Source organism: Triticum aestivum, chromosome 2D, assembly GCF_018294505.1.
Source record: "Triticum aestivum cultivar Chinese Spring chromosome 2D, IWGSC CS RefSeq v2.1, whole genome shotgun sequence".
Lineage (NCBI taxonomy): Eukaryota > Viridiplantae > Streptophyta > Magnoliopsida > Poales > Poaceae > Triticum > Triticum aestivum.
Window position 1 is genome coordinate 369623724 of NC_057799.1, and position 72089 is coordinate 369695812.

Sequence of the window (72089 nt, forward strand, 5' to 3'; positions counted from 1 at the left end):
CGAGAGAAGCCACTAGTGAAATCTACAGCCCCTGGGTCTCTTCTTTATCATATTTGCCTTTGAGATCTATTTTTATTTTATTTTACTTTCAGATCTATTAATCCAAAAACACAAAAATACCTTACTGCAATATATTGTTATTTATTTTATCTCGCGTTCCCGCGAGATCTATTTATCCAATCTACTACAATTATACCTATCATTTTACCCACGAGGGATTGACAACCCCTCTTTTACGTCAGGTTGCAAGTATTTGCTCTTTGTGTGCAGGTACCGTTCACGTAGTCTTGCGTGGTTCTCATACTAATTCGATAACCTTGATCTCATCACTGAGGGAAATACCTACCGTAGATGTGCTGCATCATCCCTTCCTCTTTGGGGAAATACCGACGTAGTTCAAGCCGCATCAAAAGGAATTTCTGGCGCCGTTGCCAGGGAGACATCATCAACATCTACCAGGTTCCTAATCACAAATATCATCTCCTTGCAATTAAGATTATTTGCCATTTGCCTCTCATTTTCATCTCCCCCACTTCACCAAAATTTGTCGTTTTATTCGCCCTCTTTTTCGTTCGTCGTTATTTCTCGTCAGATCTGTTTTTTTAGTGCAATCTTGTTGCGTAGTCACGATGACTCAAGAGAACACCAAGTTGTGTGATTTCTCCAATACCAACAATAATGATTTTATTAGCACTCTGATTGCTCCACCCGCCACTAGTGCGGAGTCTTGTAATATTAATGCCGCTTTGTTGAATCTTGTTATGAAAGATCCATTTTCCGGTACTCCTAGTGAGGATGCCACGTCCCATCTAACACATTCGTAAAATTATGCGATATGCAAAAGAAAAAAGATGTGGACAATGATATTGTGAAGTTGAAATTACTCCCTTTTTTGCGAGATCGTGCAAAATTTTGGTTTTCTTCTTTGCCTCGCAATAGTATCGATTCTTGGGATAAGTGCAAAGATGCTTTTATTAGTAAGTATTTTCCGCAGGCAAAAATTATTTCCCTTAGGACAAAAATCATGAATTTTAAGCAACTTGAGCATGAACATGTTGCGCAATCTTGGGACAGAATGAAATTGATGCTAAGAAATTGTCCTACTCATGGTTTAAATCTTTGGATGATCATACAAAAAAATTATGCGGCAGTGAATTTTGTTTCTAGAAATCTTCTAGATTCCGCCGTGGGTGGTACTTTTATGGAAATTACTTTGGGTGAAGCTACTAAATTTCTTGATAATATTATGGCAAATTATTCACAGTCGCATACCGAAAGAGCTCCTACTAGTAAAAAGGTTAATTCGGTAGAAGAAATAAATTCTTTGAGTGAAAAGTTGATGCTCTTATGAAGTTGGTTCCTAATAAAAATGCTCCTATTGATCTTAATGATGTGCCTTTGTCTACTTTGATTTAGCAAAATAGTGATGCCATATATGTGAATTTTGTTTCGCGAAACAATTTTAATAACAACGCTTATAGAGGTAATTTTAATCCTAGACCTTTTCCGGGAAATTCCTCTAACAATTATGGTAATTCCTATGGTAATCCTTCTTATAATAATAATAGGAACACCTCTGATCTTGAGAATAATATTAAAGAATTTATCAATGCTCAAAAGAATTTTAATAGTACGATAGAAGAAAGTTGAGTAAGATTGATGATATGTCTAGAAGTATTGATAGAATTTCTCATGATGTATGAAATCTTAAGATGAAAATTTGTGTGCCTAAGGTTGAAGAATCAATTAAAGATTTATATTTTTCTATGGATGAAAGTAAGAAAAGAACCGCTATGCTTAGAGCTAAGAGAGAATTTTTAGAAAAAGCGTTTTCTAGCGATTGCTTTCATAAAAATGATGAAGATCTTAAAATGATTGGTGTTTCTTCTATTGATTCTTTGTTTAGTAAAATTAAGATTGAAAAAGGGACTGAATAAGAGTCAAGTTTAGTTAGAAGGCGTCTCGATAATTTGGAGGGTGAAAATCTTGTTGAGAAAATTAATAAAAGTGGGTTTGGAGACGTCAAAACTTTAACTAGTCATGTGCCCACTCTTTTGGATTACAAAGACTTTAATTATGATAATTGCTCGTTGATTGATTGTATTTCTTTGTTGCAATCCATGATAAATTCACTCCATGCTTATGAACAAAGTAAAGCTTTTAGTCAACATATTGTTGATACTATGATGGAAGCTTTGGAAGAAAAATTGGAATTAGAGATTTCAATTCCTGGAAAATTACATGATCAATGGGAACCTACCATCAAAGTCAAGATTAAAAATTATGAGTGTTTTGCTTTGTGTGACTTGGGTGCTAGTGTTTCTACAAGTCCAAAATCTTTATGTGATGTGCTTGATCTTACCGATATTGATGAATGCTCTTTAAATTTTCACTTGGCGGATTCTACTATTAAAAAGCCTATGGGAAGAATTAATGATGTCCTTATTCTTGAAAATAGGAACTATGTGCCTATAGATTGTATTGTTCTTGATATTGATTGCAATCCGTCTTGCCCAATTATTCTTGGTAGACCGTTCTTACGTACTATTGGTGTCGTGATTGATATGAAAGAAGACAATATTAAATTTCAATTTCCACTAAGGAAGGGTATGGAACACTTACCTAGAACAAGAATTAGGCCACCATATGAATCAATCATGAGGGCATCTTATGGATCCAAGAAATAAAGATGACAATATTTGAATCTTTGCATTATGCCTCGCTAGGGGCGTAAAACGATAGCGCTTGTTGGGAGGCAACACAATGAATAAAATTTATTTTTGTATTTTCTTGAGTGTTTGCACAATTATGATAATGTTATGATTGTGTTTTTATGTTCTATTTAGTGTTTGTGCCAAGCAAAGCCTTTGGGATCATGTGGGTGATAGTTGACTTGATCTTGTTTAAAAATAGAAACTTTTGCGTCCAGTAAAATAATTTTCAAAATTCACAGAAGCGTGATAAAATTCTGATTTTTTTACACAAGATTTCTATACAAATTTCCCACGTTTTCCGAATTTTTCATAATTTTTGGAGTTACAGAAGTATTCAAAGTTTTCATATTGCTACAGACTATTCTGTTTTCGACAGATTCTGTTTTCTTTGTGTTGTGTGCTTATTTTGATGAATCTATGGACTCTATCTGGGGGTATGAGCCATAGCAAAGTTGGAATACAGTACATATAATGCAAAATAAAATATGAATGGGTTTGCAACAGTACTTATAGTAGTGATTTGCTTTGTTGTACTAACGGATCTCACGAAGGTTTTGTTGAGTTTTATGTGATTGAAGTTTTCAAGTTTTGGGTGAGATCACGATGGATGAAGGAATAAGGAGTAAGAAGAGCCTAATCTTAGGGATGCCCATGGAATCCCAAGCTATTATCTAAAGAGAAGCAAGCAACTAAGCTTGGGGATGCCCGAGTGGCATCCTCTCTTTCTTCTAAAGACCATCGGTATTTTACTTGGAGCTATATTTTTATTCGTCACATATCATGAGTTTTGCTTGGAGTGTCTTGTATGATATGAGTCTTTGCTTGTGTTGCTTTTTATTTTGTGTCATCTATCCTTGCTGGACACACCTATTTTAGAGGGCCAAAATTATGCTATGATTCGTTAGAATTGCTCTCTATGCTTCACTTAAATCTTTTGAGCTATGGAATTGCTCTAGTGCTTCACTTATATCTTTTTTAGCACGGTGTGCTTTAGTATTTTTGAATAAATGCTCTCATGCTTCACTTAGATTTATTTGAGAGTTAGTAAAAAATTTAAGAAATTCTCTCATGCTTCACTTAAATTATTTTGAGCGAAGAAAATTTTTATGCTCATGTTCTTCACTTAGATTTTTTTGAGCTTTCAAAAGCAACATATGAAATTAGTCCCAAAGTGATAGATATTCAAGAAGGATATAAAAACTTTCATGAAGATCATTGGACAAAATAAACTTTATTCCTTGCAATAGTTTTGCGATATGATGATATAATATGTGAGTCATGTTGATGGGTAATTATGCTTTAGTAAGAATATTGGTGTTAAGGTTTGTGATTCCCTATGCAAGCACGAAAGTTGATAATTATGCAATGAAATTACATCCTACTTGTGGTGCATTATTCGGTGTTAGTTATTCTTAATGCTCGCTTATGAGATTTTCTGTTTCTTGGTTGGATGCTTCTCAATCTTTTGCAAGCCTTCATTTGCACTAAGTATGATCACTATGTGTGCATCCAAAATACTTAAAACCAGTTTTGCCATATGAGTCCACTATACCTACCTATATGCGGTATTCTTTTGTCGTTCTAAGCAAATTTGTATGTGCCATCTCTAATTTTCAAAATAAATTTCCTTTCTGTGCGCTCGTACCGCTCATGAAACGGTAGGGGGTGGCCGATATTTTTCCATGCTAGATGTGTTATTCTCAAGATGAGTGTTTATTCACTTGTCATTGCATGAGAGTACGACAAAGGTATTAGGGATGCCCAGTCCCGAAATGAAAATGAATTTACTTTATGTTGTCAAATAATAGATTCCTTGGAAAGTGTTGGTATGGACGACACCCGTGGATTCGGTTAGCCGTGGAATGTGAAAGTATGGTGGAAAAAGGAATAAACTTTATTTTCTATTTGGGAACTGCCTATGATAAATCTAGCATGGAAAGTATTGGAAACTACTCGATCGTTTTTGTTGACAGTAAAAGCATGCCACCCAAAATGTTTTATCTCTATCTTTTTTGCTTTGAGCTCTAGCACCTCTACAAATCCCTACTTCCCTCCGTGAAGGGCCTTTCTATTTACTTTATGCAATTTTTATTTTTATTTTGAGTCTCCATCTTCTCTTATAAAGCACCAACTAAGGGGCACTATGATCGTACTTGGGCATTGGGTGTAGCTAATATGCGAGTGTGTTTCATGAATGGATCAATGATTGAGCATAATGGGCTAGGGATAACTTGCTTTAGTATTGATATTTTGAAAGACATGGTTGCTTGTTGATATGCTTGAGTATTGAAATCTTCATGTCAAAACTAGACTTTTGCTTTGAACCATATAAAAAGTATAAATGTCCATGCTACAAAGAAAAGAATATGTGATGAACATGTTAGGCAGCATTCCACATCAAAAATTATGTTTTTATCATTTACCTACTCGAGGACAGGCAAGAATTAAGCTTGGGAATGCTGATACGTCTCCAACGTATCTATAATTTTTTATTGTTCCATGTTGTTATATTATCATTCTTGGATGTTTTACAATCATTTTATAGCAACTTTATATCATTTTTTGGGACTAACCTATTGACATAGTGCCGAGTGCCAGTTGTTGTTTTTTGCTTGTTTTTTACTTCGTAGAAAATCAATACCAAACGGAGTCCAAATGCAGCGAAACTTTTTGGAGATTTTTTTAGACCAGAAGACACAAGTTGGGCCAAGGAAGTACCAGAGGGGGGCTCCGAGGGGAGCACAACTCACCTGGGCACGCCCTGGTAGGTTGTGCCCACCTCGGTCGCCTCCCGCACCGCCTCTTTGCTCTATAAATACCCCAATATTCCAGAAACCCTAGGGGAGTCGACGGAAATCAATTCCAGCCGCTGCAAGTTCCAGAAACCACATATCCAATCTAGACACCATCACAGAGGGGTTCATCATCCTCATTGGTGCCTCTCCGATGCTGCGTGAGTAGTTCATTGTAGACCTACGGTTCCGTAGTTAGTAGCTAGATGGCTTCCTCTCTCTCTTTTGATTCTTAATACAATGGTCTCTTGGAGATCTATTTGATGTAACTCTTTTTGCGGTGTGTTTGTTGGGATCCGATGAACTTTAAGTTTATGATCAGATCTATGTTTTTATCCATGAAAGTTATTTGAGTCTTTTGATCTCTTATACGCATGGTTATTTATAGCATTGTATTTCTTCTTCGAATCTTTGGTTTAGTTAGGCCGAGTAGATCGATTTTTCTTGCCATGGGAAGAGGTGCTTTGTGATGGGTTCGGTCTTACGGTGCTCAATCCCAGTGACAGAAGGGGAAATAACATGTATGTATCATTGCTATTAAGGATAAAAAGATGGGTTCTATTCCTACATGAGTAGATCTTGTCTACATCATGTCATCGTTTTTATTGCATTACTCCGTTTCTCCATGAACTTAATACACTAGATGAATGCTGGATAGCGATCGATGTCTGGAGTAATAGTAGTAGATGCAGGCAGGAGTCACTCTACTAATCTTGGGCGTGATGCCTATGTAATGATCATTGCCTGGATATCGTCATGATTATTTGAAGTTCTATCAATTGCCCAACAGTAAATTGTTTACCCGCCGTATGCTATATTTCTCGAGAGAAGCCACTAGTGAAATCTACGGCCCCCAGGTCACTTCTTTATCATATTTGCCTTCAAGATCTATTTTTATTTGCTTTTACTTTAAGATCTATTAATCCAAAAACACAAAAATACCTTGCTGCAATTTATTGTTATTTATTTTATCTCACGTTCTCGGTAGATCTATTTATCCAATCTACTACAAGTTTACCTATTTTTTACCCATGAGGGATTGACAACCCCTCTTTTACGTCGGGTTGCAAGTATTTGTTCTTTGTGTGTAGGTACCGTTCACGTAGTGTTGCATGGTTCTCCTACTGGTTCGATAACCTTGGTCTCATCACTAAGGGAAATACCTACCGTAGTTGTGCTGCATCATCTCTTCCTCTTTGGGGAAATACCGACGTAGTTCAAGCCGCATCAGGGCTCGGGGGCTTCCATCTGGCGAGCCTCTAACCTGACCGGTGCTACGAGGGAGGTGCTCGGGCACCACTTGGAGGCGTGCTTCAACGCACGCCCCCACGAGCAAGGAACGAGGCGCGAGGCGTCAGGCACACGAGAATTCATCACTAAGGCGATCGAGGAGCTTCAGAAGGCGCGGGCCATGCGTGGCTAGCGTCACCCCGCACCACCCAGTGCGGCTGCACCCCCTGATGCGGGCGACGAGCTGCGCGTCTGTGTCAACATCTCGGGCCTCAACAGGGCTGCTTCGCATGAGCTCTTCTGGCCGTCGCGCGTCGACCGGAGTGGGGGCTACCCCTGCAACTACGTCTGCATGCCGTTTGGCCTGCTGAACATGGGCGCCATGCAGCGTGCTATGGCGTCTCACGAGGCCAGGTGCTTGGCGGTCATGTCTCAGGAGGTCCCGGATCCTCGCGAGCCCCCCGGGCCTCGTGAGCTTGCCAAGCCTCCAGAGCCACCCATCTCGTGAGGAGCAATCTCCACGGCACGTGTCTTCAGCTACCCCGACGCTTCTACAACACTGGTGCCAGGTGACTTTTTGGTCTCTTCAGTTGAGGGCGCCCCTCGGCCTGCATTATCGTCAAGCTGTCAGGGTCCGCCCCCGCAGTTGCGCTGTTTCAGTTCATATACTTTGCACGATTTATACTTTCATGAGCCATTGTGGTTGTTAACCTTACACCTAACCATGTATTGCCTCTAGAGTTACCTCTACAGGCTCCGCGAGTTGCCAGGTCTCCCCTTGAACGTCCCACGAGAGGGGGCTACCGCGATGGCGCATGTGCTCGGGTTCGTCCTTGCAGCACTGATAAATCTAAGAGACATAGCTCTGGCTCGCGGGCCGGCCCGTGCACGTCACCTCAGCAAGTCCTTAGTGCCTTTGTCATCTCACGAAAAGATCACGAGCAGACCAGCAAGCACGGCCGCCCCTTGTATTTCATGACTAACTAATACGCAGGAGCCTCCGGAGACGGGACCTCGACATGGCCTCGCCAATGCCTCACCGCCTCAGAAGGACCCGCCGAGATCAAGCAGCATCCCAGCTTGCAAAAGGCTAAGTGAAATTGCTTCATATGCTGCAGGCCGCCGGGTACAGCCTCTCCTAAGCGCCTCCAGAGGGCGGTCCATTTCTCATTCGCACAAATCGCTTGCACGTTAAAAGGGGGGCCCTTGAGCATCGCGCCTCAGGAGCCCCTACTCGCTTTTGAGCTCTCACCCCCTGGCCTTGACCACAGCATCACGACCTGGCACACCAGTGGCGGCTGAGTCCTGCTCGAGGGCTGGGTCCTAAGGACGTAGATCATTATGATGGGCAAAGAAAGGGTGGTCGCTAGCCTTGCGGAGGAGTACAGGGAGAGGGGTGTGGCCCAACACTGATGCGTTTTCTCGGAATATGATGGGCATCAGTCTCCTCACGCACCCCTTGCGGGGTTTACCTTAATTCATTACAGAACATGGAACATGCGCAAGATCAAAAGCTCCAGAGAAGCTCGCCCTCACGACGAAATAAGAACTGCCACGGACCGCAAGCTCGCTAAGCTAAGTTATCCCACACGCGCCAGCATGAGCCTTACCACTGACGCTTTGTTTTCTTGCGACCTCGCTCGGGCAGGGAATCCCCCTCTTAATCTTTCGGGAGCCGCTTGCACGCCAAAGGGGACCTCCTGAGCATCGTGTCTCAGGGGCTCTTACTGGACCCCGGGCCGCTCACCTCCTAGCCTTAACCACGGCATCGCAACCTGGCATACCAGCGATGGTTGAAGCTTGCTTGGGGACTGGGTCCTGTCGACGTAGAGCACTGAGCCGCCGCAAGAACGAAAAGGGGACCCGTGCCCAAGCAAGAAACGTGAACACGACATGAGCTAGAAACATTAATATGAAGGCACAGGCATCGCGTTTCTTACACGCCCCCACGGGGCCCCTCATGATTTTGATGCAAGATATAAAACAAAAGAAAAGGCCTCCCGAGGGCCACAACTTAGGAGGCGCCGGCTCTGGCATCATGGCGCCTAGTCGGTGTCCTCCTCCCCCTTGATCTGGGCACGGCGACTCGTCGTAGTCGTCGTCGCTTGAGCTCATCCCGGAGGAAGTGTCGCCACTGCTGGGGGTGTCGCGGGCGTGGCCAAGGGCAAGTTCACTGCCGAGGGCCTCGCTGTAGCTGTTGCCGCCCACCGGGTAGCACTCCAGGTGCCTGCCATCTTCCTCAAAGACCTTGAAGAAGAGCATCGCTGCCCCGTCATACCTGAAGTGGAGGGCGTGCCTCCCCTTCGAGCCGCAGGCGCGGGCAATCGTTCCCCATCCCCGGGTCATGACGACATCGCCGGAGAAGGTGACCTCGACCTCCGCCTGCAAGGACTAGCCACAGCAACCGTCGTGCTGCAACCATAGTTCGATGGGCCCCCCTTGCTGGCAGCTCCTCTGCCAAGGACCGCAGGAGTCGGATCTAGGTGCGCGGTGGCATCGCCACCCACACCACAAACTCGCGGGATGTGCCTTCAGCATGGGCCCGTTGGTGAGGTGGTCGGACGGCCGTCACCTGCCTCTCTCCATGGCCTCGTCCTCCACAGCTTCCATCGCCGTCCCCACGGGAAGGACCCTATGCGCAAATGCTAGAGCCAGCGTGGACTCCCTGCGAGGCACGCTCACATCAGGGAAGGGTCACCACGGGCATTGCGGTGATCTTGCAAGGGCGGCCGCGCCCTCTCTTTGGTGAGGGAAACTCCGGTTCCTCTCATGGAGCTTTCCCCTTCTCGACGGCGAAGAACCTTCTCACCGACGCCATGGATGTTGCGGCAAGAATGCGGTGTGGGGGGCAAGGAGATGAAGATGGCCTGGGGGGCTCCATCCCCCTCGCCTTCTTATAGGCGGCCGGAGGCGAACCGGCGTCCCTTCGCATTCGGGCAATGATGGCCCTGTGGACGTGCGCTAGTCATTTGTCAGCCTGGGCAGTTTCCGAGGCGACATGGGGGAGTGGAGGCGTCCGCGTCCCGTCGAGCAGCACGCGTCAAGCCTGGCCCGCAGGCGATTGGGGCCCGCTGCGCTTCTGCCTTCCCTCTTTGGCTTCGCCTCGCAGTTAGCCCGAGCGCGCCTTGGACTCGGGAGCTACTGTCGGTGTTCTGGGATCGGGGGTACCCAGACCTGCCTACCTACGGCCCACGGCGTGGCTCCCTCCACGGGCTGGTACGACCCAGCTGCAAGGCCTCCAAGACAAGACCCTCGCGAGGGCCCCCGACCTCGCGAGGAGGACGGCATCAAGACCTCGAGAGGAGCGGCCTCCCCGTGCTGCCTCTCGAGGAGCAGAGATTTCTATGCAGGTACCCAGCCTCACGAGGCTGCGATGACGTGAGCCATGATGACCAAGACCAGGCGGGCGCCAGCGGGCACAGAGGAGGTAGTTTCCCTTTCGGTGCTAAGGAAGCAAGGACAGGCACAAGTTCCCAAGGAATCCCCCAAAGCTTTCCATTCTGGTGCAAGGAGACCAAGACCACAAGCTCGGTGGGACAGATGTCATCATCGAGCCCACCGCTGCGTCACGACCAGAAGCTTTGCAGGTGAAGACCACCTTTCGTCAGGATTAGATGTACTTCTTGTCCCCTTTCAAATTGGTCGTTGTGGGATCCCTTCCCACCTATGTTTTGAGGGAAGAGGACCGAGGCCAGTATAAATGTAGGTTAGCTACCAACGTGGAGAGGAGAGCAATTCCACCCCCATCACCAGAGCCCTCACGAGGCTGCTCATCCACTGTACTAGTTCATCCTCAGCCTCCTCGTGAGGCCAATCCACCACAAAGCAAGAGTAGGGTTTTACACCGCAAGGTGGCCCGAACCTGGGTAAACTGCCGTGTTCATCTTCTTCCCCGCTCGCGCGAGCTTGACGAGGTTAGGTTGTGGGGGGAGGGGGCAAGCTTGAGACTTGAGCCGGTCGAGGTTTTCGCACACGCACAGAGTTCAAACCTTCTTGGGTCCGCGGAGCCCTAAATCCGACAGGCTTATCTCTTCATTGGACACAAGCTTGTCACTTGAAGTTATTAGAGCATCACTTGAAGCTTTGTAAGCACCACTAGAATTGTTGTGGAGCTCCTCTTTGTCCTTGAGTGACATTTCATGAGCGATAATCCTTCAAATGACTTCCGTGGGCTTGAGATCTTTGTAGTTTGCTATCATTTGGACCAATGTGCACACGGTATCATACTTTCCATCCAAGGCTCTAAGGATGTTCTTGATGATGAATTTGCCGGTCATCTCTTCACTTCCTAAGCCGACAATCTCATTTGTGATGAGAGCAAGCCTAAAGTACATTATCGCGACTTCTTCGCCATCCTTCATCTTGAACTTTTCAAGTTGACATTGGAGCACATCCAACTTGGATTCCTTGATGGATTGGGTACTTTCATGCATGTCAACCAAAGTATCCTAAATTTCCTTTGCAATCTCAAGGCTACCTATCTTGTTTGAACTCCTCGGGACACAAACCATTGAAGAGAATGTCACACACTTGAGCATTGTATTGCAACATCTTCAATTCTTCCGCCGTTGCTTCACCATCTGGTTCTTTTCCATTTTCAAATAATTCACCTTGCAAGCCAACACGAACAACAGCCCAAAAGCATGGTTATGACCAAGAATATGCATTGCTTCCTACACATGTAAGTCTAGATACTAGGCAACGGAAAGTAAAGGCTTTGCATATGAACGTAAAGGAGGGATCGAAGAAATCAAACGCAATGAAAAAATGATGATTTTTGGCGTGGTTCCGATAGGTGGTGCTATCATACATCCACGTTGATGGAGACTTCAACCCACGGGGGGTAACAACTTCATGAGTCCATGGAGGGCTCCACCCACGAAGGGTCCACAAACAAGCAACCTTGTCAATGCCATCATGGCTTCCGTCCATGAAGGACTAGCCTCACTCAACGTAGATCTTCACGAAGTAGGTGATCTCCTTTACCCTACAAACTCCTTGGTTCAACTCCACAAGATTTGGAGGCTACCAAGTGGTACCTAACCAATCTAGGAGACACGACGCTACAAAAGGTAATAGATGTTTTTGTTGATGAGGAACTCCTTGCTCCCATGCTTCAAAAGATAGTCTCCTCAACACTCAATCCCTCTTTTACAGATTTGACATGGTAGTAGGAGAAGGATTGGAGTGGAAAGCAACTTTAGGGGGCTAGAAATCAAGGACCAAAGGTTGGAGTGGAATCCCCTTGATTTCAACACAAGTGTAGATGGTTCTGTCTCAGAAAATGGATACGGGAAGTGGTAGTTTCGTCCTGGTTGCTTTCTCTTAGAGTAGGTGGAATGGGTAGGTATATATAGCCATCACCAAAAATCTAACCATTACACACCTTTGTGCACAACTCGGTGGGACTGGGTGAAACCACTCGGTGAGACCGATTAATGTAAAAGGTTTTACACTAATTGGTGAGACCGAGTCGCTAGAGTCTAGGGATAAAGCTGCTAAAATATTTTGAAAAAATTACACAAGTCTTGGTAAAAATATCAATTAAGTAGAGAGAGGTACTTTGTAATAACTATACCATTGTTTTGCTGACCCCAACCTTGTGCAATCCGGAATCAATAGCTGGCGCGATTGTACTATCTAATGACGGGAAGACTAATCATTCTTTCTGTGCGTTGCCTTAGAAATCCAGAAATGTCATTAGCGCTGACATTTATGTAAACACTCTTCTAAAAGAAAATTGATTTGTATAATACACCAAAATATCACAATAACAACAAGGGGGGCGATATCTTACTATTTGCGAACAAATTAAAAATATACCCAACCAAGCACAAATATAAGACAATATGATATTTTTGTACATTGCAACAGAAATCGAGAAACATACCTAAGGTGATCATAAACATAATGCATTTCCATATAATGATAAATCCTCAATAAATTCTGGACGCACTTTGGCACACAGGGGTGGGGGCATAATGTCTTTTTTTTTCTTTTGGCTTTCGATTTTCAATCTTTTATATCTTTTGAACAAAAGTCTAGATTAAGTTTCGTTTGCATATTCGTGTTTCCTGTCACGAGGAATTTCAAATAAGATCCATTTTGAACACGTTTTGATGAGTTTTTGAACTTCGTTAAGTTTCAACTGCTGAAAGTTGGTACAAGAGAATGACAAAATCATGAAATTTAGTACAGCGAACAAAAAATCGTACATTTCAGAAACTGAAACATAAAACTTGGTGTGTCCTCATGCAAAATCCAACGACTTTGCGGATCGCGAGGCTATCATGCGACCGAGCACGGTTGGGCAGGTCCATGCCCCCACCTACGTGGCCCTGCGAGTTTTCCTTACCATTTAGGTACTAATATAATACTTGACCTTAATCGATCTTGAAATTGCAACCTTGACCAATAAATATACAGCCGCCATTCTAGAGCAAAGATGGTAAAAATGTTACTACTCAAATTTTCAGAATGGTGGTCGTTTGGCATATTGTGGATTCTCTCGATTGAAGGGCATCTATTTTTTGTTTCATTGACGAGAAGGCCTTCATGTGAGCGTATTAGTTGCTAACTAAGGGTGCAGAGTATGATCGGCCTTTGACTACATTGAATAAACAACCTATAGATAGGCGCGGAAATCCAATTCAGCTCTTAGGAGCATATGCTCTTGCACACCAATTTTCTTTTGTAAATATCACAAAAAAATAGATATGTTCCTTGTCACACTCAATTGCTACCTGCACATTTTTAGGTGACAAGCTTAAGCATTTTGACATGTGCACAAAAAAAGTCGAACGTCAAATGTTATCTTCAAATATTACAATTAATTTTGTTTTTTTCACAAACAATGCACTACTACCTTGTTTCGCATGAAAATTGGCAATCACGCTTCTTACACTAACATGAACATCTACACACAAAAGAATCAGAACTTTTAAATTTTACTTATTGTTTGTTTTGAATTTACTATTCACCCAGGAGCATATGCTCCCAGAAACAAAATGGTTATCCCTAGGCGGACATGCAATGTAGGGCTAGTTGGGAGAGAAAAAGGTTAGGAAACAAAGTGCCAACAGCAAGGTGAGCCCTACATACGCACATATAGCAATACGGGCTACCACACCAGTCCTCAACCCTTCACAGATGGGTCTTATTAGTTAGGTTCGCACTCAAAGCAGCATTGTCTGGTCATCAGTATGATTTTGAGATTCTCAAAAATATATAGAAAAATTAGTGTGATTTCGCAACATTCCTGGTAGTGATTTTAAAAAAAAAACAATGATGCCAATCTGTTAACTAGTCTCAGTTGTTAACTTTCTAAAAAAATTGAAACCGAGGCAAAAGATTTGCCTCATTCATTCATTAAGAAAGGGAAAGGATTCAAAGTACATCACACTAGCTCCACATCATATCCCATGAGAGAGAGAAAATACATCACCAACACCAACTCAAAAAAGGAGGGACTACTCTCGCGGCACAATGGTGCTCACATGCCTAGCTCTTGTCGTCATCCAAAGCCTTGCCTCATCCCTGATGAGCTTAAGAATGTAGAAGGTGGCGTGGATTTCTTTCAAAACACTCTAGCATTTCTCTCGTTCCAAATAACCCAGGAGACAAGCATTGTCAGGGAAGCCATAGCCTTTCGGTTTGCAGTATTGGGCTTTGACATATTGGTCCACCAACTCTTCATGTTGCCTTCCGTCGCCCATCTATTAATCTCAAGCATACCTAGGCCCAACCACTAGTTCATAAAAGACTAGCTATCGCGTGGCAAAATTCGTCTTGTTGGCGTTGGGTACCAATGCCACCAATATGGCGCTAGTGATGAAATTTACTGGTGGTGTTGAAGCTGTCGGCGTTCTGGGAACGGGGGTCCCCAGACTTGCCTGCCTGCGGCCCACGGCGTGGCTGCGCTAGCAGGCCTGTACGGCCCATCTTCATCAACAAGGCAATCAAGACCCTCGCGAGGGGCCAAGCCTCACGAGGCGGACGACGCGGGACCTCCTCAGGAGCGTCCTCACCAGGCTGCCTCGCGAGGAGCAGAGATATCAAGGCAGGGCAAACCTCGCGAGGCTCTCGTGACGTGAGCCATGACGATCAAGATCAGACGGGCGCCAGCGCGTGCAGCGTCCTTGTTTCCTCTTTGGTGCTAAGGAGGCCAGCGCAGGCGCGGAGTACCGAGGCATCAGGCAAAGGTTTCCATATCAGTGCAACAAGACCAAGACCAGCCAGACGGCAGGACAGAGGTCATCGTGGAGCCCGAGACGGCGTCACCACCAGAGCTTTACGCAGGCGAAGACCGCTTTTGTCAGGATAAGCTGTACTAGCTGTCCCCTTTCAAATTGGCCGTTGTTGGCTCCCTTCCCGCTCAATATTTGGGGAGAGGACCAGGGCCTATATGAGTAGAACTAGCCACCACAATAGGGGGCAGCTTGATCTCACCTGATCGAGAGCCAATCCATAGCCACCCACCGAACACAAGAACACCCCAACCTCAGGAGGCTGTTCTTCCCCTTGTACTGTTCATCATCAGCCCAAGAGGCAATCCACCGCCACCACACTGGAGTAGGGTATTACACCACAATGGTGGCCCGAACCAGTATAAATCTTGTGTCTTTATGTTGCGAGTTCGTCGAGTTCATCCGCGAGATCTTAGCGAGCTAGGGCATAGATCGGTAAGGAGGAAATCTCCGCGCGCACCCCAGCGTTCGAACCTTGAGGGTTTTGCCGGAACCCATGATCCGACATTTGGCGCGCCAGGTAGGGGTGCACCGTAGCTCCTCTCTACCAGCCTACGCTCTGCGCCACCGCATTTCTCCCTCATGGCAGGCGCCCCGCCACCGGCTCCAACGGCCGGTGCTGACGACGGGGCCAGGGGCTCCGAGCCCTGGCCCCCGCCCTGCGGTAGGTGCGATGGCCACCGAAGTTCAGGCCGGAGATGCTGCCGCGCTACGACGGCGTGGCAGACCCGTCAGCTTTCCTGCTGGCATACGAGGAGGCCGTCCTCGAGGCCGGGGTCGACGACAAGGTCATGGCCAACTGGCTTCCCATGGCCCTTGCCGGCGAGCCACGTGCCTGGCTGCACAACCTCCCTGGATCCACGGTGGCATCCTGGGGGGAACTCCGCGACCTCTTCACTGCTTGCTACGTGGTACCGGCGCACCACGCAGTCGCGGCCCTGCTGGGCGGCTCTCAAGCACCGCCTTCGGATCGCCACGTCAAGTCGTTCCTCTGCCAGATTGGTGCCGCTTCCAAGCGCCCGGGGGCTCCACCGGGTTGGGTGCGCCGGAGGCCGACCTCACCTTCGGCTCAGAGGACCACCCCGAATCCATCGCCGGCTCGTGCATGCTCCCAATGCTCTGCACGCCCACCATCTGCAACGTGGCTGTTACCAAGACCCTCATCGACGGTGGTGCCGGACTCAATTTGCTCTCCGTGGAGGCCTTCAGCCTTCTTCACGTGCCACTCGAGCGGCTCAGCCTCAGCAAGCCTTTCTCAGGAGTTGGTGGTGGCACTGCCCGCTCTCTAGGACAGATCCGCCTTCCTGTCACCTTCGGCACGCGCGACAACTACCGCACCGAGCTGGTCGACTTCGACATTGCCCACATCGGCCTCCCGTACAACGCCATCCTCGGGTACCCGGCTCTGGCCCAGTTCATGGCAGCGACTCATCCGGCCTACAACCTCATGAAGATGCCCGGGAGCAAAGGCATCCTCACTGTCAAAGGGGACGCCAAGGAGGCCCTGGCGGCGCTCAGGCTCGCCCTCAAAACCGCCGCGGCGGCGCAGCCTGCCGACGCGGGCACCTCCGAGCCCAAGGGAGCCGTACCGACCAAGAAGAAGCAGTTGTTCACACAAGACAAGGCAGAAACCAAGCAGGTACCAGTCAACGAGGACGGGCCCTCAGGAGCCACCTTTACCATAGGTGCTAGCCTCGACCCAGGTCAAGAGGAAGCATTGGTGAAGTTCTTGCGCGCAAACAAGGATATATTCGCATGGGAGCCCAATCAGCTGGTAGGAGTCTCAGGAGAGGTGATTCAGCATCATTTAAGGGTATGCCCCAATGTACGCCCCGTGAAGCAGCAGGCAAGACAACAGTCCACTGAGAAGCAGGCCTTCATTGTCCAAGAGACCCGCAAGCTGGAGGCGGCGGGTGCCATTCGCGAGGTTCGGTATCCCGAATGGCTGGCGAACCCCGTCGTAGTGCCGAAGAAAGGCGGGAAGGAACGGATGTGCGTCGACTTCACCAACCTTAACAAAGCCTGCCCCCAAGATCCATTCCCGCTCCCACGCATCGATCAGATCGTCTACTCCACCGCCGAGTGCGACCTGCTGTGCTTCCTGGATGCGTTCTCAGGGTATCACCAGATCAAGATGGTGGCAGAAGATGTGGAGAAGACAGCCTTCCTGACCCCGTGTGGGATGTACTGCTACACCTGGATGCCCTTTGGACTGCGCAACGCAGGTGCAACCTTTCAGCGACTGATGCACATCACCTTGGGGCGGCAGCTCGGGAGAAACACAGAGGCCTACGTCGACGACATTGTGGTAAAGTCTCGGGAGGCAAGGACCTTGATTCAAGACCTGGAGGAGACCTTCGCGAGCCTGCGCCAAGTGAACTTGCGGCTTAACCCGGAGAAGTGCATGTTCGGCGTCCCTTCCGGCAAGCTGCTGGGCTTCCTCATGTCCCATAGAGGGATCGAGGCGAATCCAGAGAAGATCAAGGCCATCGAGGACATGAGCCCGCCGTAGACCCTTAGGGAGATGCAGAAGCTGGCTGGTCGGGTAACTGCATTGGGACGCTACATCTCCAAGCTAGGGGAACGCGCCCTACCCTTCTTCAAGCTGATGACGAAGAAGGGCCCATTCGAGTGGACCCAGGAGGCCGACCGAGTTTTTCAGGACCTCAAGAGATACCTGACCAGCCCTCCGGTGATGGTAGCACCACGACCCCTCGAGCCCCTAGTACTCTACCTCGCCGCTACCCCGTACTCCGCCAGCGTAGCACTAGTGGCAGTTCGGGAGGAGCACCAAGCTAAGGGCGCGCTGCACCGGGCTACAACTGAAGCAATGCAAGATCAGGAAGGCGCCGCAAGAGCCGTGGCAGCGCCGATAGAAGACCGAGCTCAACAGGATGACGCCGCCAAAATTCCGGCAAACAATCAGGCGTCAGGAGTCCCGTCACCTCAGGAGGCATCTCAACTTCCGCAAGACGCGAGCCCAGACACCGCGCCAGCCCTCGTCGAACACCTGGTGTATTTCGTCAGCACCGTGTTGCGAGATGCGAGGGCGCGATATCCCATGCCTCAGAAGCTCCTGCTCGCACTCTTGGTGGCCTTGCGCAAGCTGTGGCACTACTTCCAGGGGCACCCCATCAAGGTTGTCTCAGCCTACCCATTGGAGAGGGTGCTCAGGAGCCCCAATTCTGCTGGAAGGGTCGCTGAGTGGAACATCGAGCTGCAAGCATTCCAGTTAGAGTTCAGCACTACCAGGGTCATCAAGGGGGCCGCGCTCGCTGATTTTGTAGCGGAATGGACGGACGTCCCGACACTTGAAGTAGGCGAAGACCGGTCCACCTCGCCAGGAAGTGAGGCACCAGACGGTTGGGTCATGTACTTCGATGGCGCCTTCGCGCACCAGGGTGCAAGGGCTGGAGTAGTACTCATCTCGCCCACTCAGGATAAGCTCTACTACGCCGTGCAGCTCTGCTTTCAGCAGGGCGAGAAGGTCTCCAACAACATCACGGAATACGAAGGCCTCATAGCTGGCCTGAAGGCCGCGGCAGCTCTGGGGGTGAAGCGCCTTACCGTTAGAGGCGACTCGCAGCTCCTCGTCAACTTCTCCAACAAGGTATACGAGCCGAAGAACGAGCATATGGAGGCATACCTCGCGGAGGTGTGCAAGATGGAGAAGCAGTTCTTGGGCCTGGAGCTGCAGCACGTGCCCCGGGGCACCAACAAGGAAGCCGACGACATCGCCAAGAGAGCATCCAAGCGGCAGCCACAAGAGCCCGGAGTCTTTGAGGAACGGCTCTTCAAGCCATCGGCGACACCACCACTCTCAAGCACAGCTCAGCCTCGGGAGGAGCTCCCACAGTCTCCTGCCATAGGAGCCCCGGCCTGTGGTCCGACCTCAGGAGCTCGCCTACTCTTGGCGCTCAAGCCTCAGGAGGGATGCTGGACCAAGGAATTCAAGGAATATCTGATGCAAGGGGCGCTGCCGGAGAAGGAGGAGGATGCAGAGCGTGTGGTTTGGCAAGCCACGGCGTACTGCATCCAGGATGGTGAGTTATACAGGAAGCGGCCAAACGACGTTTCCCTACGCTGCATTTCCAGGGACCAGGGGAAGGAGCTGCTAACTGACATACACGGTGGGGACTGCGGGCACCACTCGTCATCATGGACCCTCGTCGGCAAAGTATTCCGCAGTGGGTCCTACTGGCCCACTGCACTCAACGACGCAGCTGAGCTGGTGAAGTCCTGCGAAGCCTGCCAGTTCCACGCCAAGCAGATTCATCAGCCGGCTCAGGGCCTCCAGACCATTCCACTCACGTGGCCATTCACGGTCTGGGGGCTGGACATCTTGGGCTCGTTCCCTCGAGCGCCTGGGGGCTACCGTTACCTCTACGTCGCCATCGACAAGTTCACCAAGTGGGCGGAAGTGGAAGCCGTCCGTACCATCCCAGCTGGCTCTGCTGTCAAGTTCATCAAGGGCCTCGTGAGCCGCTTCGGGGTCCCCAACCGCATTATCACAGATAACGACTCGCAGTTCACTAGTAACCTCTTCAAAACCTACTGTGCTAACCTTGGAACGCAGATTTTCTACGCTTCGGTGGCGCACCCCAAGAGCAATGGTCAGGCCGAACGCACCAACGCGGAGGTCTTGAGGGGCCTCAAGACCAGGACCTTCAAGAAGAAGCTCGAGGCCTGTGGTAGGGGCTGGCACGACGAGCTCCAGTCCGTGTTGTGGTCCATCCGAACCACCCCCACCAAGCCAACGGGCGAGACCCCATTGTCTACAGAGCTGAAGCGGTCCTTCCTCACGAGGTTAAGCATTGCTCCGCACGGGTCCTGGCGTTCGATGAAACGCAGCAGGATGCCACGCGGGGGATGGACCTCGTGCTGGGGGAGGAACGTCGTCGCGAAGCTGCACTGAGGGCGGCAAGATATCAGCAGGCGCTGGGCGATACCACTACCGCAACATCCGCTCCAGGACGCTCGAGGCGGGCGACCTCGTCCTGAGGCGGGTCCTCTCCAGGGAAGGGTTGCACAAGCTTTCACCCATGTGGGAGGGCCCGTTCAGGGTCGTCCATGTCTCCAGGCCTGGCGCCGCGCGCCTGGAGACGCAGGACGGGGTACCCATCCAGAACGCATGGAACATTCAGCACCTCCGGAAGTTCTACCCATGAAGCAAGGCCCAGAGCCTGTGAAGAAAGGCCCAGAGCCTGTGAAGAAGGCCCGGTGCCTGTGAAGAATCGCCGCCCGTGACACTCTCACGTAATAATGAGTGGGGCTGTACATGCCCCGGAGTCTCAGGAGCGCCGGCCTCAGGCCCTGGGGCTCCCCCCACGCCTAGTGGCAGCACTTAGCTCCGCGCTGGTGAGAAGACTTGAAGACTAGATTAGGTGCCGGACGCGGCTTTTCATTTGCTTTCCGTAGTTGGCTCGCTTTTCCTTAATCGAAGTTTGCTTTTGGTGTTCCTTGCTGATTCGATTCCCTCGCCTCTTACCGCATTTTCCGGCTCTGGTTCGCTCGTGTTCTCTCTCTCGCATACCTCGCGAGGGGGGCTAGGCAGGTGCCCTCGCGAGCGTTTTTCTTCTCTCTGCCTTCTCGCGAGCCACCCTCGTTCGAACCCGAAAGCTGGCGCATCTCTCCTAATCCATGCCCTCGGGTACCGCGATACAAAGCGCCGGGTCAAGGCTTGGGTGAACGACAAATCTCCTGGCAAACTCCCTAACAAATTTTTTGCAGTTCCTGAGCAATCGCAGACCACTAGGTCAAGATGGACACGAGGAAGTAAACGCCTCGTAAGGAGGAGGGCGCCGCGAATGCACCAGGCTAAGCTATCTTTGCGAAAAATAGCCACACAACACTGAAACGACAAGCATAGCATAATGGTTAATAAGTTATGGTTTGATACACGCCCCTCCGGGCCCATGCTAGTTTCATTTCGATGCAGGAAGGAAAAGGAGAACATGACAAAGGCGGCGCTCGCCCCTGCAGCAGCCGACGGGGGCAGGGCCTTGGTGACGTCCCGGGTCTAGTTGGACCCCTCCTCGCGCTTCACCGATGCGCGGCGACGAGACGACCCGCTACCACCTTCGAAGCGGGCGCAGCGGCGTGGCGGCTGATCAAGGCCGCCGCTGCTGGAACTGTCGCCAAGGGAGGAGCCACCATAGCCAGACAAAGCGCGGCCGGCGGGTTCGTCCTCCTCCTCGTCCCGACCATCGCCAAGGCCGAGCACCTCCTCGCCGTCGTTCACCTTGGGGCAGCATCCGGCGCGGCGACTGTCTTCCCCGAACACCCTCACGAAGAGGGTCGCATCGCCGTCGAACTTGAAATGGAGGGTGCACCGCCTGCCCAGGCCGCGCGCGCGAGCGAACGTCTACCAACCGCGGGCCAGAGCTATGTTGCCCGCGACGGAGACCTCGATTGCGACCCAACAAGCCTGGCTGCAGCAACCGTTTGCCTGCAGCCAGAGCCCGCCTGGACCGGAGGCCGGCAGCTCGTCGGCAAAGAAGCGGAGGAGCTGGAGCCAGCTGCCGGCCGGATCCTCCGACCAGACAATGAACTCCGGCAGCACCTCGGACGCATGGAACGGCGGTCGGGGAGGTCGGGCAACCACGACGCCTCTCCTTTCGTCGACAGCACTGCCGCGACCAGAGTGACTCCTGCCACGCACTGCGGCGCCACCCAGAGAGCCGGGAGCCACGGCGGGGGTCGCGGCATGCTTGCGGGGACGGCCACGTCCTCGCTTGGGCGTCGGGGAGCCGGGTCCCTCCCGAGGGGCCTTGCCCTTCTCCGCGGCGGAGAACCTCTTCGGCGGCACCATTGCTGCTAGCGGTGGAACAAGGAGGAAGAAGCAAGTGAACCAAGAAGAGATGGGCGACAGGGGCTCCGCCCCCCTCCCCATTTATAGCGGAAGAGGGCCAACCGGTGCCTCCCACGATCACATGATGATTTTCCTTGCATGTCGCAGGGACTTGTCAAATCGAGCAGTTGCCGAGGCAGCGTGGGGAAGCGGAGACGCCCACGTCCAATCAATCGCCACGCGTCGACCAAGGCCGCAGGCTTTTGGGGTCCTCAGTGCTCCGCGCTTGACCTTTGGCTTCGCCGTGAAGCCAAGCCCGAGCGCACCTTGGGCCCGGGGGCTACTGTCGGCGTTCTGGGAACGGGGGTCCCCAGTCTTGCCTGCCTGCGGCCCATGGCGTGGCTGCGCTAGCAGGCCTGTACGGCCCATCTTCATCAACAAGGCAATCAAGACCCTCGCGAGGGGCCAAGCCTCGCGAGGCGGACGACGCGGGACCTCCTCAGGAGCGGCCTCACCAGGCTGCCTCGCGAGGAGCAGAGATATCAAGGCAGGGCAAACCTCGCGAGGCTCTCGTGACGTGAGCCATGACGATCAAGATCAGGCGGGCGCCAGGCGAGCGCCAGCGCGCGCAGCGTCCTTGTTTCCTCTTTGGTGCTAAGGAGGCCACAGCAGACGCGGAGTACCGAGGCATTAGGCAAAGGTTTCCATATCAGTGCAACAAGACCAAGACCAGCCAGACGGCAGGACGGAGGTCATCGTGGAGCCCGAGACGGCGTCACCACTAGGGTTTTCCGCAGGCGAAGACCGCTTTTGTCAGGATAAGCTGTACTAGCTGTCCCCTTTCAAATTGGCTGTTGTTGGCTCCCTTCCCGCTCAATATTTGGGGAGAGGATCAGGGCCTATATAAGTAGAACTAGCCACCACAATAGGGGGCAGCTTCATCTCACCTGATCGAGAGCCAATCCATAGCCACCCACCAAACACAAGAACACCCCAACCTCAGGAGGCTGTTCTTCCCCTTGTACTGTTCATCATCAGCCCAAGAGGCAATCCACCGCCACCACACTGGAGTAGGGTATTACACCACAACGGTGGCCCGAACCAGTATAAATCTTGTGTCTTTATGTTGCGAGTTCGTCGAGTTCATCCGCGAGATCTTAGCGAGCTAGGGCATAGATCGGTAGGGAGGAAATTTCCGCGCGCACCCCAGTGTTCGAACCTTGAGGGTTTTGCCGGAACCCGTGATCCGACAAGAGCAACGTCAGCAGCATTTGTGTGCTAATGGCATGCCAAGCCAATAGTAAATATATGTTACCACGGACATGCCTTGTTGGCGCCACACCACCAATTAGATATTGAGCTACATAATCCATCATCTAATTTAATATATACTGCTGCATCAACAAGTTCACCTTAACAAACTAGAAAGGTACTCATGAACTCAACAAACTACATAATACTCCCTCCGTTCCAAAATAGATGACCCAACTTTGTACTAAAGTTAGTACAAAGTTGGGTCATCTATTTTGGAACGGAGGGAGTAGTTAGCAGTTCAAGAACTAAACTAGTTCAACTTAACAAACTGTTCAACTTACAAACTATAGCATCGATAGCCTAGGTGGTCGATCACACTTCTTGATCAAGGATTGCCTTCATCTGTCAAATCTTGTACCTATTTTTATTCTCACTCTTTTTTCAAATGAGCTTTCTACATTTTAAGCTCATTTCTCTTGGCCCTGATCGAGGACCTTTCTCTCCTTCTTTAGCTGGCCCTCTCCTCGATCAGCTGATCCCTCTGCTCCTTTAGCCTAAGTCTTATCGAAGAGATCAACCTTATCGTCAATCAGTTGATCCCTCTCTGCCTTCAGTGTGGCATTCATCTCCTTCAGGGCCTTGATGGTACTTTCATGAGACTCTAGAAGCTGACGGTTGAGCATGTCCACATCATATACCATTTCCTCAATGGGTGTCAAAATCGGTATGTATCCCTACCAAGTCCAATGTTTGAAATCGTTAGATATGCATGTGTTTGCAATCATCATGAATGGTTAGATATTCTTGTGTTGCAATGATCATGGATGTGTTTGGAATCTTACTCGGTTGCTGCTTGCATCGCCTCCGTCAGCATACGCCGCGAAGTTAAAAGAAGACCTATAGTGGCTGTTGAACGTGCTCATCGACGCCAACTACAAAATAATATGTCAGCCATGACAACTATAGCTAGGACCAAATGAACTATGACAACATATGACAACTGAACTATGCCAACATATGACAGGGAATTAACCACACATGGCAGTTTTACAAGTGTATATCACATAACGACATTTTTATTGTACATTTCATGGAAAATTCAATATACCATGGCATTTTTACTCAATTGATATGCTCTTTCATTGACAAATATCAAGTGTAGTACCTATTACTAGTCATATGAATCAAACCCAAAACACTAGTAAATTTTTTGCATATTATATCAAGTCTTCAACACTACATGACCAATCAACACTACTTATGCCTAGTATGAACTAGAGTATATGAATGCAACTAAAGGAAAACATGACATGGATCAACACTAGTTTGGCACTGTCAAAGTTTACATTTTGGCACTCATAGCTTACATTTTGGCACTGTCAAAGTTTACATTTTGGCACTGTCAAAGTTTTCAGTTTGGCACATTCATAGCTTACATTTTGGCACTGTCAAAGTTTACATTTTCACACCGTCAAAGTTTTCAGTTTGGCACATTCATAGCTTACATTTTGGCATTGTCAAAGTTGACATTTTAGCACCGTCAATGTTTCCAGTTTGGCACATTTAAAGCTTACATTTTGGCACTGTCAAAGTTTACATTTTGGCACTATCAATTATTTTTTTCTAACCATTTTTTGGCACTCTCAAAGCCCATTAATTAAAACTAGAATGAACCTAGCTAATCTTCTACAGTGCCAAGATTCAAGCAAACAAATCGAAAGGGAGATGCTCATTGAGGATAGGAGCTGATGTGCGTCATCACCCGCCCACGTCTCCATCGCCATCGCCTAAATCTTGCATGTCGTCATCGCCGAAACCTTAACATTAGGTTTCAAATAAAAAGAGACAAAGATGTCCTGCAATGGCCATGAGAGGGGAGGTGTAGATGTATGTCAGCAAGATGGGGAGGGCTAGAAGAAATAGTAGAACACCGGAGCACACCGAAAATGGCCGAAATCACTGTCGACAGAAGGGGGTCGACGAAGTTAGCGGCGAGAACGAAACGGGAACGAGATAGAGAGGTGTCGAGTGCGGCGAGGGGCCCGCCCCCTAGGTTTCAACACAGCCATGTCGAATGCAATGTTAGGCTAGGCCGAATAGGCCCACGTCGGAAAAATAACTAAACCATCAAAAAACAAAAAAGCCTCAAAAATATAAAAGATTCAAAATAAGAAAAAGACTCAAAATAATCGAAGATTCAAAATCAAAATAGTAAAAAGACTCAAATTAATAAAAGACTCAAAATTATAAAAGATTCAAAATAATAAAAAGACTCAAAATAATAAAAAGTCTCAAAATTATAAAATATTCAAAATAATAAAAAAGACTCAAAATAGTAAAAAGAAAGATACAAAATAAGAAAAAGACTCAAAATTATGAAATTTTTAAAAATAAAAAGAATCAAAATAAGAAAAAGACTCAAAATTGTAAAAGATTAAAAATAATCAAATAATCAGATTATAAAAAGACTCAAAATGATAAAATATTCGAAATAATAAAAGACTCAAAATTATAAAAGATTCAAAATAATAAAATACTCAAAATAATAAAATACTCAAAGTTATAAAATACTCAAAATTATAAAAGATTCAAAATAATAAAAAATATTCAAAAAATAAAAAGACTCACAATAATAATAAAAAGACTCAAAATAATAAAAAGACTCAAAATTATAAAAGATTCAAAATAAGAAAAGGACTCAAAATTATAAAACTTCCAAAATAATAAAAAGACTCAAAATAAGAAAAAGACTCGAAGTTGTAAAATGTTCAAAAGAATAAAAAGATTCAAAATTATTTGTGGCGTGCCAGGAATTAGCACACCAGCACTAAACTAATTATGTACGGCGTTGACTGAAATACAACGCAAGCATTAGCTTGTGCCTGGTCAGTACAAATGGGCCCACTAATATGTGTCGTGTTGGAATAATAGCAACGTGAGCACTAACTATATAAAGGTGTTGTATCAAATATGCCAACGCCGCTACTATTTGAAAAAATAGTGGTGGCATTGATTGGAAAGGGCGCCACCAATTAAAGTTGTGGTAGCCATTTCTCCACTAGTGAACCACTCCTTGACCATCTGCCAAACCCTCAACATGAACCAGCATTTGTAGAACAGTTGGGCGGAAGTTTCATTGGTCCGCTTGCAAAGGGTGCAAAGACCATAATTTTCCCAACCCCTTCTTTCCAATTTGCCGGCCCTCCAGTTCCTGCTTTGCATCGCCAACCAAGAGAAGAACTTGACTTTAGGGGGGGCTTCCAGATGGTCTTGTTCATGGTAACCGATGTGGGCCCAAGGAATTGGGCCCTATATGCGAAAGCAGCCGAGTATTCTCCATTTGCCTCAAATTTCCATGACATGTCATCGTCAACATACTCAAGGAGAGTGATCTGCTCTAGTCTGATCCAGAGGTTTACAAACTCGATAATATGGATGAACATAGAGTTGATGGAAGTGTTGATCTTGCACATCCAAGCAAGGTCCCATAGTGCATCTCGCACCACCCACCTTTTCCACGGGAGGCAGCGAAAATGAGGGGGGCGATATCCTTTGTTTTTTTCCTTTGTAACAATGGGGCATCCCAAAACGACATCTTGCCTCCATTACCGATGGAAATGACAGTGGAGGCATAGAAAAGGTCCATGTGCACCTCGTTTCACGGGTTCCCGAGTCCCACCCATAGTTTGGTGGGATCCTTCCATTCCAACCAAGGCCATTGCAGACGGAGAGCCCTCACAAATTTCCCAAATGCAGGATACCGAGTCCACCAAGGTGAGTAGGGCGGCAGATGGTTTCCCAGTTGACTTTGCATTTCCCACCGGTAGTTTTCGCTCTAGCCGACCACAGGAAGGCACACTCAATCTTGTTAACACTTTGCCGAACACTAGGGGGGGTCACGAGCGGTGTGATGTGGTAGATGACTTGAGAAGTGAGCGCTGACTTCACCAATTTGAACATCTGACTGTGGTAATGTTTCTTCCTTGCAAGGGAGGCAGTCTTGCAACAACCTTGTCCTCAAGATGTTGGTCCACCCTCTTCAGTTGCCAGATGGAGATGGGGAGCCCAAGATACTTCATTGGGAAGGACATCCAAACGGCAGGGATGCTATGGAGGATGTCATCAAGGTCTAACTGCCCGCAACGGATGGCAACCACATAGCTCTTCTGGAAATTGGTGGCTAGCCCGATAATGTCGCTGAATGATTTAAGAATTATAACAAGGTTGTGTATATCCTCCTTTGTCGGCGTGAGAAAGACCGTCATCCGCGTAAAGTCAGGTACAAACAGCCGGGCGTCGTCCTCTGACCATGTGCAAGAGGTTGTGACTCGTAGCGGCGTCCAGATCAACCCCTTGAAGTGGGTCAATTGCCGGGACAAAGAGAAGGGGGAGGGGGTACCCCTGTCTAAGCCTGTGTCCATGGTAGATGGGAGGCACTGCAACTCCATTAAGAAGAACGCATGAAGAGCAAGTGCAAAGTAGATCCGCCACGCACTCCTGGAAGCGGTGAAGGAAGCCCAGCCGACGTAGCAGGTCAAGGATGTACTCTCATCGCACCGAGTCGATGGCCTTCCGAATGTCGAGCTTGAAGAGAAGACAAGGGGTCTTATTTCTATGTAGCAGCCTCGCTAGGTTTCTGACATACATGAAGTTGTCGTGAATGCTTCTCCTCTTATTGAAAGCACTTTGTGTATTGAAGACAAAGTTGTTCATGAATGGGGAAAGACGGACCGCCAACACCTATTCGAAGGCCTTCCAAATGTCGATCTTGAAGAGCAGAGAAAGGGTCTTATTTTTGTGTAGCCGTCTCGCTAGGTTTCTGACATACATGAAGTTGTTGTGAGTGCTTCTCCTCTTAATGAAAGCACTTCACGTATTTGGAGACAAGATTGTTCATGAATGGGGAAAGACGGACCGCCTACACCTTGGCTATGATCTTGGCAATAGCATGGATAAAACGAAATCCCCAATCTTCTCCACCCCATCCTTTTTTGGCAATAGCACAATGTTGGCTGGGTTAAGCCAGTGTAGGTTCATCATTTAAAGGTTACTGAACTGGTGGATAACTGCCATGAAATCGTCTTTGATGATGTGCCAACATCTCTTGAAGAAAATGCCCGTGAAACCGTGAGGTCCCGGGGCCTTGTCACCTAGCCTAGCATCAATGGCCGCCTTAACGCCCTCCTGAGGGATGCCAGGATCAATGCCATGAAGATCATCAGCTTCCAGATTCAGGCTCTCCGAATTTAGATCAGCCGGCCTGGGTAGGCATTGTAATTTAAGTGGTGAAAGAAATGCATTACACTTTGTAAAACAAGGCATTGTATTTTCAAATTCTAAGAGTAAAGGATTTTTGAACAAGGTGAAAATTGCTCTAGGCTGCTTGGGACTTCCTGATTCCTTAAGCAACATATATACAACGCTCACTTATTCGACAGACAGCATTAAGCTCGAAGACGTTTAAGGAAATATGTTGAAAGAATTACAAACAAATCACTCATGGACTGGATACATGGAGGCTTCAAAGAGGTGGTGTACACCGTCCAGCAGGGACGTACACGCAGTTACATGACGGCGCAGGCGGGCGGGCTCTCCTCGCAGATGACCATCGGCGTGCACGGCATGGGCATCGGCTGCTGGTACGGCGGGTAGGAGTGGCACTGGCACGTGGGCGCCGGCGCCGGAGGAGGTGGCTTGGAGTGGCCCTCGCAGCACGACGTACCGCAGCCACACGGCCACGCCGATGGGTACGGCAGCGGGTACGGGTACGCGTACGGCACCAGCTGGTTGCACGGGGCTGGCTTGGTCTCGGGCTTCTCCTCTTTTTTCTTGGGCTTGGGAGGGTCGTCCTTCGGCTTGGCTACCACCGGCGGCTTGACGACCTCAATGTTCTTGATGACGTTGCTGGCCTTGCACCAGAGCTTGCATGTCAGCTTGTCGGCGTCGAAGGGCCCCGACACGAGCACCCTGTTATCTTCGTACACGATCTTCTCGATGACAAACTTGCCTCGGTCCTGGATGGAGGACAGGACCCTCTGGATCTTGGCACTGCAGCGGCTGCACCCCATGTCCACCGTGATGCTCAGCGTCGGCATCTTCTGCACATAAAGATACGCCTCGACTCAGGAACGGCTGCGCCCACGATCCAGCGCCATGTTTCTCCTGGTTCTGGATTCAACAAAGCCGGAGGGAGAAGCGCAGCAGAAGTAAGCTCACCTTTGCAGAAGCAGAAGAAGTAAGCTCACCTTTGCAGTTCCTTATCGCAAGAAAAACCTTTGAAGATCTTAAGTAGATGGCGGAGAGGAAGTAGCGGAGATGTGGCCGCTGCGTCCGACCAGGACGAAGGTGTTTATGTTTTCTCGCCAAAAAAAAAAGGTGTTTATGTTTTCTCCTATGGTTTGCATTTGGTTTGGTGGCGAGATCACGTCGGGACGGATCGGTCTTGAATGCCATTCTGAAACCCTGGTGCGGCGCGAATAGATGGCGAGCGATCCCTGTATCGGGTGTCGGATCACATCTCAACGGTTAACAAATTCTGTTGAATATTTAATGCCGCCGCCGTGAAGCCAGGACATGGAGCGGTGACAATTAGTGGGACGACGAAGAAACAACAACTGTAAAAATACAGAAATCAGCGCTAGCCTATAAGCCGCACCCACAAGAACCTAACCGAAATGGATATCGCCTCTGCATCAACCGGTGTACTGGAATCGAAAGTCTTACAAGAGTTTATGCTCCTGAAAAGAAAAGGAAGAGCCAACAACAATTGATGACACAAACGAATTGTAGGACTAAGATTAATAGACATGTTTTTTAACACGGTAAGACGTAGATATTCCTACATACGCACATACACAAATTCTTATGGACGCACGCACGTACATCCTACCCCTATGAACATCTTCGAGAGACTAATCCGGCACATCATTTTGAGATTGACGAAGTCGACGGGGACGTCTCCTCCCACTAAACGCACATCGTTGAAAAACCTGAAATAAATTCAAAAAAAATGCGAGCACCGGTGTCAAGTTTAGAACTTGAACTCTAGTGAGTTGGGGATACCACTATCCTCTTAACCATTCATTCACAAATTGGTTGGCGATCCATATACATGTTCACGACAACTCTAGAACCGAACCTAGCCAAACTCCCAACCGGTTTAACTTCTAAAAAAGGGCAGCGCATCGACTGGGTCTCAAATTTGAGCGGCTGATGTCACGACCTGGTCCAGAGAGGTCTCGAATCTCTGCGCTTTCTGTGTCAGTGCCTGGATCAATAGCTGACATGTATAGTTGAGATGAAATACCAAAATTCATCACGTCATAGTATTACATCACCGATCTAGTCTCTTTTACAACATACGTCTAGGCTAGCTTACAATAATTATGCTGCAGATAAGTAATATCTAGTCATGTGACGTCTATCCACACACGGGAAAGAGTTGAGTATAGCGTCATAACCCTACTTCGTATCACTCCCTCGATACAGTAAATCCTGCAACATGATACGTCACAACCACAAGGGTCAATACGTTGAATGTACAACCATTGCTAGGTGGTCGGATTGTCCGGGCCGAAATCGAGAACACTCTGACACTGGCCTGGACTACACAAGTCCTTAAGCCTGCATTGCCAGCCGCCGACACCAAGTCAACTCACACAACTCCTAGCACCTGAATTGTCCGGATTGATTCACCCAGAATATCCAGGCACCTGTCAGCTTGCAGAGGTTTAGGCCAAAGGCTTGGTGAATCTATACCTCCCATCTAGTTTCGCCCCTATAAAGTCGTAACTAGGACCAGGTATAAGGTTTGCAAATCATATGAGAATAAATTAGAGAGCTTGACACATTTGGAGTATAAGACCTCGACCTCATAGAGAACAAGAGGTTGGTCTGCCCGCCTCCGGTGGCCTTTAGGCCATGAAGGTGCAGAGGACTTTGGACCCCACCAGTAGGAGGAAGCCCGCTCTTATCCTTATTAGATTCGATGTCTTGGTTAGGCCTATGTGGCAGTGACGATGTCTCTCGGTAGGAATAATGTCCCTCACGTTCGACCCCCGTCTCGACGGTGTACTTAGCGTCGTCTGTGGTGTGTGGAGATGTGTCTTCGTCGGATCTTATGGGATTTGATCAGTGCAAGTCTTCGGTGGATCTATTTAGATCTAGTCTTCACTCATGTGTTTACAGGTTTGATCCTTCTGATCTATGACTCTCTCCATCGGCGATGATTGTTGTTCTGGTGCACAGGTTCTGTGGGGACTTAGCACGACGATTTCCCGGTTGTCTACTACAACAAGACTTGCCTGGGTTCGGTGAGGGAGGGGCAATGACAACGGTGCGCCTTTGGCTCGTTCTAGTGCTTGTAATCGTCGCTAGATTGTATATGGATCTAGTTGTAATTTTTGTTATCTCTATCTCTCTGATGTTCTCTATACTTTTTTTTAGCGGGATGTCCTCTATACTGTCATGAAATGATGGATTGGATTATAGATTGCAAGTTTCTACCACCCAAAAGTGGAAGTTTCTCGTGAAAAAAAAATAACCGTAGAGAACAAGAACAAGGCAACCTCCATGTGACTGCTCCGAGGAGATACAAGACCTCCATTCTGATCTTCATTTGTTTTCCCCTCCTCCGCCTCCAGTTCATATAGATCGGGTAATTTATATTTTCTACTCCGTATACTGTATGAAACTTGGTAATTTCAGGTTTTTGAATTATTTGAATCCCAAAAATGTCTCATCTTCAAGTGCCCGCCATCCCTAACCACCAGAGCGAAAATGGCGCCACCACCTCCAACCCTCCCTCCACCCTACCATTCCCTCCCCAACGTCCTTTCCCTCCCCCGCCGGCACGCCCGGCTCCCCATCCGACGCCTCCTCGCAGCGCACGCCCTCGCCGTCGTCGCCGGCCACCTCTCCCTCCCCGACCCCTACACCCACACGCTCCTCCTTGTCGCCTACTCCCGCCTCGAGTGCGCCCGCGGCCCCTACACACTTCTCCTCCTCCTCCGCCTCTCGGTGCCCCCCACCCGCCGCTCCCTCCCTCTCGCTGTCTCCGCTGCCTCCTCCTTACGCCTCCACCTCCCGCTCGCACTCTCCCTTCACGCCGTCGCGGTAACCCGCAACCTCCTCCCGTTCGCGCACGTGGCCAACGCCTTCGTCTCCCTCTACGGCAAGAACGGGCTGCCGGACTCCGCGCGCAGGGTGTTCGACGAAATGCCCACACCGGACGTCATCTCGTACAATGCTCTGATGGACGGGTACATCAAGGCTGGGCGACTGGGGCTTGCCATGAAGGAGTTCCATCGGATGCCGCAGCGGGATGCCGTGTCCTGGGGCACGGTGATAGCCGGTTGTGCAAAGGTCGGGCAATGGGAGGAGGCGGTGGCGCTGTTTGACAGGATGAGAGGTGAGGGATTGGGACCAGACGATGTTGCACTGACTGCAGTGCTGTCATGCTGCGCACATCTCGGGGCGCTAGAGAAGGGACGGGAGGTCCATGAGTATGTGATGCAAAGCAGGTCCCGGCCGAATGTGTTCTTGTGCACAGGGCTTGTTGATCTGTATGCAAAATGTGGGTGTGTTGAGGTTGCCCAGGAGGTGTTCGACTGGTGCCCTGTGAGGAATGTGTTCACCTGGAATGCGCTCATCGTCGGGCTGGCAATGCACGGGCATGGCACAGTGGCAGTCAAGTACTTCAACCGCATGCTGGTTGAGGGGGTTCGACCAGACGGAGTCACCTTCTTAGGGGTGTTGATCGGTTGCAGCCATGCCGGCCTGGTTGACATGGCAAAGAGGATCTTCTCCGAGATGGAAGGCAGGTATGGCGTGTCTCGGGAGCTTAAGCATTATGGATGCATGGCCGACTTGCTTGGTCGAGCCGGGCTCATTGAGGAAGCAATGAAGATGGTCGAGAAGATGTCGACGAAAGGGGATGCTTACGTCTGGGGAGGTATACTCGCTGGTTGTCGAATGCACGGGAATGTGGAGGCAGCAGAGGTTGCAGCAAGACATTTGCTGGAGCTCAATCCTGAAGACGGCGGGGTATACTCTGTCCTGGCCGGGATCTATGCAGATGCTGGCAGGTGGGAGGATGTTGCAAGGGTTAGGAAACTGATGGATCAGAGGATTGGTAGGAGAAATGTTGGTTGCAGTTCCATTACAACGGACCAATAAGACATACTGAGTTGGTCGCGGCAACATGCTATCTGAGTGTAGTAGATTCTACCTAGAAGGTCGCCATTGCAAAGTAGAAATCGGCTCAGGAAGAGGACAGATACTCTGCTAGGAGTAGCAATGATTAGATAGTGAGAAGGCGTCAACTTATCGTTGTGAAATTTTCATTATTTTAAGATTTACTGCACATATAGTTTTAACTCTCTTCTCCAAGAGTCCAAGACCCAGACCTCTTTGCGTTGCAAACTTTATGCTGCAAAACGCGAGTGTGAACATGACAATGCATACTCAAAATGGGTTAGCAGCTAGGTGCAGCCTAGAATTCATGCATTTAGCTATTCTCTGTTCTTAATGTTTTCCCTGCCGCCAGAACAATACTCACCTGGTCTCGTCGGTATTTTATACTCCCTCAAGGTATTTTATACTCCCTCAATCAGCGACACTTACTTTGGGACGGAGGGAGTAGTTCAGGTCTATCGGTGTCGCAGAAACTCATGCGCTACAGACAACGGTTAGTCCATGCTTAAAAGATGATGGAAGAGAAGCACGCATACTGCAATCGAGACGAGTTATGAAGTCACTCATCCATGCACTTCTCCGTGCGCTCCTTGCCTTCTTTGCAAACTTCTTCTCAGGTCTCGGGTCTTCGTTGTAGCCCATTACACCAATCACGACCTCTATTCCTTTTCAAAACAAGCAGCACATAAACTGATCTACACACCATTAGAGCGAAACATAGCTTGGTTCTTACTGTTGTCAGCAAGATTGCAATAGGTTAGCGACTATTGAGAATCATGAATTCTCAATGACCGACACACGCACACCGATTGATTTCACATGCTTTCAAATCTATATCCAGTTTCTTGATGTTGCTAGGGCTTTGTCTGAAACTCATCAGTAGAAATCATACCATGTCATGAGAACATATAGTTCATTACTGAACAATTCAACCTGCCCCATGTCATTACTGAACAATTCAACCTGCCCCATGATTTCCATCAAATCTTCAAAATGATTCTGTAGCTCTTAAATCTCAATCTGAGCTTGTTCCCCCTTCTTTACAGTAGCCAAGCCTCAACAGTACGTTGAAGCACTCCGATCAGCAAAGCAGGAAAAGGTTGCGGCAGTACTGATTCAGTCGGTCCGTTCTTCATGCTTCCAAGGCATGGCATTCTTGCCACGAAGGCTCAGTTGTGCATAATTCATGATATTGTAAGTTTCAAAGTGAAAACACAATGGAAGATATGAACAACTCCTGCATCTGCCAAAGCAACATTTTTATTTTGTCCCAATCAAATACAACAGGCTTTCATGTATGAAATGGCTACACAAATGTTATCCAACGAGAAATGTTATTGTGTCTCTCAATGAGATAATTCCTTGCACAAATCTAGTCATCGGTTCAATAACGACAAGCCGCCGCACCCCTGATAAGATACATACATGATGTCAGAAATTCAAACCGATCTGTCAAATTTATGTTAGAAATCATCAATTTTATAGACTGATCTCATGTAAAATGCAATCCTCACTCACTCCCTACATGCATGCGCTTTTATCTCACAAACTAGTACCTGGAACAGACAATTGATCCAACACCTCGAGCAACGTACTCGTGCTCAAACAGGTATGACACTGTCTCCGCCCATTCACCTGATATTGCAGCTCCAAAGCCTAAAAAGAGGGTTCAGTATAGAGTTGGATTATAATCACAAAGAAAACAAATACACTGTAAAAATGCAGTGCATGGATATATACAGAAAAGTTAGCAAGAACCATAGCAATTTGTGCAGTTGAGCGTATGCCCTGGTTTCAAGTGGACTTATGGACCATTGAACTCACTGATTCAATCATTCAATTATTAATGCAACAAATAAATGAGCCATTGGACATCAGCCTGGCCAGATAACTTCATGTTCTATTTTCTTCCTCTTCACATTTGATGAACCAACATCACAACATTCAAGCTGTGTCATCTAATTATGTAACAGAACGGACATCACAGAAGCACATGAGTCCAAATTTATGCATATCAAAAGAAGGTAACGGATACAGGCTCAAAGCAAGATGAAGGGAACATACATTCTCCACGGTCAATTGCTCAAGTTCAATGCAAGCGTAAACATCATTCTCCGCCAGAGCCATGATATCACTGTAGAAACAGGTTAATGCTGAGTGTTAAATTGAGTGAACAGGGCAGTTGCAAGATAACCACATCAGCTATCCTGGCGTTTTCTCTAAAGATACTGATGCTTTGCTTGGGTATATCGACTCCAGTTTTTCAGAAACATCATATACAAAACATCTGAAACAGGGCCAAATGTGAAAGATATAAAGGATATAAATTAGCTGATGAACGCTATAGGATATCCGGTGACACCAAATTTATCAGCAAAAATAAACCAAGATTATGCCAAATGGACCAAAGAAGCAAAGAGTTCAAAGTTTCAACTTTCAAGACACGGCCAGTTGGCCACATTACATGCATGGACTATTGACCTCACAGCCATTCATCAATCTTACCAAATGGACCACACAACTGATGTGCAGTGTACAATGAGGAATGCAATTCACATTTAGGAATCTTTTATCCTTTAGCAGCTTAGGATGCTGATCAGAAAACAAGCAGAAGTGCCACCAGGACAAACATGATAGGTCTACCAACTCCTTTTCTAATAACTTCACTAAGATAATTAGTACCACCCTCTCAAAATCCAGATGAACCCAGTCAACCTAACCAGAAATTTAGTCACAAGACATAATTTTTCAGAAATCCATGACCGATGAAAAATGTGGTAAATAGGCCATGTTTATCTTGCTGTGAAGGGAATAGACACATGAGTACGATCGAAAAGGCACCAAATAGTATACAGACAGTGCATTTATAATAATGGCCAGTGTGTATCTAGTACTAGTAGTTACTCCCTCCGGTCCTTTTTAGTTCGCATATAAGGTTTGTCTGAAGTCAAACCTCGTAAACTTTGACCGAATTTATAGAGAAAAATACCAACATTCAGAATGTGAAAATCAACAACATTAGATGCATCATGACTTTAGTTTTCATATTGTATAAATTTAGTATTGTAGATATTAATATTTTTTCATATAAATATGGTCAAACTTTATGAAGCTTGACTTCAGACAATTCTTATATGCGGAGTAAAAAGGACCGGAGGGAGTACTAGTAAATGCGTACGTACAATGCACATTGATATCAAGTAGGGTATTAATTGAGAGTTAAAAAAAGGTAGGATATTATTGCATGCTGATGTATTAGGTAGGATATGTTTTTAGGAAAGGTAGTATTAATTACATGGTTAGTCCTAATGTTAACATTTGGTATGATATTGATTGCACACTAAACATGTTGAGCGCTCATCATTGGAGCAATCAAGGTCGTTGCACATGGTTTGATGACCAAGCTTAGTTGGATCTGCCCCCTTTCGGTCTTCTTATATTGGTATAGATAATAGTGTGCATCTAGTAATAGTTATAAAGAGTGACCTGTAGGTATACTTGCCTAAGCTTTAATGCTGCACCATACTTTATACCTAGTAATATTTATAAAGAGTGACCTGTAGGTATACTTGACCAAGATTAGTTTGATGCACATGGTTTGATGACCAGAAAGTTTGTTATGTTTTAGTAATGCTGCACCATAATCCTCAAATACAAATGCAATAAGCAACAGCTAATCAGTATGTGTTCTTAGCATATAACAAAATCTGCATTCCTTTCCAAAAGCAAAGCTGTGATTTTGCTACTGTTAGACTGTTGGGTGACAATTAATGACCAGAATTATTAAGAGCAAGCTCTTGTTTTAGGGTGCATCCTGTCATCAGACAAAGATAACCAGTGTTTATTCAAGCCCCAGTGGGCAACTTCATCAAGCATGGTTAATTGAGTATATCAATACAAAAGTGCAGGACAGTAATAGCAGTATATCAATACCTGAGTGAGTAGACATCAAGAAGGGATCCATTATCATCAACTATAGGAATTGAGCTTATTCTATCTGTAGAATGAAAAAAAATGTAACAGTTAGATTCAGTAGCAGTTACTTCATAATGATGTAAAATCTCGCACGTGCCGTTTAAAAAGGAACACGTTTAATAGAGAACCTCAACTTCGTAAGATGAGTCCCATTTTTTTAAGCATTTCAAGTAGTGTCACGTCATCTATGTGGATTGCTGGATGGCAGGTTTCCAGGAATCCAACAACTAAAATCTGATTATTGTATTTTACAAAGAGTAAAATACACTACAAGTCCTAAAACTATTCGCCAAGTTAGTCCTAATACTATGAAAATGCACATCTAGGTCCTAAAAGTTTGCTAAGTGTGTCGCCCGCAGTCCTATCCGTGCTGCATCAGCTTTTGACTTGCACGCGTGGCAGGTTGACCATTGGCATGTGGCAGCTTTTTGCATAAACCCCCGTAAAAGGTCCCCTCTTCTAATTTGTGGCACCTCCTCTTTGCACGCATCCTCTCTGTTGCCCACCTCCCCACCTGAGCGGATCCTGTCCAACCTGCACAAAACACTTACAATCCTCGTGTATAGGCTACTAGCGTGGCACAAAGCGAGAAAAAAACAAGACAAAGAAACATGGAAGCAAAAGGGAACGAATAGAAATACGTGCATTGCATGTGGATGCGGAGCTACAATAACGACACCATCAAATTGACCGATGGGAAATAACGAGGGGGCAGAGAGGAAGGCACACACCAGACTAATCGAGCTAGAACTCACCACTGGCGGAGATCGGGGCAGCATCTCGAGAAACGAAGTCGGGGACAAACATTCCTATTGAAGCGTTGTTGTACGCATGACGACAAGTCGGTGGTGAGGATGTGTTCGGCGCGTCGTGGTGCTCCTCTAAGTGGGGGGAATCGGTTCGGCATACTCCGGTTACCCTGATTGCCGGTGGCGACAACGGCGAACACAATAGTGGCGCAACTTGTAAGGTGGCATCGATTGTGAAGAGCATTGTCGTCGCGTCATCTGATGCGGTCTATAGAGACGATGGGGAGAACTTGAGGCGCTTGGTGGTTTATATTGCATATGACAAGATGTGCCCACCCAAACATGAGTGCATCAGTAACACAATGGCCGTAGACGGCAAGAACAAGAGGAACTACGGGACCTAGTTGTGCCATGTCGAGGAAGTAGATGTAGGACACCTTGTGGAACATATTGGGTACGAGCTCAAGTACACCGCTGCCAATTTTGCGTTTGCGCCACATTCACCGCTAGAATATGGTTGTCGGAGGTGGAGAGGAAGCCAAGGGAAAGAGCGAGTGCGAAGGGAAGGGGCCACAAAATTAGAAGAGTGGACTTTATGGTGGGTTTTGTGCAAAATATTGCCACATAACAGTGGTCGGCCTAACACGCATGCAAGTCAAAGCTGATGCAACACTGATAGGACTGCGGGTGACACACTTGACAAACTTTTAGGACCTATATATGCATGTTTCATGGTATCAGGACTAATCTGACACCCCTCAAATAGTTTTAGGGCTTCTGGTACTTTACTCTTTTACAAATATAGCTGTCCAAATTTCTCGGTTGAGAGTTTAATGGGTACTCCATTAAACTAGCCATGGACGGGTGCGTGGAAGCTATCTATCCATGTGCCAGAACTATGAGTTGGTTGCGAGATCTTATGGGTTTCAGCTCTAGCCTACCCCAACTTGTTTGGGACTAAAGGCTTTGTTGTTGTTTGTTGTTGTTTAGTGTTTAATGGGTACTCCATCTATTCATAAATAGACGATTCTCCGATATGCAACTTTGACCGTTATATTTTGTGTGGATGTATTAGGGGGGAAATCCAAACCTGTTGCAGGATAAATGTATTTCTCATGACAAATCTAAATGTATCATTTTTGTCTAAACCAGCCTAAATGTTTTTTTAGTATATTAGTCCTTAGGAAGTTTGACTGCTCACTTTGTAAAACTCATCTATTTCTGGACAGAGGTTATAATTCAGGAGGGCGAGGTATTAGAGTTAACAGGAAAAACTCAAATGTGTCACTGCAAAAGATGACAACTAATGGGATGTCTGCATGAGTCAATGATGACACGTGTTAGAAGCCTTTGTACAAGTCCTGGGCACATTTATTTCAGACTTGATTGTTCACTTGAAATTGATTACCTGCACTATTCAAGGTACTGATCACCTATTCCCACAAAAAAAGGGAACTAGTCACCTACTTAATTTGATTATGTAGCCAACAACCACCGCGCCATATTCTTATGGATCAACTGGGGAAATAACATGACTATCTGCATTTCAAATGTCATTCATATGGTACCTTCCAGAAGAAAATCCAGGCAAGTAATTAGAGGAGCACTCAGTCCCGATGTTCTAAGCTGTCTAGTACTTGCCCTTCCAGTATGCTGCGACCATGTACCAATAGGAATACTGGAAATCTGATTTCGCAAAATGGGATAACCTTCTGGTTGTTCTTGGAGCTTTGAGCAAAGAACTAAATACATCATCAAGGTAAAGGTAAGCTCAAATCGAGATGCAGGTAAAATTAGCTAGGAGAACAAAGTCTCATAAAAAATACCGTACATTTCAAAATCCCTGGAAGAGTTGCAAGATTAAGTAACGGTATCCCTGATATATCCATCGAGGACTTAAAGATAGGGACTGAAGATATTTCATTTTGTATTATAGTCAGTGCCACATCCCTTAAATTATCCGAATCCTTAACCTGAAGAAAGACATTGTAGGGAAAAAGAAAAAGGACAATTATTATTTCACCTTACTGATAAAAAAGAATTAAAAAAAATGTGATTCCAACAATTTTCAACTCCTGCAAATACAGAAGATTCAAACTATCTGGCATGTTTGGATGTGGAGGAATTTAGGCTTTGGAATACCCAGGCCCCATTCTACAATATCCCGGGTTAGCAGAAAGAATCCCAACAATGAATGGTAGATCAGTCAATATGAATGTTCAAGTAACGATATTGACATATATTGGAAAATGATGGTAGCATTATATTTCTGGGCATATAATTAGTTTTTCCTATTTGCCAATGCTGATCTTTAGAATGTTTACACAGCTAATCAGATGAGAGAAGCCTGGAAAATGTACAGGAAAATACATGAACTAATGGCCTTCTTTGCATGCCTGCGACATCAGCCCCTCCATAATACTGCAGTTTTGCTTCTTTCCAAGCAGAAACTGAATGCATTTCAAGCTCTTCATGGCCCAGAACTCGAATGTTCCTCTGCAACTGCAGATATGAGAATTAGTAAAAACCTCACTGACAGAGGAAGAAATACAGTAATTGAGATCTCACCTTTCTCAAAATTAATACAAAATCAGAAGCAGTTAGCATGCCTGTTACGGTTCCTTGGCCATCATCCCAAAGAGGAACCAAAGCAAGGCCCTAAAACAAGAAAAGGTTAATTGCGTACTACTCTTATGGCATTTGATTGACAAGGTAAATCACATGTTGGCTAGCGGACCAAGCCATACATGAATACACCAGGACAAATACCAACACAAATAGAACCTTGAAAAGTAAATGATAATTTTTCTCATCTAAATTACCTTACTAAATGGAGGTACAGTGGTGATAGTAATTGTGTTATTCTGGGTAAAGATAAAGGAGATGTCTGCTGGTATAGAATTTGGATAACTGTATAACATATAGGGCGGGATGGGATTTGCGGCTAATGATGAGGGTACTTGTTCCAAGAATATTTTTAAAATTCCTCAATAACATGATGATCCAACACAGGGAAGTTCAGACATAACGAAGTAAAAAAAACAAAAGCACACATAGCAGTTCTTGCAAACACATACCTCATCATGCATAATATTAAATGCTTGTTTGACAGGAAGCCGAGCATCCAAAATTGCTATCTGAAATACTTATGTGAAAACTGATTATTGCATGGTCAAAGACAAAGTGTTGATCATAAAACAAGAGCCTAACCTTGCTAGAAACAGGAACAACATCATATATGGTATTATGTAATAGTATTTCAGAGACCCGATGGCGGAAAACTGCAATCTGCATGCCCGGGTTTCGAGATGGTGGTTCTGGTGGCATCTGTATGGAGATTTATGGCACAGTACACAATTAAGCATTAGTTATTCAGGAGAGTCTACAAATTATGCAAGACAAAAAGTAAAATTTGGAACTTTGACACGTACTGTTGTCAAGATAGTACCCTCATCCAAATTCATTCTTCTAATGGGAGATGGCTCTAGCTGTACAGCCGGGTGTGTATTATTCTCCACAAGTGTGACAAGCATTTCATTGCTGATCAGACCATATTCATCACGTACAATAGGTTTTGTGTCATCACATCTCCAGACACCATCCACCAAAAAGCGGTACTGAATTGAAGCAAAAGACCACATCAATGTAAGCATATGCATTAATAAAACACAGAAGCTGGAGAATATTGTACGAAAGTAGTGGGGCACTGGTACGGAAAGCATAGAAGGAATATACTATCTGCAAAAAAATTACCAGCGCAAGATCATGTTTGAGTTGCTTCCTAACCTAAGAACGGAACTATAAAGAATCACATTGGGAACGTCACTAGCACAATGCCCATATTGCTACAGACTACAGATTCAAATAAATCTGGGCCAGATCCGACGAACTATATCTGCTTCTGCCAGATCCATTAGGTGGCATAGCCCAAAGGTGGCCAGACCGCCGCCACCAGTTGACAGCTTTATAGGGATAAATGGTAGAATGTTCAAGAACAAGTGAGTGAATTTGCTGCATAAACGCAATGTTTCCTACAATTACATAAGAGTGAGTTGTAAAAGAATAGCAGCAAAGGGCTTTATAATTAGAGTCATGCTTGGCTGCATTTGCAGAAATAGAAGGTGCTAAATCTTGAAGCAAAACAGCCAAAATACAAAACCCAATATTGAGTATGCGAAAGATTCCATGGTTATAATTAGTTAGGCAATAATTTTGAAAGATCTTATGGATTGCTAAGTAACAAGGTAAAGGGATGTCAATGCATGGCAAATCAGACAAATTTGGTACAATTCAAGTATTAATAGCTTCCAGCAGAAAAGAGGCTTAGTAATAACTCAAGAAAAGATGGAATAAATGGCAAAAAAGGAAACCTGGTCACAACATACTGCAAATTACAAACGGCATTACAGGCATTGATGTTGTATACTCAAATCTAGAGCAGCCGTTAAGCCCGTTACATAACATCTCCAACTTCTTGTCTGGAGTTATGGAGACATGGAACAGCTTCTTGTCCTCATTCATTTTTTAGCATTAAAGATTAATAACTCCCTACCTATTAAGTTCACTAGATAGATGCGCATGTCTATGGCTTTGAAACAGGTAAGACTTCAAACCATGAAAAAGGGCAAGTTGAATCTTTACAATTTTTGTACAGGTCAAAGTGCAAAACTAGGAATGTCAATGGTGCAGCTGAAATAACAGTATTTCCCCTCAAACTCCAAATAGTAAATGTAACAGGTCAACTTTTGATTTCCCGCTTTTTTGGCAGCATGCTCTACGACGAGTGGCGGTACTATCAGAAGTTGTTAGCTACCAGCGTTCGACATAAAAATATGGCATGTATCTGGCACTAGATCTAAGATGTCATTTATTACGACCATGCCTGGTTTATCTGCTAGTGCACAGGGCCTACAATCATAGAACATCAGTAGCATATGTTATCAAACAAGACATCAATTATGTTAGGCATTCCTCAAAACAAAACAAAATCACTGTAGGCCAATTGTACATTATTTCAGACCTAGCCCTTGTGATCCTATGTCTAACCAGAGTTTTCATACGGCTACTGCCTGCCACACTGCAAGACAGTCATCAAAAGCAGCAAAAGGGTCACATAGAAGCATAACAGTCAAAAGGTATCTGACATCAGTAAACCACCACTCGTCATCCATATGCAGATTTTAATCACTGCGTGCAATTGACGTCAGATCACCAGTTAAGCTCACTAACTGTAAAATCTGTATGACAGCTCCCTGCTACTGGCAAAATGGATACAGCTTGTACGCATAAAATAGCTCGACCCAAGATCGGCTACATTCTCACTTGTGTGTCAATGATAACTACTTCACTTGTTCATCCGTTCATTCATGCTCGAATACAATACATTGAGCCAGCACCTTCGATGGCCATCCACCACAACTCAACTACTGCAACAAACCTTATAGATGCATTGCCGTCCATGCGCCCGTCTGACAGGAAAAAATGGACACAGGGACAAACACAAAATCAACACGATAAGCCCTCCCGACAAGCAACTCGATCCTGCTTGTCTGAAAAATACCATAGCTCATACATACAAGCACGCCAATCGTAACTAACAAGCCTAGCAGCAAAGCCATAAACAGTGCAACAGCACACAAATACATAATCGGAGCGAGGAGCGGGCGTAATTTAGGCAATTCGAGCATAATCTAGGCAATTCGAGCATAACGCACCTGATAAAGCCCTGGTGGGAGATCGAACACCACCTGGAACTCAGTCCCGACGAGCCCCATGGGGCACTCCCTCCAGCTGACAAGAAAAAGAAGATGAAATCAGTATTACCAATGGAAAAAAGATCCAGCTTCTGGGCACCGAGATCGAGTCCCTGCGGCCCACCCGGTGAAGCTGCCACAGAAGGAGGCGCGCTGGCCGCCGAAGGGCCAGGAGAAGCGGCGGTGCACCATTGGAGAAGCCCCGGGCCAAGAACCCTAGGAGTGAGTGTCGCGCGCCCTCCGCGCCGAGCAGGGCCTATAGCTAGTCGAGACCCGAGTCCATCCAAGGACCAGCAGCCCGGATTGGGTTGTAGGAGAGCACGCGAGGGCAAAGGACGGTAAGGATTGGCGTGAGGTGAAATAAAAAGAGGAATTTTGGTGCGAGGAGGGAGAGGGAGGGAGGGAGGGAGGCGGAGATGGAGAAGCGAGGGAGGAGTGAAGAGAGAGAAAAGCGTTGGTGTTTAGTGTTGGAGTGCGTGGAACGTTTGTTTTTTTCCGCTTTCGTTTTGGTTGGCTTGGGTTGTTGGAGTGAAGAGCCTTGTAGTGTGCTCATGGCTTTGGACGCTGCTCCATGCCACTCGTGCACCACCAATTCCCTACGGCGCACACTACATCTCCAGCAACTAAAAACCTGTAAAAGTTGCTTTTCCACGTAATTAGAGCAAATCTCCATCTTCATCCTCATCCATCTCCACTAATATTAAAAGCGCGAGTAGGATTGGATCCATATAACACCAGCCGTACGATTACTTGCATCTAACGGTCTAAAGTTGTTCAATGTTGTATCGACATAAGTGATACCCCGTAATCAGAGCCCTTAATCACCTAAATCTAATGATCTAGACTACCCCAATGATGTACTTCCTCTGTAAACTAATATAAGAGTGTTTAGATAACTAAAATAGTAATCTAAACACTCTTATATTAGTTTACGGAGGGAGTACCAAGTAAACCCATTACCAAGGCGAACAAACTGCCTTACACACACGGTTTATACAGGTTCATGTCACACGGTGACGTAATACCCTACTTCCCGTTTGTGGTTGGTTGATGGTGGTCGTATGATGAAGCTTACATACACTCGGGTGAGTTGTTGGTATGTTCGGGGAAGCTTTGACGTGCTCGGATGAGCCTTGGGTATGCTTAGGGCTCATGTGATGGCCTAGACTACGCTCCCGAGCATCCTTCTAGTGGCTATCTTACTCCCGACCTTGTTACTGGTGTGTATCTTTTTCTTCTGGTTGAGCTCTTCCCTCTCGGTGGTCGTGGTCCTCCCTTTATATAAGCCTGGGGGGCACCACAGTGGCCACTTTACATATGTGGGAACATACGTCGAATACGTGGGCTAGAGCCCACGTAGCACCGCATTACACAATTCCTCGCCTAGGATTCGTACACCTGTGGCGATCTATGGTTGGTAGTCTTCTTTTGCATTTAATGCAAGGTGTTAGACATGTCTTGGTTTGCATTCGTGGTCATTTGAACACGCACGACGCTCAGCATGCGTGTGCCATGTTCGGGTTGCGAGCACGCCTGCAAAGGCGTCACTGATGACGTTTTATCCTCTAGCCTGTTGATCCTCTGTGACACAGATCTTGCCAACGATCTACATACCTCTATTGTGGCTTTTGAAAGGACGTGTACTTCTACTGGATGTTTTAGTTCACTTTCTCCCTCTCATGCCCTGACCTAATTCCGTGGATCGGGCACCCCGTCCCGATTATGCCAACAGATCGATTCTGGACTCCTCGTGTTACTCTCTCTCTCTCTCTCTCTCTAACACCAAACCGAGCACGGCCGCTCTGATTCCTTCGTCGATGCCATATTCGCCGCTTCACTGCCAGAAAGGACGCCGCCGACGAATTTCCTCACCATCGTGGACCATCCTCCTCCCGCACGCCATAGTTGGACCTCTTCACCAAGCTATGTTACGGGATCCTGAACACGGGTCTTCATTCCATCGTGAATTAGTGTTCATCCGCGGTATTTTTCTGTGGATATATATTGCATGTTTGATCCATAAAAACTTAGGGTTCTCATTGTATGCAGTTTGTAGATCTCCCTCGCATACAAATCTTTGAAGGGTGACCTTGTGTTTTATCTCGATCGGTGGAATTGTTGTAGACTCTAGTTGTGCAAACTTCTTTGTATGTACAAATTTCCCTTGGACCACTATTTTAATTTCAAAATCATTTATCCCACCCAAAGAATATGTTAAGGAAGTATTTACATTTCTCTCGGGTCACTGTTTTATTTCCAAAGTCACCTGTGTGTATTCATGCATTCTTCTATTTTGCCTCACACCTTGATCCTCTTCACAGGTACAATGGCCTCTCTCGGTTCATCCCTGAACACTACAAAAAAGACAAATATGTGATGATACGCCTTTATCATAGTAGGTCACGTTTTCTGTCACCCATATGCATCTGTGACGTTTTTATGGCAGAATCAAGATAGTCATACCTGCGTTGTCGGGGATGTGTTACATGGCAATAATCCATTTTCACTTCCATGGTGATAAATGGCGTGTCATGGAAGTGTTTTCGTCAAGAGTAACCGAACACATGGCAGCCACCCTAACGGACCGTCCTTAAGCTATCGAGTCAAGTTCCAGATCCGATACCCGTTGACAGCCCCAACCAAATGGTGATTTTCCTCGTGACGGATTCTCATTCGCCAACAAAGCCATGTGTCAGCTCTACATTATGACAGGTGTCGCCCATCCAATGGACTATACGCGCCTATGAAACGACGACACGTGGCAAGGCCCAACAGTGGCCCTTTTAGTAAAATATGTTGGCCCAGTCAGAGGCCCACAAGATTTAGTGAAAAGTTAGTGGGTTGTCTTGTTAATAGTCCATTATGTATTTAGGCCCAATTACCACCCACCAGTAGTTCTGGCCCATTAATAGTCCACTGTGTCTTCGGGCCCAATTACGGTCTGGGGTGTCTTCCGGGCTGTTAAAGGCCCATGGTACACTTTGACCCATTTTGGCCCGATGTTTATTTCAGCCTGTTAGCGGCCCTTGGTGGAATTGTGTCATTTTCTGCCCGTGCATGTCTTTCGGCTCTTTCAGCCTGTTAGTGGTCCATTGTAGAGATGGGCCCATTTCCAGCCTGGTGTGTATTTCGGCCTATTAATGGCACGTGCTACACTTGGGACTATTTCTGGTCCGACATGACTTTCGACCTATTAACGGCTCGTAGTTGTTAGGACCAAGGGTACAGCGAAAATAAGATTAAGAACATGAACACTGAAATAGAACAGTCACAGTTACTTGAAATAAAACACACCAACCGAGACAGATTATCAAAACTTTCGATGAAAGTGTTGATAATCGTTCTGGTATAGTGACAAAGAATTTTCACAACGACAATAGTAACACATAATGGAAACAGAATAAATAGCATAGATGAATAGATACGAATGAGAACAATCACCCTACCAAGAGATACTCACCACAGCATAACTAAGCTGAATAACAAGATAACACCAAAGGATTAGCAAGCGAGCATACAGACAAACAACTTTGAAAACAACAAACTATAGTATACATAACATAGCTAAGCCATAGAAGATGGAATGATATAGGACATAGAGCACTGAATATAAACTAATGAAAGTATTGTATTAGAGAAGAATGAACTAGTGGTGCTCGATGGCGTGCTATGACGATGCCATGAACCTAGGGTAGGGTCATAGGCCTGACCTAGATGCCCTACCAAGGTCACTACCCTAGAGTCAAGAACATTCAAAGTACAACAAAGGATACCAACTGAAGTCACTTTGGAGTGCGATCCACTCGACCAGTTATCTCACTCAAATACCCCAATTCCATTCGACCAAGATGAAGTCATTTGACCATACAAGAAACCACTCGGAGTACAGAAGACCTAAAGCCACCCTAGGATGGCAACGTCAGGCGTTCAGTCCGTAGTCTTAAAGATCATTTACAACTCTTTATAGCTAGCGTTACCAGTAACGCCATGTCTCAATGTATATTGAAACCCGTGCAACGTGGGATGGCTGGGGTCCTGGCGCACTCTATATAAGCCACCCCCTCCTCTGGCACAAGGGTTCGCACCCCCTGTAACTCTCACGCATAATCCAGTCGACCAAGCCTCCGGGCACCAAGACGTAGGGTTGTTACTTCCTCCGAGAAGAGCCTGAACTCGTAAATCTTGCGTGCACAACTTCATCGTAGCTAGGGCCTTGCCTCCTCTGACGTACCCCCTATTCTTATTGTCAGACTTGCTCCCACGACATGCTACTTGTGTGTTTCGGTGGGATTTTCCCCGAAGAGGAACGGTGAAGCAATATAGTAGTTGATAAGTATTTTCCTCAGTGAGAACTAAGGTTATCGAACCAATAGGAGAACCACGCAAATCCTAGTGAACAACACCTGCACACACAAGAGAAAATACTTGCACCCAACGCGGGCAAGAGGGTTGTCAATCACCTTGAAGTCGTTACTTGCAAGGATCAAATATGGTTGTGGTAGATATAGAAATTGCAAACTAAAAGAAAAGTAAATAAATTGCAACGAAGTAATTTTGGTTTTAGTAATATGATTAAAGTAGACCGGGGGCCATAGTTTTCACTAGAGGCTTCTCTCTCAAAACATAGCATACGGTGGGTAAACAAATTATTGTTGGGCAATTGATAGAAAAGCGCATAGTTATGACGTTATTCATGGCAATGATCACATACATAGGCATCACGTCCGTGACAAGTAGACCGGCTCCTACCTGCATCTACTACTATTACTCCACCAATCGACCGACTCCTGCCTGCATCTATGGTATTAAGTTCATGACAAACAGAATAACGCTTTGAGCAAGATGACATGATGTAGATAGAATAAAACCAAGCAATATGATTAAACCTCCTACGTACCCGGGCACCGAGACATAGGGCTATTACTTCCTCCGAGAAGAGCCTGAACTCATAAATCTTGCGTGCACAACTTCACCGTAGCTAGGGCCTTGCCTCCTCCTACGTACCCCCTATTCTTACTGTCAGACTTGCTCCCACGACAGTTGGCGCCCACCGTGGGGCAGGCGTCTTAGCAACTTCCGGTGAGGTTGTAGTTTTTTTTCGATCTCCATCAACATGGTTTCTGGCGGTGGTTTGGCTTTGGGCCACGAGATCCGTCTCGGCATGCTCGTCTTCATCGCCGACGACTCCGCCTGGCTCCAGGAGGCCCCCCTCGACGCCGAGGCCCTTCCTATCCGCAAGTCAGCGCACTTTCGCACGAGTGCCTGCGACGTCCTCCTACGGCAGCCGTCGACCCAGTATCGGTCGGCTCCCTCATCATCCACTCTCCCTGTTGTACGCCGTCGCAAGCGGTTTGGTCGATCGCGGCTCCAGTGGTGGGTGAAGCACGCAGTGGCCCGCCAGTCGGTTGAAGGAAATATGCCCTAGAGGCAATAATAAAGTTATTATTTATTTCCTTATTTCAAGATAAATGTTTATTATTCATGCTAGAATTGTATTAACAGGAAACATAATACATGTGTGAATACATAGACAAAACAGAGTATCACTAGTATGCCTCTACTTGACTAGCTCGTTGATCAAAGATGGTTAAGTTTCCTAGCCATAGACATGAGTTGTCATTTGATAAACGGGATCACATCATTAGGAGAATGATGTGATTGACTTCACCCATTCTGTTAGCTTAGCACTTGATCGTTTTAGTTTACTGCTATTGCTTTCTTCATGATTTATACATGTTTCTATAACTATGAGATTATGCAACTCCCGATTATCGGAGGAACACTTTGTGTGCTACCAAACATCACAACGTAACTGGGTGATTATAAAGGTGCTCTACAGGTGTCTCCGATGGTACTTGTTGAGTTGGCATAGATCGAGATTAGGATTTGTCACTCCGATTGTCAGAGAGGTATCTCTGGGCCCTCTCGATAATGCACATCACTACAAGCCTTGCAAGCAATGTGACTAATGAATTAGTTGCGGGATGATGCGTTACGGAACGAGTAAAGAGACTTGCCGGTAATGAGATTGAGCTAGGTATTGAGATACCGACGGTCGAATCTCGGGCAAGTAAAATATCGATGACAAAGGGAACAACGTATGTTGTTATGCGGTTTGACCGATAAAGATCTTCGTAGAATATGTAGGAACCAATATGAGCATCCAGGTTCCGCTATTGGTTATTGACCGGAGACGTGTCTCGGTCATGTCTACATAGTTCTCGAACCCGTATGGTCCGCACGCTTAAAGTTCTGTGACGATCGGTATTATGAGTTTATATGTTTTGATGTACCGAAGGTAGTTCGGAGTCCCGGATATGATCACGGACATGACGAGGAGTCTCGAAATGGTCGAGAAATAAAGATCGATATATTGGACGACTATATTTGGACATCGGAATGGTTCCGGGTGAATTCGGGAATTTACCGGAGTACCGGGAGGTTACCGGAACCCCCCGGTAAGTGTATGGGCCTTATTGGGCCTTAGTGGAATAGAGGAGGAGGAGCATAGGAGGGGGCGGCCCCCCAAGCCCAATCCGAATTGGGTGAGGGGGCCGTGCCCCCTTTCCTTCTTCTCTCCCTCCTCTTTCCCACCTCTCATACTCCAACTTGGAAAAAGGGGAATCCTACTCCCGGTGGGAGTAGGACTCCCCTTGGCACGCCCTCCTCCTGGCCGGCCGCCTCCTCCCCCTAGCTCCTTTATATACGGGGAGGGGGGCACCCCTTGGAGACATAACAATTGATCATTGATCTCTTAGCCGTGTGCGGTGCCCCCCTCCACCATAATCCGCCTCGGTCATATCGTAGCGGTGCTTAGGAGAAGCCCTGCGTCGGTAACTTCATCAACATCGTCATCACGCCGTCGTGCTGACGAAACTCTCCTTCGAGCTCTACTGGATCGTGAGTTCGCGGGACGTCACCAAGCTGAACGTGTGCGGAACACGGAGGTGCCGTACGTTCGGTACTAAGGATCGGTCGATCGTGAAGACGTACGACTACATCAACCGCGTTGTCATAACGCTTCTGCTTTCAGTCTACGAGGTTACGTGGACAACACTCTCCCGCTCGTTGCTATGCATCACGATGATCTTGCATGTGCGTAGGAAAAAAATTCAAATTACTACGTTCCCCAACAGTGGCATCCGAGCCAGGTTTATGCGTAGATGTTATATGCACGAGTAGAACACAAGTGAGTTGTGGGCGATACAAGTCATACTGCTTACCAGCATGTCATACTTTGATTCGGCGGTATTGTTGGATGAAGCGGCCCGGACCGACATTACGCGTACACTTACGCGAGACTGGTTCTACCGACGTGCTTCGCACACAGGTGGCTGGCGGGTGTCAGTTTCTCCAACTTTAGTTAAATCGAGTGTGGCTACGCCCGGTCCTTGTGAAGGTTAAAACAACACTAACTTGACGAAATATCGTTGTGGTTTTCATGCGTAGGTAAGAACGGTTCTTGCTCAGCCCGTAGTAGCCACGTAAAACTTGCAACAACAAAGTAGAGGACGTCTAACTTGTTTTTGCAGGGCATGCTGTGATGTGATATGGTCAAGACATGATGCTAAATTTTATTGTATGAGATGACCATGTTTTGTAACGATGTTATCGGCAACTGGCAGGAGCCATATGGTTGTCGCTTTATTGTATGCAATGCAATCGCCCTGTAATTGCTTTACTTTTTCACTAAGCGGTAGCGATAGTCGTAGAAGCAATATTTGGCGAGACGACAACGATGCTACGATGGAGATCAAGGTGTCACGCCGGTGATGATGGTGATCATGACGGTGCTTTGGAGATGGAGATCAAAGGCACAAGATGATGATGGCCATATCATATCACTTATATTGATTGCATGTGATGTTTATCTTTTATGCATCTTATTTTGCTTAGATCGACGGTAGCATTATAAGATGATCTCTCACTAAATTTCAAGGTATAAGTGTTCTCCCTGAGTATGCACCGTTGCGAAAGTTCGTCGTGCCGAGACACCACATGATGATCGGGTGTGATAAGCTCTACGCTCACATACAATGGGTGCAAGCCAGTTTTGCACACGCACAATACTCGGGTTAAACTTGACGAGCCTAGCATATGCAGATATGGCCTCGGAACACTGGAGACCGAAAGGTCGAGCGTGAATCATATAGAAGATATGATCAACATAGTGATGTTCACCATTGAAAACTACTCCATCTCACGTGATGATCGGACATGGCTTAGTTGATATGGATCACGTGATCACTTAGATGATTAGAGGGATGTCTATCTAAGTGGGAGTTCTTAAGTAATATGATTAATTGAACTTTAATTTATCATGAACTTAGTCCTGGTAGTATTAGCATATCTATGTTGTAGATCAATAGCTCGCGTTTAGCTTCCCTGTTTTATTTTTGATATGTTCCTAGAGAAAACTAAGTTGAAAGATGTTAGTAGCAATGATGCGGATTGGATCCATGATCTAAGGATTATCCTCATTGCTGCACAGAAGTATTATGTCCTTGATGCACCGCTAGGTGACAGACCGATTGCAAGAGCAAATGCATACGTTATGAACGTTTGGCAAGCTCGATATGATGACTACTTGATAGTTTAGTGCACCATGCTTTACGACTTAGAATCGGGGTTTCAAAGACATTTTTGAAACGCCACGGATCATATGAGATGTTCCGAGAGTTGAAATTAATATTTCAGACTCATGCCCATGTCGAAAGGTATGAGACCTTTGACAAGTACTTTGCCTACAAGATGGAGGAGAATAGCTCAGCTAGTGAGCATGTGCTCAGAATGTCTGAGTACTACAATCACTTGAATCAAATGGGAGTTAATCTTCCAGATAAGATAGTGATTGACAGAGTTCTCTAGTCACTAGCACCAAGTTACTAGAACTTCGTGATGAACTATAATATGCAAGGGATAACGGAAACGATTCCCAAGCTCTTCATGATGCTGAAATCGACGAAGGTAGAAATCAAGAAAAGCATCAAGTGTTGATGGTTGACAAGACCACTAGTTTCAAGAAAAGGGCAAAGAGAAGAAGGGAAACTTCAAGAAGAACGGCAAGCAAGTTGCTGCTCAAGTGAAGAAGCCCAAGTCTGGACCTAAGCCTGAGACTGTGTGCTTCTACTGCAATGGAAATGGTCACTGGAAGTGGAACTGCCCTAGATACTTGGCGGATAAGAAGGATGGCATAGTGAACAAAGGTATATTGGATATACATGTTATTGATGTATACTTTACTAGTGTTTATAGCAACCCCTCGGTATTTGATACTGGTTCAGTTGCTAAGAGTAGTAACTTGAAACGGGAGTAGCAGAATAAACAGAGACTAGTTAAGGGTGAAGTGACGATGTGTGTTGGAAGTGGTTCCAAGATTGATATGATCATCATCGCACACTCCCTATACTTTCGGGATTAGTGTTGAACCTAAATGAATGTTATTTGGTGTTTGCGTTGAGCATAAATATGATTTGATCATGTTTATTGCAATACGGTTATTCATTTAAAGTTAGAGAATAATTGTTGTTCTGTTTACATGAATAAAACCTTCTATGGTCATACACTCAATATAAATGGTTTATTGAATCTCGATCGTAGTGATACACATATTCATAATATTGAAGCCAAAAGATGCAAAGTTAATAATGATAGTGCAACTTATTTGTGGCACTGCCGTTTAGGTCATATTGGTGTAAAGCGCATGAAGAAACTCCATGCTGATGGACTTTTGGAATCACTTGATGCTTGCGAACCATGCCTCATGGGCAAGATGACTAAGACTCTGTTCTCCGGAACAATGGAGCGAGCAACAGACTTGTTGGAAATAATACATACTGATGTATGCTGTTGTGGTTTTGTCACGACAGTTGTCCTAGAGAAAGGACTTAGTCGTGGAGCCATCGCTACGGGTTAACTTAAAGGGGTTAAAGCGGACAAGGGACGCAAGAGAGTTTTATACTAGTTCGGCCCCTTACGATGAAGGTAAAAGCCTACGTCTAGTTGTGATGGAATTGCTGGGGTTTCGATGACCAGGGAGCGAATACCCTTTGCCTGAGTCTCGAGTTGTTGTCTGTTGTTCCTGAACCGCCGCCGGGTCGTCCCCTTATATACATGGGTTGACGCCCGTCGGTTTACAGAATCCCGAGGCCGGCTCATAATCGTGTCCGGCTCGGTCTCTGCTACTTCTATCTTACAATACAAGTTTACATATCAATGCCGGTTTATGTCTATAGGCCTTAAACCGGCTTTGGGCCCTGGGCCTCCATAAAGTGTCACCGTCTGTCTTCATGGACTTCAGATACAGATGAACTACTTATGGGGTTAACCCGGCCTCTCCTGGCCGGTTTACGCCCAGTGGTAATATCCCCAACATTAGGCCCCAGATTGATTTGAACTGGTTCATGTCAATCCTCAATACTTAAGAAATTTTCTTCTTCAACATCTTCACATGATCTTGTAAAACGACGTGACATCATCTTCTAGGATCATGGTAAACCGCCGTGACGTCACCTGTTATTTAAAACTGTGTATAATCCACCTTCATTAATGAGCCTCCGACAATCGAGGCGACAGCTCCGCCTCATATCCAAAATTTAGGCTCCCCGATTTTCGCGCCCGACGCTTATCTTTCTACCCTTAAAAATAGGGCCAGGGGGTCTTTCCATTTTTTTCCCTCATGCCTCTTCGAAGTCGTCATCTTCCTCGCGCCGACCGACCCTGGAGCTCTGCCACCGCCGTCGTCCTTCGTCTCTGCTTCAACAAAGGCTGCTGCATCAACCTGATCGTATCAGAGAAAAGCGGTGATCCTCCGCTGCTTCCTCCTGCACCACTAAGCCCCTCTTCTTCTCGCCCTAGATCCGCCATTAGGGTTCGATGTTCTTCATAGCTTGAAGCTGTTCTTCCTTCGGTAGAACCAATGGCCGGTTAGATCTGACTATTTTCAGCGCCTTTTGTAATTTAGAATCCTTTCTTCTTGTTAAGGCACCTGCTTGATATCCAACTCATCTGAACTTACTGAACTTTTTGAGCGCTTGATATTAGACCAGAGTATATTTTTATTATCCAATGCACGGCAGATCTGAAATTCCCATGCCAAACTGTGAAACTTGTTTTTCCTTCACTTATACATCTTGATACTTATACCTTTAATGCCAGATTAGGCGGTTTAACTCCATAGAAAAAATGATGGCCCGGTAGATACCATTAGTCCCCTGTTGAACCGCCAATGCATTACACTGTTTCCATTGTCAGACTCCGGTTTACGAATAACCAAATCCGGTTTATCAATATGCTTGTATCCTTATACCGCTGTATAGTTGTCCACTGTAAATCTTAAACCGGCAATAATCATGTTTCAGATCTTTCATTGCCATGGCCAAGCAAATCTATGAATGCAATTGAGCTCCTTCTCGAGTAACCGAAGAATAGTTAAACAATCTTGTTAAAACGGGCGCTTTAGCCAAGAAAGATGTCATCCACTGGAGGGTCCCTGGCCCGGAAAATCCTCCTACACCCAAGGACGGAGAGGTAGTCGTGTTTGCTGACCATCTGAGTTGAGGTTTTAGCCCTCCCGGTTTGAAATTTTTCCGAGATGTACTAGCCAATTTTCAGCTGCGCCCTCAAGACATCGGTCCCAATTCTGTGACCAACATCTGCCACTTCCAAGTCTTCTGTGAGGTTTATCTGCAAGAGGAACCTACAGTCGAACTGTTTAGGGATTTCTTTCACTTAAACCGTCGCACAGAGTTCACGGATGGACCCAATACGGAACTGGGCGGAATGGCGGTTCAGAAAAGGAAGGAAGTCACCTTCCCTCATCCCAAACTCCACAGTCACCCCAAAGAGTGGAACCAGACTTGGTTTTATTGCATGGATACATCTCCACCTGATGAAAACCCCCTGCCGGGTTAACGCCCTGAACGCCTTAGCAACACACATCCTTTTCCTCAGAGGTTGAGGGAAAAAGAAAGGGCCAACTATGCTCCCCAATTATCAAAGCTTAGAGCCTTCATGGCGAACGGTTTGACAGGAGTTGATCTTGCTCGTTGCTGGATAAGCTGGAGTATTCTGCCCTTAAGCCGGCGCTCTGGTTTGATGTGTGAGTATACGGGGAGTTTGAAGGATGCTCAGCGGCACATTGACATTCAGCTTACAGATGCAGAAGTCACTGAGGCTGTAAAGAAAATGCTGAACGAACCGGAGGCTGTCTGTGCCCAAACCGGACTACTTCCTTTCTGTGCTTTCAACAAACCGCCAGCTGTAAGAATCATATAATCTTTTTATCTGAAGTTACTTTTGTCCAAATATTCTCTGAAAGTGTGATTATTTTCTGACAGGGTGATGATCCATTCTGGAATAAGAAACCACCACAAGACAAACTGGTCAAGCCGCAAGATAAACCGGTCAAGCCAGTTCGTCCAAAGACCAAGGTTATCAAAAAACCTGCCAAGAAAAGGACCACTACATCCTCCGAGCTACCAGCTGATGACGATGTGCGTAATCCGGAATCAGAGGTAGAACTTGACTCTCTTGGTTCATTTTTCGTACATCTCATTGACAATGATTATTATCAGGACGACGCTGAAGGCAGTCATGCTGATGACATAGAGGTAACCATTCTTTCCTCCGATTCAGATCCTCTGCCAACATCAAAAATCCGTCAAGCAAACCGGAAAGTAAAATTTTCTCACCCCCTTGCTTACTTGGACCCAAACTTTCTTTTGAAGACGCAGCAGCACGAGGCTCGCTGCACAACCCGGCACAGCGGCCAGGTAGTTACCTCCGCCGGTTTACCGAACAGTCCGGTTCGGAAACACCGATCAGAGGTCTCTTATCCCATTGATACTTCATGCCCCAAAGCAGGTTGTTTCCGCCAGCCTCTTAACCCGTCTGATTCAAATTATCAGGGTACTTCTCACTCATCTTCTGGCGAGTCGTCGGCCACAAAACTTCCACCCCTCAAAACGGTTCTTGGGTGAGCCATACACTTGTTGTTATCCTTGATGTTGCTATTTTGATATACTGTACTGATCCTCATGTTTATTTTTCTCAGCGCCAAGCCCAGACCTAGCAAGAAAGCTCGGTTGAATAAACTGGCTGATGAAGACGTGGCTATTGAACCGGAGAAAACTCCAGATCCTGAAGAGACCAACATTGATGCCATACTGAATGACCCACCGCCTCAAGATCATGACTTCGTTGCTGAGCAGGCAGAAGTTGACACCACAAGCCATGCTAACCAGCCAACCAGCCCTGTCCGAACTGACAATAGACCAGCAAGTCCAGTTAAAAATACTGACAAACCGCCAACCCCGGTAACGGCTGCTGATGACAAAGATGATGACATTATGATTACTGGCACTAGCCATACCGCTCCGGGCAATCCTGTCGCTTTGTCAAAGCATACTGCCAAAGATGAGCTCTCTGCAATTGGCAAAGGCAAATGGAACGCCGATTTGTCAAATTATGCCCATCTGAATGCTCAAGACCTTCACTCTGGCTTCCTGAACCGTCTGTACACCAGCCGTGACTATGAAGCCGGTTTGGTAAATATGATGAAGGAGCGATATGAGGTAACTTCATAAGTGTTTCTCTCTTATATTTAATTGTAGTTTATCAACTCCAGTAGCCCCCGAGTGACGGTTTAAGATACCAATTTAAACCGGGACTTAGTAACAATTTCATGTTTGCAACAATGCATCTTAGCTTCACTGATGTAGCCCCCAAGGGCCGGTTTAACTTTATAAAGATGAACCGGGACTTTGTACAAGAATCCCCATATCAGCATTTTATGAGCAAATACACATTAGCCCCCAAGTGCCAAGCTTAATACTTGTATTGTGCTTGGGACTTGTAAAAATTTCTGATTAAGAGCAAATATGCATTAGCCCCCAAGTACTAAGGGCATAACTTGTTATGTGCTTGGTACTTAAAATATGTACTGTCAACTCATTATATATCTGTCTCTTTATAGGCTGAACTGAGCAAGAAGGAAAGCCAAACCGCTGATCTGCAAGAGAACCTCAAGTCCCAACAAGCTGAAACTTCCAAAGCGAAGGAAGAATTGACCAGCGCTCTAGGCACTATGGAGAAACTGAAAGAGGGCTTCAACAAAGAGCGGGCGGTTTGGGAGACTGAAAAATCCGCTTTGATAAAATGGGCTGAAAAAGCAGAAGCCTCTCTTAAACCGGTGGTTGATGAACTGACCGGCGTAAAGCGGCAGATTCATGCCATGACTGCTGCTGTGTTCGGTAAAACATCTTTTCCTTAATACTTTCAACATATCTCTCCCATGTGTTGTCGGTTTACTGATGTGTACAATGGTGCAGGAACTCGCATTAGCCATCTGGGCCCTGATGTACAGAAGAAGTGGAAAGCCGCCTACATGCTGATAGAGCAGTTATATACCGGTGCACAACGGATCATCTGTGCCGCTTCACACAACAAGCCTCCCCCACTTTAATTAAGGAAACCTCATCAAGGTTGTTGATGCTGCCTGCCCGAGTAGAAGAGCTAAAGAGATCTGCTGCAAGGGCGGGTGCTTTGACCGCACTAACCCGGGCAAAAGCATGGGTACCTGACCTTGATCCGGTGGAAGTGGCTAAAGGCTATCCCAGCTTAAAAGAAGACGGATCAGAATTTGATCAGGAGGATCTCCGCGCCATAAACCGGGAAGTACGTCCACTGGCTTGTCAATTGGCTGAAGAAGCTGATCTTCTTTTTACCAGGCGAGCTATGACACCAATAACAAACGGGTTGCTGCACCAACTCCTGAAGCGCAAAATCTGATCCCTCCAATCCGTAAGCACACTTATGCCCCTGATATTGAACCGTCAACCCTTATAAGCGACGAAGCTGTGTTCCAAGCTTTAACTGGGATCGACTGGACAACTGTTGACTTCCAGCCGCTGGGTAGAGACGAAGAAGATGAACCGGTGGAAGATGATCCACAGCCGTCAGGTCAAGCTGATAAGCAATCATAATCCGGGGGCCGGTTTAGTCTTCCACGTGCTGCAATGCTTATTGAGAAACAATTATCCCTTTGGGCACTGAAACGCCTTGTAATAGGCTAGTTAAAACACTTGGTCTGTTATGCCTTCGTGCATATTTATCTGCAACTGATGCGTGTTAATCCGCCATGCTTAAGATATAATGTTCATAATCCATAGCTATTTATTCAAGTTGTTCCTGCAGATAAGAAGCTTAAAGCGCCCTGGCGGTTTACCACCGGGCGGGTCATGATACCCAAATATATATATGACCAAGGTTTATAACCAAGGTTGTAAAAGATAACCAAATATGGAAATATATGATACCTGTGACCTTTAGGCATAGTGTTGGCTGACCAACTTTGTAATGAGGGTAATAACCCTAATCCAGAGTAGAAGTAATTCCTGTTATATGATGCTGGTTTATCAGAAAACCATTCCGGGCTGTGATAAACACCGGTTTATTCCATACTGGTGACTTTGAGTCAAAACCAGACCGGGCTGATAGTCTCCGGATTATAATTTGATCGTGTACTGACAACTTGTAGTTGACAGCCTAACCGGGTTGATAAACACCGGTTTTAAAAACATCACAAATCTTATGAAACAAAGAAAACTTAGCAAAAGGCAAATAAAAACCGTTGTAGTCGAGGATTTTCACGGGCTGCCAGGCCCCAAATTCGAGGCTTTTCATGGGCTGCCAGGCCACTGAGTTAAACCATTTTTGCAAAGCCTTTTAAGATGGCCCTCAATCCTTAACCAATCATCGTTTTAACTTGACAAGTTCAGGGTCTTCATTTTAGAGTAACTTGTCAAAGTTCGAAGGGTCATACCAGGTTTACCTGGGCGGAGTGACTTACTTAAATAGGCAGGTTAACCCGGGGTTTTAGGTGTATACACCAGGCTTCCAAGCCATGGCTTGATAGCCTGTTACAAGTGTAGATTCTTAGTTCATTTCGACAGTAAAGAATCCCCAAGCAACATTGTGAGCTGTGCTTAGTGGGTGCCTATGTTTGAGCTGTTGTTTTACAACACTCTCTTTGGCCCCGGATTGATGTGGCTTTGAGCCGATCAAGAGGTGTGACCGTGGTTCAGATACGACCAAGCCCCCAAGTGATGTTGTGGCATTGCGCCGATCAAGAGGTGTAGCTATGGTTCGGATACGACCAAGCCCCCAAGTGATGTAATATAAAGCTTTGAGAAGCTAAATCAAGGGGTAAACCGGACGCCGCTTTCTAAGCTCCATGTAACCACACATGATGTAAGAAAAACAACAGATATCCCGCTTTAGCTGAGGTTCCAGTTTATTATAATATATACCATGTCATAATATGTACATAAGCAGAGCCTATAGCTCAAGTATAGTAGGGCCGAAGTGAGCAATATTCCATGGCCGGTTGGCCTCCTCCTCTGATTTACGTGAGTCTTTGCGCTCTCGAACATCGATTAGGTAGTATGACCCGTTGTGCAGATTCTTGCTGACCACAAAGGGTCCTTCCCAAGGGGGGATAGCTTATGCATATCCGTCTGATCCTGGATGAGCCGAAGCACCACATCGCCTTCTTGAAAGGTTCTGGTTCTAACCCGGCGGCTATGATAACGACGCAGATCTTGCTGATAAATCACCGAACGGGCTGCCACCATGTCACGTTCCTCATCTAACAGGTCAAGAGCTTCCTGCCGTGCCTTCTCGTTGTCAGCTTCAACATATGCCGCTACATGAGGCGAGTCATGACGGATGTCACTAGGAAGAACTGCTTCCGCTCCATAAACCATAAAGAATGGTGTGTATCCTGTCGATCTGTTGGGTGTGGTATTGATGCTCCACAACACAGAAGGTAACTCCTCAACCCAACAACCCGACATCCGTTGCAAAGGAACCATAAGCCGGGGTTTGATGCCTCTCAAGATCTCTTGATTGGCCCTCTCCGCTTGACCATTAGACTGTGGGTGAGCCACTGATGACACGTCAAGCCGGATGTGCTCACGTTGACAGAACTCCTTCATGGCACCTTTTGACAGATTGGTACCATTGTCTAATGCTGTGTGGAAAGCCGAACCGGAAGATCACCTTTTTGATGAATTGAACCATCGTGGCTGCGTCACACTTACTAACTGGCTCTGCCTCCACCCACTTCGTGAACTTATCAACCGCCACCAAAAGGTGGGTCTTCTTGTCCTTGGACCTCTTCAAAGGCCCAACCATATCCAGCCCCCAAGTTGCAAACGGCCAGGTGATTGGAATCATCCTCAATTCTTGAGCCGGTACATGAGCGCGCCTTGAGAATTTCTGACAGCCATCACATCTTTTGACCAAGTCCTCGGCATCAGCATGAGCTGTCAACCAATAGAAACCGTGACGAAACGCCTTGGCCACTAAAGATTTTGAACCGGCGTGGTGACCACAATCTCCTTCGTGGATCTCACGCAAAATTTCACGGCCTTCCTCAGGAGACACATAGCGTTGAAACGCCCCTGTCACACTGCAATGATGTAACTCTCCATTGATAATAGTCATGGACTTGGACCGCCAGATTATCTGCCTGGCCAAAGTTTCATCCTCTGGTAACTCGCCCCGGTTCATATACGCCAGATATGGAACCGTCCAATCCAGGATAACATGAAGAGCCGCCACCAACTGAGCCTCCGGATCAGGAACAACCAAATCCTCTTCACCAGGGAGCTTGACGGACGGATTATGCAAAACATCCAGGAAGACGTTAGGTGGAACCGGTTTACGTTGGGAACCCAGGCGGCTTAAAGCGTCCGCTGCTTCATTCTTCCGCCGGTCCACATGATCCACCTGATAACCTTTAAAGTGACCTGCAACAATATCCACCTCACGACGATATGCTGCCATTAGTGGGTCCTTGGAATCCCAAGTGCCGGACACTTGTTGAGCCACCAGATCCGAGTCACCGAAGCACTTAACTCGGCTTAGGTTCATCTCCTTAGCCATCCGAAGACCATGGAGTAAAGCCTCATATTCAGCTGCATTGTTAGTGCAAGGGAACATTAAACGGAGAACATAACAAAACTTATCACCTCATGGGGAAGTTAATACGACTCCAGCCCCCGAGCCCTCCAATTGCCTGGACCCATCAAAATGAATAGTCCAATAAGTATGATCCGGCTTCTCCTCTGGCGCTTGTAATTCTGTCCAATCATTGATGAAATCCACAAGTGCCTGAGATTTGATTGCCGTTCGGGGTATGTATTTCAACCCGTGAGGCCCGAGCTCTATAGCCCACTTAGCAATTCGGCCAGTTGCTTCCCTGTTCTGGATTATATCTCCCAACGGAGCAGAGCTGACCACCGTGATGGGATGACCTTGGAAATACTGCTTAAGCTTCCGGCTTGCCATAAAAACCCCACACACCAATTTTTGCCAATGCAGGTACCTCTGCTTGGACTCAATAAGTACCTCACTGATATAGTAGACCGGCCGTTGAACCGGATATTCCTTTCTGGCCTCCTTGCGCTCCACCACGATAGCCACACTAACAACCCGAGCGTTAGCTGCCACATATAGCAACAATGGTTCTTTGTCAACCGGAGCAGCTAGAATCGGCAAATTAGCTAGCTGCCACTTTAAGTCCTCAAATGCTTCATTAGCGGCGTCACTCCAAACGAAGTTATCCGTTTTCTTCAGCATTTGATATAAAGGGATGGCCTTCTCACCAAGGAGACTGATAAACCGGCTCAACGCGGCAATCCGGCTTGCCAGGCGTTGAACATCATTGATACACTTCGGTTTTGCCAAGGAGGTGATGGCTTTGATCTTTTCTGGATTAGCTTCAATGCCCCTGTTAGACACCAAAAAGCCCAAGAGCTTGCCTGCAGGTACACCAAAGATGCACTTGGCCGGATTAAGCATCATTTTATAAACCCGCAGGTTATCAAAGGTTTCCTTCAAGTCATCAATCAATGTCTCCTTCTTCCTTGATTTCACCACAATATCATCCACATAGGCGTGAACATTGCGGCCGATCTGTTTATGAAGACAATTCTGCACACACTGTTGATAAGTCGCCTGGGCACTCTTGAGCCCAAAGGGCATGGACACATAGCAGAAGGCTCCAAAGGGAGTTATGAAGGTTGTCTTCTCCTGATCCTTAACTGCCATTTTGATCTGATGATAACCAAAATATGCATCCAAAAAGCTCAAACGCTCGCAACCCGCCGTAGCATCAATAATTTGATCAATACGAGGGAGGGCAAAGGGATCTGCCAGACAAGCTTTGTTAAGGTCTGTGTAGTCCACACACATACGCCAAGTGCCGTTCTTTTTAAGGACCAGCACCGGATTAGCCAACCACTCAGGATGGAATACTTTAATGATAAATCCAGCCGCCAAGAGCCTGGCTACTTCTTCTCCAATAGCTTTGCGTCTTTCTTCATTGAACCGGCGTAGAAACTGCTTGACCGGTTTATACTTGGGATCAACATTGAGAGTGTGTTCAGCGAGTTCTCTCGGTACACCTGGCATGTCAGAAGGCTTCCATGCAAAGATGTCCCGATTCTCACGTATGAACTCGATGAGCGCGCTTTCCTATTTCGGATCCAAGTTAGCGCTGATGCTAAACTGCTTGGACGAATCGCCAGGCACGAAGTCAACAAGCTTAGTCTCATCAGTCGATTTAAACTTCAGGGCCGGATCATGCTCTGTAGTTGGTTTCTTCAACGAAGTCATATCTGCCGGATCAACATTGTCCTTGTAAAACTTCAACTCTTCTGTTGCACAAACCAACTCAGCATAAGCCGCATCACCTTCTTCACACTCCAGAGCAATCTTGCGGCTCCCATGCATGGTTATAGTTCCCTTGTGACCCGGCATCTTGAGCTGCAGATAGACATAACAAGGCCGTGCCATAAACTTAGCATAAGCTGGCCGTCCAAATAGGGCATGATACGGGCTTCTGATTTTCACCACTTCAAAGGTCAAGGTTTCTGATCTCGAGTCATGCTCATCTCCAAAAGCCACCTCCAGAGCTATCTTACCAACAGGATACGCCGACTTACCAGGCACCACACCATGGAACATCGTATTGGACGGTTTAAGATTTTTATCTGTTAACCCCATACGACAAAAAGTTTCATAATAAAGGATATTGATACTACTCCCTCCATCCATGAGTACCTTAGTGAACTTATAACCTCCCACCTGAGGTGCCACCACCAGAACCAGATGACGCGGATTGTCAACCCGGGGTGGATGATCTTCTCTACTCCACACAATCGGCTGCTCGGACTAGCGCAAATAACGGGGCACCGCCCGTTCAACGGCATTCACCGCCCTTTTATGAAGCTTCTGATCGCGCTTGTCCAAGCTAGTGGTGAAGACATGATACTGTCCGCTATTCAACTGCTTTGGGTTGCTCTGGTAACCCGACTGCTGCTGCTGCTGATTGCCCTGATGATTATAGCCACCTTGGTTACCCTGATTACTTTGATTGTTATGTCCACCCTGATTACCGTAGAAGCCTGAACCGAAATTTGCTCCACTATAACCCAGCCCATGAGACCCAGGGCCCGAACCGCCTCCTGGTCCATGATCATACCGGAAAGAATCAGAATTTTTGAACTCTTGCATAATGTAACAATCTTTCCAGAGGTGCGTGGACGGGAGCTCCTTCGTCCCATGCTTTGGACAGGGCTGGTTCAACAGATAAGACAAACGGTCCGGATTAGGACTTGGCCCTCCACCGCGCTGGGGCGGTTTACCCTTACGCCGCTGGCCCTTGTCATGTGTATTAGTATTAGCCACAAAGTCTAAACCGTGGTCCGCCTTACGCTTGCCGCCGTTTCCATGACCCGCCGGGTTGTGGTGCTGCCCCTTGGCGTTGCCGCTCTTTTTTCCCTTCCCTGTCTTATCATCGTCAGACTCGGGATCCTTGGTACTATCAGAGTCGGCATACTTCACCAGTGCAGCCATGAGGGTTCCCATGTCATTACAATGACGTTTGAGCCGTCCCAACTTCAACTTCAGGGGTTCAAACCAGCAATTGCCTTCCAATGTTAAAACTGCGGTGTCAGCGTTGATGCGGTCCGATGAATGCAAAATCTCCGAAACCCGGCGCACCCAATGGGTTGTTGACTCTCCTTCCTCCTGGACACAGGCAGCTAAGTCCACAATTGACATGGGCTGCTTGCATGTATCCTTGAAATTCTGAATAACCTGATAGAATTAGCCGGTAAGCTCTTTAGCCAAGTGCAGGCCGTCCCTTCTAGCATCATGGTGAAGTATTTTGCACATGCCGCATCATCTACGTCCAGCATCTCCATGGCCATCTCATAGCTTTCGACCCATGTTTCAGGGGATAAATCGGCGGTGTAATTCGACACCTTGCGCGGGCCCTTGAAATCCTTGGGCAGGCGCACATTGCGCAACGCCGGGATGAGACACGTCACTCCCAAAGAACTAGAGGTAACTTCTGGTTCCACCGATGTGGTTGGACGAACCGGAGTAAGCTGACGGGCTTCATGCTGCGCCGCTAACTCAGCCTCTCTGCGTGCCCGAGCCCGGTCCACCACCTCCTGAGCATCACCAGCACCACCCACCGGGTTATTGCCACGGGGCGGATCACGGTTCCGCGCATTGCTTGATACTGCCAGTTCATCCATACGCCTGCTGTAACTCCGGCTTGGACGGGGAGTGGAATGAATCCGATCGCGACTATATGAATAAGCCTCCTGTTGAACCAAGGCTGTCTGAAGAAGCTCCTTAACCCGACGCGTCTCGACCGCCGCCGGAGAATCGCCTTCGATCGGGATGGCCGCCAGCCGTGAAGCGGCAGCGACAATGTTGTCCATCGGGTTAGAGTAATGACCCGGTGGCGTGGGGACATGCAGTCTTAAAATGTTGTTCTGACGAGGCGGATCCACCAAACGCGGCTGAACCGACGCCCCTGCTCTAGGTGCCTCCGCCCGGTTTACCACCGGCGGATTACTGGTCCCTGCTCCTGGGGTGTTAAAGAGATTTCTAGCGTCATAAACCGGCGGCAGGCGAGATCGGTACCTCCTCTTCAGGACTTCGTTCGACGCACTCTGATCCAGCATAATCCAGTAAGCTTGTGCATCCAAAGCGGCCCGCTCCGCGGCCATCCTGGTATCCTCAGCTGCTAAGTCGGCTTTGGCTTGGGTGATCTGATCTTTCACTTTCACGATTTCCGCATTGTGTGCATCCTGATCCGTCGGGTTAACCTCCGCCATCAGCGTTGCCAACGCGTCAAACAAATCAGATAGAACCTGAGCTGGCGGTCGCACAGGGCCTCCTGCCCCGGCCGCTGTTGCCGCTGTCAATCAGGAAATCATCGCCGCTGCGGTCGAAGAGTGGAGCGTCGGTTGCGTACCGGCCATGAAGATCGCAACCCGGTTTGGCAGATCGAAGGGGTCCGGAATACTGTCGCTATCAGAACAGCCCCCAATCCGGCCATCTTGTAACTGATATAACGACTCGGTCTCTCCGGTCGATGACTCGTCGCCGGAATAAACGATGGTCTCACCACTAGATTTCGATCTATCCTTAGATTCCCCTCCATGGATAACTCCCACGAAGGCACGCTTCATGACAGGCTTGACCCGGGCAGATCTCGCATGCTGAGCCGTTTCGATGAGGTCGGTGCAGATGTCTGGCTCAGGGCCCGGTTCACCGATCTTGCCAATGAAAACGTGTATGCCACCAAAGGGGACCCGATACTCGTACTCGATTGAGTCGGCCTCGGGGCCCCAGCCTGCATCGTCGATGTAGAGCTTGCCGCGATGACTCTTGGTCATCCGGCCCACAGCATAACCCTTGAGTCCTTCGAAGTTGCCCTCCAAGAACTTGAAACCATCGTGCAATAGCCCCACGGTGGGCGCCAACTGTCGTGGTTTTGTCACGATAGTTGTCCTAGAGAAAGGACTTAGTCGTGGAGCCATCGCTACGGGTTAACTTAAAGGGGTTAAAGCGGACAAGGGACGCAAGAGAGTTTTATACTAGTTCGGCCCCTTATGATGAAGGTAAAAGCCTACGTCTAGTTGTGATGGAATTGCTGGGGTTTCGATGACCAGGGAGCGAATACGCTTTGCCTGAGTCTCGAGTTGTTGTCTGTTGTTCCTGAACCGCCGCCGGGTCGTCCCCTTATATACATGGGTTGACGCCCGTCGGTTTACAGAATCCCGAGGCCGGCTCATAATCGTGTCCGGCTCGGTCTTTGCTACTTCTATCTTACAATACAAGTTTACATATCAATGCCGGTTTATGTCTATAGGCCTTAAACTGGCTTTGGGCCCTGGGCCTCCATAAAGCGTCACCGTCTGTCTTCATGGACTTCAGATACAGATGAACTACTTATGGGGTTAACCCGGCCTCTCCTGGCCGGTTTACGCCCAGTGGTAATATCCCCAACATATACGGTCCGATGAGTGTTGAGGCTCGCGGCGGGTATCGTTATTTTCTGACCTTCACAGATGATTTGAGCAGATATGGGTATATCTACTTAATGAAACATAAGTCTGAAACATTTGAAAAGTTTAAAGAATTTCAGAGTGAAGTGGAAAATTATCGTAACAAGAAAATAAAGTTTCTATGATCTGATCGTGGAGGAGAATATTTGAGTTACGAGTTTGGTCTTCATTTGAAACAATGCGGAATAGTTTCGCAACTCACGCCACCTGGAACACCACAGCGTAATGGTGTGTCCGTCACCGTACTTTATTAGATATGGTGCAATGTATGATGTCTCTTACCGACTTACCACTATCGTTTGGGGGTTATGCATTAGAGACAGTTGCATTGACGTTAAATAGGGCACCATCTAAATCCGTTGAGACGACACCGTATGAACTATGGTTTAGCAATAAACCTAAAGCTGTCGTTTCTTAAAATTTTGGAGTTGCGATGCTTATGTGAAAAAGTTTCAACCTGATAAGCTCGAACCCAAATCGGAGAAATGCGTCTTCATAGGATACCCAAAGGAGACTGTTGGGTACACCTTCTATCACAGATCCGAAGGCAAGATATTCGTTGCTGAGAATGGATCCTTTCTAGAGAAGGAGTTTCTCTCGAGAGAAGTGAGTGGAGGAAAGTAGAACTTGATGAGGTAACTGTACCTGCTCCCTTATTGGAAAGTAGTTCATCACAGAAATCTGTTCCTGTGACTCCTACACCAATTAGTGAGGAAGCTAATGATGATGATCATGTAACTTCAGATCAAGTTACTACCGAACCTCGTAGGTCAACCAGAGTGAGATCCGCACTAGAGTGGTACGGTAATCGTGTTCTGGAGGTCATGTTACTTGACCATGACGAATCTACGAACTATGAGGAAGCGATGACGAGCCCAGATTCCGCGAAATGGCTTGAGGCCATGAAATCTCAGATGGGATCCATGTATGAGAACAAAGTGTGCACTTTGGTTGACTTGCCCGATGATCGGCAAGCCATAGAAAATAAATGGATCTTCAAGAGGAAGACGGACGCTGATAGTAGTGTTACTACTTACAAAGCTAGACTTGTCGAAGAAGGTTTTGACAAAGTTCAAGGTGTTGACTGCGATGAGATTTTCTCACTCGTAGCGATGCTTAAGTCTGTCCGAATCATGTTAGTAAATTGCCACATTTTATGAAATCTGGCAAATGGATGTCAAAACTACATTCCTGTAACATCCCAAATTTTCAATTTGGTATGTTATACATAGATCATCATTGCATATCATATTTTATTGCATTTTGACAAATCCTCGATAAATCCTAAGCAACTCAAGGACCCTCGGAGAGAGTTGGGGATTTTATCGAATTTTCATATTTGATTTTCATCAAATTATAAAACGAGGATTTTGGTTTTAATCATTTTCTCTCCGGAAAAATATTTCATTTAAAAATAAACGAGAGGAGAAAATATGACTTCTCCAAAACAATTGAAATACTGGAGGAAAAGTGTTAAAATCATTTATTGGAATTTATTCGGATTTTATTCGCAATTTTATTGCATTATAAAAATATTGCATGTTTTCAAAAATTTACTTTGTGTCAAAAAAATGTTCACCCTATTCTAGATTTTCTAACTAGACGGGGAAAATTTGTTTTATCTTTTTTGGACTTTCATTTACTTTTCTACGAATTTTTTTCCGCGGAACGTATTTAAAAAAAAATTCGCTGCGCCCGACTGGGCCGAGCCCAGCCGAGCCAGGCCGCCGGCCCGCCCGCCGTCTCCTTCCCCGCGACGACGCCCGCCGCCGCCCGGTGTCCATGGCGAGCACGGGAACCCCGGTGCCCCCTTCCCCAAGCCGCCGATCCCCCCTTCTATATATACCCCCCTGCCTCCTCCTCTCACCCCGCCGCCCGCACCCGAACCCCGCCGCCGCCCGCGCCGGAAGCCCGCGCCGCCGTCGCCGCCGCTCGCCGACCCCGCCGCCGGAGCCGCCCCTCGCCGCCCGACCCCCGCCGCCCTTGCCGCCCCTCGCCGGAGCACGGGAGCCCCGCCGGAGCTCTGTCCCGACGAGGTAGACCTCGCCTCGTTTTGCCGGTTTTGTTTAAAAAAAACCGTTCGTTTAAAAAAAAACCTAGATCGGTTTTTTTTTCGGTTTTGTTATTTTGTGAACGTTCACCGAACCGTTCGTTTTAACGAACGCGTTCGTCGGTTTTTCTCTGTTAACGAATGTCCGTTCTTTAACCGTTCGTCCGTTTTTTCTTTTTCGTCGGACTTTTCCGCGATTATCTCAGATTCGATTTCTGGTCGAATCTTCGTTTCTGTTTAACTTTTCGCTCGTTTATCGGAATCAGGCGATTCAAGCGCCTAGAGTTTCGTCTCGAAATTCTCTTTCCGTTTAACCTACTCAAACAAGTTTTTGCTACTATAAAATTTGACCTAGATCCAGATTAGTAAACGAAGCTTGTTTCATTCTCAGTTTGACTTTCGTTGCTTCTTTCGAGTTGATTCTTTTTGCAAACTGGAGTTCTTAAGTTGAAATTTCTGGTTGGATCTTTCATTCGAGTTTTACCTGTGCATTAGATGAGTACTGATTGTTTGCTTGTTTGTTTGCGATAGAGTACCCGGAGTGTGCCGCTTGTTACTTCGAATCGCTAGGTTTCGCGGATCATCAGCAAGGCAAGTAACACTTTGATCATACTTTCCATACCCAGTTTTATTGCATTAGATCTATTCCTCAAACACTTGCATGGTTAGGATCTAATTAAACTGTGGGTATTGGGATGTAGTTGAGGTAGTACCTATTACCTGTTTTATTTATCAAACCCTTTTGAGTTACTTCTACGTTGCTATTATTGCCATGCTATGCTCGTAGACGTGGATTGGGTTTGAGTGATATTCATGACAGATGTGAGATTGTTAATAATGGTTTACTTAAGGTGGCAACTAAAACTCACATCTGGGTGGATTGAGGCACCTGGAGAATCCAGTGTTGTCTGTTTGTATAAGGACCGCCACCCAGGCTCAAAGGGATCATAAGATTATTCATGCTAGAAACTTCCGTGTGCAGCCACAAGCTATTATGGGCTCTAGCATAGTTGAGTAGGTTACATGATCTCTTGAAGAGGTGGGCTAGCAGATGTAGGGGAAAGTAGGTGTACCGGTCCACCCGGAGTAAAGAGTGATTGTTCCTGAAAGACTGTGTCTCGGTCATCCGTTTCTCAAACATCATGCAGTGCGAGAATCAAGCGGAGGCGATCGAGTCTTGTGGGGAAAAGTGCACAAACCTCTGCAGAGTGTACAAACTAATCATGGTTAGCCGTGTCCCCGGTTATGGACAACTTGAGTATCTAGTACCTGGATTATCATTTGAATCTCATCACCATGTTACTTTAATTAATTTTGTTGGGTTAATGATGATTCTTAATTGGGATTGAGATGCTGTCAACCATCTCAATGTTTCACAACCACCATGATAGTTAAATAAAATTTATTCCTTTGCAGTAGGGAAAAATTGGCTTTTCGCAAAACTGTAACCATAGAGCTTTCCACCAGCCATATATGCATGTAGTATAGCCTTATTATTGTTCATTATTCTCTATGTGTTGCTTTGCCAGCATATTCTATGTGCTGACCCGTTTTCGGGCTGCAACGTTTCATGTTGCAGACTTTTCAGACGACGAGTAAGGTGCCTTAGGTCGTGGTCTTATACTCAGTGATGCCGCTGGAGTTGATGGACTCACTTATCTTCCAAGTCTTCCGCTGTTATCGTTTTTAGATGGCCTTAAGCCATATTTATCATACTTATTCTCTTTGGAGATATTCGATGTAATAAGTGTGTGATTGCTACTCTGTTATAAATCCTCCATTTGTACTGTGCGTGTCAGCATTACTGATCCAGGGATGACACTGGTGCACAGCAGCACAGACCATTTGAGGTCTGGTCGCTACAATTCCTTAATGGATTTCTTAAAGAAGAGTTGTGTATGATGCAACTAGAAGGTTTTGTCGATCCTAAAGGTGCTAACAAAATGTGCAAGCTCCAGCGATCCATCTATGGACTGGTGCAAGCATCTCGGAGTTGGAATATACGCTTTGATGAGTTGATCAAAGCATATAGTTTTATACAGACTTGCGGTAAATCCTGTATTTACAAGAAAGTGAGTGGGAGCACTACAACATTTCTGATAAATATATGTGAATGACATATTGTTGATCGGAAATAATGTAGAATTTTCTGGAAAGCATAAAGGAGTATTTGAAAGGAGTTTTTTCAAAGAAAGACCTCGGTGAAGCTGCTTACATATTGAGCATCAAGATCTATAGAGATAGATCAAAAAGCTTGATAAGTTTTTTCAATGAGTACATACCTTGACAAGATTTTGAAGTAGTTCAAAATGGAACAGTCAAAGAAAGAGTTCTTGCCTATGTTACAAGGTGTGAAATTGAGTAAGACTCAAAGCCCGACCACGGCAGAAGATAGAGAGAGAATGAAAGTCATTCCCTATGCCTCAACCATAGGTTCTATAAAGTATGCCATGCTGTGTACCAGACCTATTGTATACCCTGCACTGAGTTTGGCAAGGGAGTACAATAGTGATCTAGGAGTAGATCACTGGACAGCGGTCAAAATTATCCTTAGTGGAATAAGGATATGTTTCTCGATTATGGAGGTGACAAAAGGTTCGTCGTAAAGGGTTACGTCGATGCAAGTTCTGACACTGATCCAGATGACTCTAAGTCTCAATATGGATACATATTGAAAGTGGGAGCAATTAGCTAAAGTAGCTCCATGCAGAGCATTGTAGACATAGAAATTTGCAAAATACATATGGATCTGAATGTGACAGACCCGTTGACTAAGCTTCTCTCACAAGCAAAACATGATCACACCTTAGTACTCTTTGGGTGTTAATCACATAGCGATGTGAACTAGATTATTGACTCTAGTAAAACCCTTTGGATATTAGTCACATGGCGATGTAAACTAAT

General features: G+C 46.6%; 3 protein-coding genes across 9 annotated transcripts; 1 reads left to right on the top strand and 2 right to left on the bottom strand.

Annotated features, from left to right (window-relative positions):
• Window positions 1–28395: 28395 nt before the first annotated feature.
• Window positions 28396–29470, bottom strand: LOC123049352 (protein PYRICULARIA ORYZAE RESISTANCE 21). 5 transcript variants are annotated; one of them, XM_044472277.1, is made up of 2 exons: window positions 29243–29470; window positions 28396–29124 (listed from the first exon to the last, which is right to left on the bottom strand). In XM_044472277.1, the coding sequence occupies exon 2, from the start codon at window positions 29119–29121 to the stop codon at window positions 28591–28593; it is 531 nt and encodes a 176-aa protein (XP_044328212.1). In that variant the 5' UTR covers window positions 29122–29124; window positions 29243–29470; the 3' UTR covers window positions 28396–28590. The 5 variants fall into 5 exon arrangements, with proteins under 5 accessions (XP_044328212.1, XP_044328214.1, XP_044328215.1 ...); XM_044472279.1 differs by having other exon boundaries at window positions 28396–29121; window positions 29243–29465; XM_044472280.1 differs by having other exon boundaries at window positions 29272–29443.
• Window positions 29471–31784: 2314 nt separating this feature from the next.
• Window positions 31785–33850, top strand: LOC123053191 (pentatricopeptide repeat-containing protein At5g61800-like). The gene has a single exon (XM_044476610.1). The coding sequence runs from the start codon at window positions 31805–31807 to the stop codon at window positions 33200–33202; it is 1398 nt and encodes a 465-aa protein (XP_044332545.1). The 5' UTR covers window positions 31785–31804; the 3' UTR covers window positions 33203–33850.
• Window positions 33851–34464: 614 nt separating this feature from the next.
• On the bottom strand, window positions 34465–44205 carry LOC123053192 (sucrose nonfermenting 4-like protein). 3 transcript variants are annotated; one of them, XM_044476614.1, is made up of 13 exons: window positions 43822–44205; window positions 43659–43734; window positions 41376–41561; window positions 41155–41271; window positions 41022–41081; window positions 40513–40602; window positions 40315–40440; window positions 39776–39917; window positions 39513–39686; window positions 37154–37217; window positions 35285–35354; window positions 34777–34876; window positions 34465–34629 (listed from the first exon to the last, which is right to left on the bottom strand). In XM_044476614.1, the coding sequence occupies exons 1-13, from the start codon at window positions 43887–43889 to the stop codon at window positions 34538–34540; spliced, it is 1365 nt and encodes a 454-aa protein (XP_044332549.1). In that variant the 5' UTR covers window positions 43890–44205; the 3' UTR covers window positions 34465–34537. The 3 variants fall into 3 exon arrangements, with proteins under 3 accessions (XP_044332549.1, XP_044332548.1, XP_044332550.1); XM_044476613.1 differs by having other exon boundaries at window positions 40315–40446; XM_044476615.1 differs by lacking the exons at window positions 41155–41271; window positions 41376–41561 and having other exon boundaries at window positions 40315–40446; window positions 43822–44134.
• Window positions 44206–72089: the final 27884 nt, after the last annotated feature.

Coding starts and splice junctions, on each gene's coding strand:
- LOC123049352 (XM_044472277.1), bottom strand. CDS start 29,121: ATGCCGACGCTGAGCATCACGGTGGACATGGGGTGCAGCCGCTGCAGT.
- LOC123053191 (XM_044476610.1), top strand. CDS start 31,805: ATGGCGCCACCACCTCCAACCCTCCCTCCACCCTACCATTCCCTCCCC.
- LOC123053192 (XM_044476613.1), bottom strand. CDS start 43,889: ATGGTGCACCGCCGCTTCTCCTGGCCCTTCGGCGGCCAGCGCGCCTCC. Junction 41,272..41,375: donor AGGGTACTATCTTGACAACA/GTACGTGTCAAA, acceptor ATCTCCATACAG/ATGCCACCAGAACCACCATC. Junction 39,687..39,775: donor TCTTCCAGGGATTTTGAAAT/GTACGGTATTTT, acceptor TGATGTATTTAG/TTCTTTGCTCAAAGCTCCAA.